The following is a 63,321-nucleotide window of genomic DNA, read 5'->3' as shown; positions in this document are numbered from 1 at the left end:
ATTGTTATAATAATAATGGTGCAATCTATTTTAGCTTACATCCCTTTTTTTAGTCTATTATTTTTATTATTATTATTATTATTATTATTATTATTAATTGTTATAATAATAATTATAGTGCAATCTATTTTAGCTTACAGCCCTTTTTTTGTCAGTTATTATTATTATTATTATTATTATTTATTGTTATACTAATTATTATTATTATTATAGTGCAAATCTATATTAGTTTACAGCCCTTTTTAGTAAATTATTATTATTAATTGTTATAATAATTATTATTATTATTATTATAGTGCAATCTACTTTAGCTTACAACCTTTTTTTAGTCAATTGTTATTATTATTACTGTATTATTATTATTATTATTATTAATTGTTATAATAATAGTAATAATAACAACAACAACAACAACACAGTCTGTTTTAGCTTACAGCCCTTTTTAGTCCATTATTATTAATAATAATTGTTTTAATAATATTTATTATTATTATAGTGCAATATATTTTAGCTTACAGACATTTTTAGTCAATTATTATTATTATTATTAATTATTATAATAATAATTATTATTATAGTGCGATCTATTTCAGCTTACAGTCTTTTTTAGTCAATTATTATTAGGTGTTATAATATTATAGTGCAATCTATTTGAGCGTACAACCGTTTTTTAGTAACTTATTATTATTATTGTTATTATTATTAATTCATAATAATAATATTTATTATTATTATTATTATTATAGTGCAATATATTTTAGCTTACAGATATTTTTAGTCATTTATTATTATTGTTATTGTTATTAATTTATAATAATAATAATAATAATAATTATTATTATTATTATTATAGTGCAATATATTTTAGCTTACAGAATTATTTTTAGTCAATTATTATTATTAATTGTAATATAATGAATATAATTAATAATAATTTAAACTTACAGCCCTTTTTAGTCAATTATAATTATTATTAATTGTTATAATATTTATTATTATAGTGCAATATATTTAAGCTTACAGACAATTATTTTTAGTCAATTATTATAATTAATTGTAATATAATTAATATAATTAATAATAATTTAAACTTACAGCCCTTTTTAGTCAGTTATTATAATTATTATTAATTGTTATAATATTTATTATTATTATAGTGCAATATATTTAAGTTTACAGACCTATTTAGTCAATTATTAGTATTAGTATTATTGTTATAATAATAATAATTATTAATATTATTATAGTGCAATCTATTTAAACCTACAGCCCTTTTTAGTCAGTTATTATAATTATTATTAATTGTTATAATTTTCATTATTATTATTATAGTGCAATATATTTAAGCTTACAGAACTTTTTAGTCAATTATTATTATTATTGTTAAAGTAACAATAACGGTTATTATTATAGTGCAATATATTTTAGCTATTTGTAATGCTTTCAGATAGCTGGAGGTTCACATAAAGACTTCCGTCATCATGCATTAGCGTTGAATAAGAATGTAGGCATTTATTCTGAATTATTATATAAGAACAAAGACATTTACACTGAATTATTATATAATAATGAATGTCACATTCTCACAGCAGAACATTTATAATGTAGTGTGCTTGCAGTCAGAATCAGCCATGGCGTTATTAACCGTTTCTCACGTAACTCTCATGTTTATTTTTACTGAACGTCTAAACAGTTCTCATCAAGCTGCAGACGCTGCCAGCGCTCGTCAAATCAGGCTCATGCTTGCTTTATTATTACATCACCGCACTGCACCTCTTCTTATTCACTCAATCAAGAGTGCAGGGACGAGCTGTTGCCCTGCCAACCAAGACAACACAAAGGAATCAAAACGTTACGTCGATACAGCCAGACTCAACACACATCTCAACTGCTTACTTCACAGACTCAGTTCATCCTAAACAGGATAGTGAGGTGACACATATACAGTGCCCTCCACTAATATTGGCACCCTTGGTAAATATGAGCAAAAGTGGATGTGAAAATAAATCTGCATAATTTATCCTTTTGATCTTTTATTCAAAAATTTCACAAAATTCTAACCTGTCATTGAAGTAAATCAATAGAACCTAGGGGTGAAATCTCATTATGAAATAAATGTTTTTCTGTAGTTCACGTTGGCCACTATTATTGGCACCCAATTATTGCAACATCCTTTTCCCAAGATAACAGTTCTGAGTTTTCTCCAACGATGTCTAATGAGTTTGGAAAACACCTGACAAGAGACCAGAGGCCATTCCTTTAAACAGAATCTCTTTATGTTGGTGGTGCTTCTCTTCAGTTTCTATACAGGGTTCAGGTCAGGGAACTGGGACGGCCATGGTAGAAGCTTCATTCTGTGCTCAGTGACACAATTTTTGTGTTGATTTTGATGTTTGTTTTGAATCATCGTTCTGCTAGAAGATGCAACCATGGCCCATTGTAAGATTTCCAACAGAGGCAGTCATGTTCTGATTTTTTTATCTGCTGGTATTTGATAGAATCCATGAAGCCATGTATCTAAACAAGATGTCCAGGACCTCCGGAAGAAAAATAGGTCCACAACATTAAAGACCCAGCAGTATTTTTAACCGTGGGCATGGGGTACTTTTTTATCTGGAGGGTTAGCTGCCAAAAAGCTCATTTTTAGTTTCATCTGATCATAGAAGCCATTCCTGTTTGAAGTTCCAATCATGTCTGACAAGTGAATATGCTGGATTTTGTTTTTTGATGAGCCAGGAGGATTTTTTCTTGAAACCCTCTGGAACAACATGTGGTGATTTAGGGGCTGTTTGATCAACAATTCTCTGCAGTTCTTCAACTGTGATCCTTAGAGAGTCTTTGGCCACTCAACCTCTCCTCCGTATCGTGCATTAGGATGATATAGACACTCATCCTTTTCTAAGCAGATTTGTAACATCTTTAGTTGATTGGAACTTCTTAATTATTGCCCTGATGGTGGGAATGGGGATTTTCAATGCTTTAGCTCTTTTCTTACAGCCACTTTCTATTTTGTGAAGCTCAACAAACTTGTTCTGCACATCAGAACTACATTCTTTGGTTTTACTCCTTGTGATGGATGATTAAGGGAATTTGACTTTTGTGTTCCTCATATGTGACCCTGGACCACAAAACCAGTCTTAAGTCGCTGGGGTATATTTGTAGCAATAGCCAAAAATACATTGTATGGGTCAAAATTATTGATTTTCCTTTTATGCCAAAAATCATTAGGAAATTCAGTAAAGATCATGTTCCATGAAGATTTTTTGTAAAATTCATACTATAAATATATCAAAATGTAATTTTTGATTAGTAATATGCATTGTTAAGAACTTAATTTGGACAACTTTAAAGGTGATTTTCTCAGTATTTTGATATTTTTGCACCCTCAGATTTCTGATTTTCAAATAGATGTATCTCGGCCAAATATTGTCCTATCCTAACAAACCATACATCAATAGAAAGCTTATTTATTGAGTATACATCTCAGTTTTGTAAAATTTGACCTTATGACTGGTTTTGTGGTCCAGGGTCACATATTTATAATCATGTGGAACAGAAAGTCATGGCTGGACAATTTTATACTCCTAGCCACCCTGGTGTGCTAAAAAATTGTAATATTAATGGAAATATACTTTTACTTAGACACACTTTTAGGGGTGCCAATAATTGTGGCCAACGTGAACTAGAGAAAAACATTTATTTCATAATGAGATATATAGATTTACTTCAATGACAGGTTAGAATTTTGTGAATTTATCAAATGAAAGATCTAAAGAATAAACAACGCAGATTTATTTTCACAGTCACCTTTGCTCAGATTTACTAAGGGTGCCAATATTATTGGAGGGCACTGTATAATACTAACACTATTATCAATGAGGAGACAGAAGATGAAGCAGAAAATATAATACAATTGGTTTTATTCTGCAGTTTCTAGGTTACATGACTTGGCAGATGCAGAGATCAATATCGGCAATGAACATTGGCCGCGTTTTGAGCAGTAAAAACAAGCCTTTGAGACATAATGCCACTTTTCAATAGATTTGAATAGAATTTCTAATCACAAGTTTCCCCAGAAAGGCCAAAACCTGGGGGTTTCGAAGCTTGTAAGTGAAAATCACAACAAAATGTTCGCTAACAAAAAGGAGATTAATACACAGAGACGTTTTTGTACAAGATTAATAATAATAATAATAATAAATCACTAAAAGGCATGTTTATTTTTCTTCCTCGAACAAATCACAAAAATCACAAAAGCTGACAAATAGGACTTAAAATTATTTTTTTGTTTGGTTTTCAGTTTTTTTAAATATATATATAAATTTATATATATATAGAATTTCAAGAATATACCGCAAAAAAGTCACAAATGATCCCCAACAAAACAAAGCTGCACGATAAATGTTATTCGTGACGCATAAAGGCACACAGAAACAGACAGGCTGCACACTGATTCGGCAGAAGCTATCTTACAGAGTTTCACAAGAATTTTTTTTGTCTATTTTTATTTATTTACTTTCTCTCCTTGATCAACCAACATCTGATGCCACCACTAGGTGGCGTCTTGCCAGATACATAACGGCAAAAGTAATGCAGGGTTAGTAAACCAAAGAGGAAGCCAGTGTGGGGGAAAAAAACACACGCACGCTTGCTGAAGCCATGCACATATGCGCATATCAGTATCAATAACTTAATGTCTTAGACGTCCATTTTCACAAATGTTCAAGTGCTATAATGTTATAGCGCGCAGTTCCAGGTAGACTTTCATTTCGCCTGGGTTTCGACGCACCACGACAGATTCATTCACCAGCAGACAGTATCGTATGATTGAAATGGATTAATAAAAGGTGCATTTCCATGGCTAGAGGCTCCTAATTTCCCCGTGGATTTAAACCTGACGTTCTGGTCGAACTAGTTCGTCTAAAAAGCTAATCTCGCTTATTAATATTTTGTTTTCAAACACTGAAAAGAAGTGCAACCGAAATGAACAAGCAAAATAAAGATTTTTTTTTTTCCTTTTTGAACTGATAATACTCTATATAGGAAATGTGAGACCACAAAAGGTAGGATATAACAAAAACCTGAGAGTCCAATAGCGGAATCCCCAGCAAATGTGGCACTTCCATTTTCTTTGTATAGAAAGCTTTTTAACAGTCATGCAAGGGCACAGTCTTATTGATACAAGGCGGCTGGGGGTGCAGGGAAAGCAAAAAGACAAAGAAATATACAGGAAAGAATGAATACAGATGAGCAGGCACTGTACGTTTATAATAGACACCCATTATGACTGAAAAACTCAGGATTGTTCTTCGTCCCGTGACAGAAGTTCCTCTACACCTAAGTGATAAAGTCTACTTTCTAAAATGGACTTATGTGCATCTTTTATCTTAAAAAAAACACCTGGATTTTAAGATATAGGTAAACCTGCATGGCACTTGCCTTGTTTGGCAGGTAATATGAGGGCTTGGGTCAAATTTTGGACAGAAATACACATTTTCCAAGGTGGCATAACATCTTCAAAGTGGTCTTTTCTTTGGCGTTTAAGCAATTTAAGAGATTTGTCTTTTTTTCTAAGTTTTCTAGAAGTGATTAGGTTTGTGATTGAAAATCAATATATATTAAAACTGATTTAAAAACTAGGTTTTTAAATCAAACACACAATGTACACAACCAGTCAAAAGTTTTTGAACAGTAAGATTTTTAATGTTTTTAAAAGAAGTCTCTTCTGCTCACAAAACCTGTATTTACTTGATCCAAAGTATGGCAAAAACAGTAAAATTGTGAAATATTTTTACTGTTTAAAATAACTGTTTTCTATTGAAATATATTTTAAAATGTAATTTATTCATGTGATTTCAAAGCTGAATTTTTAGCATCATTAATCCAGTATTTATTATCACACAATCCTTCCAGAATCATTGCAGTAAGCCGTTTTATTATCATTATCAATATTTAAAATAGTTGAGGATTCTTTTTTAGGATTCTTTGATGAATAGAATGATCCCAAGATCAGCATTTATCAGCTTTTATTTATCAAGGATGCTTTAAATTGATCAAAAGTGATGATAAAGACATTTATAATGTTACAAAACAGACAAATGCAAATTCTGAACTCTCTATTCATTAAAGAAACCTAAAAAAAAAAAATTCTACTCAGCTTTTTTCAACATAATGATAATAATGTTTTTTGAGCAGCAAATCAGAATATTAGAATGATTTCTGAAGGATCATGTGACTGGAGTAATGCTAAAAAATTCAGCTTTGAAAACACAGGAATAAATAGTGGTTTAAAATATATTTAAATAGAAAACAGTTGTTTTAAATAGTAAAAATATTTCAAAATTTTGCTGTATTTTGGATCAAATAAATTCAGGTTTGGTGAGCAGAGGACACTTCTTTAAAAAACATTACAAATCTTACTGTTCAAAAACTTTTGACTGGTAGTGTACATATATGCATATGAATCAAGTCACTTATATGAGGGTTATAAAATTATTTGATAAATCAAGTTAAGTTTAAGGGGTCATTACAATAGTAAATACATATTTGCATTTATGAAAATACATTAAAGCCTTAAAATGGCACCGTGGCAAATTTCGAGCTTTGTGCGCTTTGAGGAAATTGGCGATGCACAATGTGGATAAATGCGAGTCCGCTGCATATATATATTTAAGAATAGAGGAGATCTGAGCCCTCGTTCTCTCCCTGTTTGACTTCAAAATGGCTTACAGACACTTTAGAAAAGCAGCTCATTGAAAATATTAACAGGAGGCTAGAAAGAAGCACAACAATACCACAATCATAGACGTTTTTTTTTTACTGAAATGTATCAGAGGACTAAGAGAAAAAGGGTTAGTCAGAATCAAAAACCTTGACGAGGTGTTGTCCACAAACACAAACTTTCACACAGATGGGCAGGAAGAGAGAGTGTAAGAGTGAGAAGCTCCGCACTTCCATTGTAATGAGACTGAAGAGAGAAGGAGGAGGCCGCAGGAGTCCATGTTTTCAGCTGGGGTCGGATGAACTTTCAGGGCTGCCTGTAGTTTTGGAGTTTAGAAAGAGGAGGAGATAGCGATGGCAATGATGGTGATGAAGACCAAAAGAGGACCACAGCGCACAGTGGAGTGGAGACAGAAGCATCAGCATGACCGAATCCAGACCAACACCTACAGTCAGAAAAGGAAACATTATAAGTTACAGTTAAAATGTGACGTATAATGCAAAAACAACTATATTCCAACCACGGTGTGAATTTGAGGTTTGCAAAGTGACAAATTTCAGTAAAAACAGGCTGTGGTGAGTAACACATTAACACATTTGCAAGTGCACTACCATTCAAAAGTCTAGGGTTAGTAATAAAAAAAATTAAAAAAATGAACACTTGTTCAGCAAAGACTAAGGATGTAATGATATTATCAATATCGTGATATCACAATAACAAAAGTGTTTTAATTGGGGTGCACCGAAATGAAAAGACGAACAAAATTACACACTGGGCTGAAGGTCGATTATCGAATATGGCTCTCCATTTTAAACTCTGAAAATGCATTAGATAGAGTAATTTAACTTTAAATTGTATAAAATGTAATTTTTTTTTTACAATTCTTCATTGTCCTTTATTTTTTAAATATCACAATAAATATATTTTATATATTTACTTCATATCGCAATATTATCGAATTATGAGATTTTGATATCGTTACATCCCTAGCAAGGACACATTAAATTAATCAGCAAAGATTTTTATTTCAAATGAATACTGTTCTTTTGAACTTTATCTATCGATCAAAAAACACTAAATAAAATTGCATCAAGGTTTCCACAAAAATATTAAGCAGTACAACTTAAAAAACATTTCCTGAGCATATTTAAATGCTTTTTGAAGGATCATGTGACACTTAAGACTGGAGTAATGATGCTGAAAATTAGGGCTGCACGATAAAGCACATACGATATCCAATGCACATTTAGTCGGTAAAGTCGGTTCTGTAATCAGTAGTAAATCTCCATCACCTGAGTGCTTTCAGATAGAGCAGCGTTTACTACACAGAGCCATTGTTAACTGACAAGCTGGGCAAGTTTGAATAATATCGTCTGCATGGTTTTGCGCAACTTGTCAATGAACTGCCGCTCTGTGTAGTAAATGCTGCTGAAAGCACACACGTGATGGAGATTTACTACTGATTACAGAACCAGCTTTACTGACAAAATGCGCAATTGATATCGCATGCGATTTATCATGCAGCCCTACAGAAAATATTGCAATAGAACAGTTATTTTAAAATGTAATAATATTTCACAATATTACTGTTTTTATTGTATGTTTGATCAAATGAATGCAGCCTTTGTGAACAATAGACTTCTTTCAAAAACATAATCTTATGGACAGTAGGTTGGATAAGATGCTGCATGTGCTGTCAGTCATTAATAAAGTTTACATTTAGCATCATGACCCAGTGTCTACAGACATTTATGGAACAATATTGTTAACAATGCGCCACACCAGGAGGCTTTGAGCCCATGGTTGTTGCAGACTCCATTTTTATCTAGAATTCACTCACTGTGCGAGTAGAAAATAGCTAATAAAATAGTGTAAATAACACTATTTCAAGACTCCAGTAGTTTCAGCTTTTTAATAATATTCATGTTCTTGGCACTGTTTTGTAATCCAGGAAGTGTAAAAGGAACAACCACGGAACAGCTGCTCCTTCCAGAGAATCATCCGGATTACACACAGGAAACACTGCATGTCTTTACACTATTGACAAACCCATTCATTTCTTTATTTTAATAACCATTGCAAAAGTTTGGGCTTTTTCAAATTAAATTAATACTTTTATTCGGTAAGGATGCATTAAATTGATCCAAAGTGACAGTAAAGACATTTATAATGTTAAAAAAAACGTCAAAAAATCCTAAAACAGTGCATTCTGGTTTTCACAAAAATGTTAAACTGCACAACTGCTTTCAACATTAATGATAATAAGAAGAAATATTCAAATCAGCATATTAGAATGATTTCTGAACAATCTTGTGATACTGAAGAGCTGTGAAACTATGAATCATTTTAAGAAATTAACAAAACGGAAATTTCTCTTTAAGAGCTCAAAATGACTGGATTCTTTGAACTTGTTTGTGGTTACCTGGAAAATAGACTGCCATCTGTGTTTCTTTTTTCTTTGACCTATGTGATTGATTTTGTTGTCTATTTGATGCATGCATTTGGCTTCAGTCTGCAGTTTACCTGTGCGACAGGCTATGGTCTGTAGCCTGGTTGGAAGCGTGCAGTTTCTTCAAAGATCAGCTCTTTCAAAGTCTCTTTGGGCAAGTCATCCAGCTCCATATCAAACTTAAACGGAGCCTCAGCAACAGGCTATGAAGAATAAAAAAAGCATAGTTATAGTGGGATAAAATACCAGTGCTGGTAAATGAAGTCCTATATTTATAAGTGCTAGGCATTGATTCATTGCGATTAACTGCATCCAAAATAACAGTTTTTGTGTACATGTGTGTGTACTGTGTATATTGATATACATTGTAGCATTAGAAATCTTACATTCACATGCTAAAACAATCAAGTGCATTTTACCAGACACACTATAGACGGTCAAAGGTTGTTGTGACCATATGGCTATTAAAGTGCACTTCACAGGGCTCATGTTTGAAATGCTCTCAACCTTTGATCACCATAAACAACCATTAAACACCAAAAGACATGCAAGAGCAGTATATGATAAAGCTAGTGTTGTTGAAACAACAAGCAACATTATCTAAGTGGAATATTTTCCCTTGATACTTTTTAGCAACATAAATAATGGTATTATCAGAGCTAAAAAAAGAAAACTAGTAGTAAACCGACCTCATCTGTGGGGTCATAGTACTGTTCCAGGTACGGGTGAGCCAGCGCCTCCTCCACCTCAATCCTCTTATGAGGGTTAAAGGTCAACATCTTATCCAACAGGTCCAATGCTACAAGAAAACAGAGATGAATATATACAGTACTCAAACAAATATCACACCAGTTCATTAAAAACAAACCTGGAAAAAACACTAGGATGCTACTCTTTTTAAATTGACTTAAATTGATTAAAAGTACAGTTCTGCTAAAGTTGCCAAATAAAGTTCTTAGCAATGCATATTACTAATCAAAAATTACATTTTGATATATTTATGGTAGGAAATTTACAAAATATCTTCATGGAACATGATCTTAATAGCCTAATGATTTGTGGCATACTAAAATCTATCATTTTGACCCATACAAAGTATTGTTGGTTACAGCTACAAATATACCTGTGCTACCTAAGACTGGTTTTGTGCTCCAGGGTCACATATATGTTGAAACATTAGTTAGAATGTGAGTGTGAATGGTGTTTTTTAAGATGGATTCGTCTCCAGATACAAGGACTAGTTTCTTTGTTTGTGGAGTGGGTGTGTGGAGTTGAACTCTGACCTTTAGGGTCTGCGTTAGGAAACAGGCGGTTCCAGGGCACTTTACAGCGGAGAGGAAGTGACAGCAGGTAATTTCTTGCCTTAATGTTGATAATGCAGTTGAGATCCTCCTGAGAAGGGGAGCCCAAAATACCTACAGGACAGAGAAGAAACAAAGAAAAAGGATTAGAGATTAAATGTTGAAAATATAGACAAGGGGAACAAAACACTAAGAAAAAAAGCAAATGTGCTTGCTTTAGTTGCACCATTATTACCTTGTTCTTTTAAAATAGTTTTTAAATGTGTATTAAATGTGTATTTAAATATATAAAGTAGTTTGATATGTAAAGCCACATATGCTCATATATTTAATCAAAATACAGTTTATTAAAATATATTAATGCAAACACAGTTGAAGTCAAAAGTTTACATATACCTTGCATAATCTGCAAAATTGTAATTATTTTACCAAAATAAGAGGGATCATACTAAATGTTGTTTTTTTAATTTAGTACTGACCTGAATAAGATAAGTTCACAACATGTTTACATATAGTCCACATGAGAAAATAATAGTAAAATTACCCTATTCAAAAGTTTACAGTACTAAGTAATAAGCATTAAGTTGATTCATAATACTGCATTATTACCTGAATGATCCTGAATGATTTTTTTCTGTTTCGTGATAGTTGTTAATGAGTCCCTTGTTTGTCCTGAACAGTTAAACTGCCCACTGTTCTTCCGAAAAATCCTTCAGGTCCCACAAAGTCTTTGGCTTTCCAGCATCTTTGTGTATTTGAACCCTTTCCAATAATGATTGTATAATTTTGAGATCCATCTTTTCACACTGAGGACAACTGAGGGACTCATATGCAACAATTACAGAAGATTCAAACACTCACTGATGCTTCAGAAGGAAACATTAAGGATACATTTGTGAAAACGTTTTGAATTTGAAGATCAGGCTAAATTTAAAACTTATTTTGTCTTCTAGGAAACGTGCAAGTATCTTCTGTAGCTTCTAAAGGGCAGTACTAAATGAAAAAAAAAGATATTTAGGCACAATAAGAAAAATGGACAGATCATCTTTCTGTTCAAAAGTTTCCACCCCCAGCTCTTAATGCATCGTGTTTCCTTCTGGAGCATCCGTGAGCATTTGAACGTTATGTATAAGTTTTGTCCTCAGTGTGAAAAGATGGATCTCAAAATCATAGAATCATTGCTGGAAAAGGTTCAAAAAAACAAAAATGCTGAAAAACCAAAGAATTTGTGGGACCTGAAGGACTTTTCTGAAGTACAGCGGGCAGTTTAACTGTTCAAAACAAACAAGGGAGTCATGAACAACTCTCACTAAACAAAAAAACACAGCTGTGGATCATTCAGATAAGAACATAGTATTAAGAATCAAGTGTATGCAAACTTTTGAACAGGGTCATTTTTATAAATGCAACTATTATTTTCTCTTGTGGACTATATGTAAACATCTTTTATGTGAAAAATATTATAAAGGTCAGTAATAAAAATAACATGATCCCTCTTATTTTGGTCAAATAATTAACATTTTGCAGATTCTGCAAGGTGTATGTAAACTTTTGACTTCAACTGTATTATTACAATTGAAACAACTTTTTACCATACTATTCTATGGCCTGCCATAGGACACAGAATTAAAATCCAATGACCGCTCATGTTTAAATAATTATTCAGCAGCTGTGATTAACGCCAGTGTGAAGTACAGCCTGTTTAATTGAAAAAAAAAAATTTGTAAGAATATGGCACATTTAATAACTTAATAGAAACGCCACTTTTTTTTGTTTGTTTCTGTGGACACGGAACTGAATAAATGCTTGTTCAGAATATGAGAGACACTGTACAACAATAACCCAGTGCACCAGGCTAATGATGTGCACATGCAATCTAAATGAGGAAATAAGTTGAGTTATCAACAGGGAAACATCTGCTCGCACAGGCCAGATGGGTTCAAAGACACACATGTTAATGGAAGAAAGTGTTACTACAGAGATTGTCTCTTTCGAAGCCATCACTATGGGTTTGGTGGGAAAACACACACCCTCAAACACACGCAGCAGCTTGGACAACGTTATCAGCCTGTTGCAGGGTCAAAATCAACAGCATCTCTGACAGGAAACACTGAGTTTTTAACTGATGCAACAGACGGAGAAAGGAAAAATAAAGAGAAGGGAAGCGACGACATCTGAAGCGCTTCGGCTTGCAAGGGAAATGATGATTAAGCCTTTTTGGCGATAAGCATCAAAAGCTTATCTCAGTCTTACGATGCAAAACTGACCGCAATGTATCATGTTTCAGTCCAGAGATGGATGGCCTATGCGGAGCTTTTGAAGAGCGTTCAATGTACATCAATTATTCAGCTGACTGCATAAGCATGTTTTCCATTAAAGATGGACAGCTTTATGAAAACTGCACAAGAAAAATGCTGCTTTAGAAAAAGATTTTGATGTCAGTGTTTAGTCTTTTAGATGTCCCATGCGATTTGAGTATTCACCTCAACATCAACAAACAAAAAAAAAAAACAGTTAAAATCTTTTAGAATTAGCGGTGTATGGTTTGGGGAAATTTCTGTGATTTAAAATGCATTTATTTTTATTTAAAAAGCAATTTTATTTTAAATAGCTAAAAGTTTACTCTAATAAATATAAGTATATACACAGTTATTACACGGCTCTTTGGAATGCTTGATTCTGATTGGTCAGTTGAAACATTTGCAGGTTCGTTCTTTTCAAATAATCACCGCTCCAAAGTAATAACGCATAGCCGGTACTACTTGTATGTTTAAAATCCCTCCGTGCCAACAAAGATTACCGTTTGGCGCCATCTTGTGACAAACACTGGACAACCACAATTAACAATGGAAAATTTCGACATTAATCTATTTAAATTGTCTTATTAACGTACATTAATTGTCTTATTAACGTACATACCTCCGCTTCGCGTCGGGTCCTGATCACACTGTCGGGGCTTATTTCTGCGATAACTACCGGCTGCCTGTACATTATCCCTTACTTAAACCAAAAATGATTCAGACACCATAAATAACTTTTGTCTTTTTTGACTAATGGGTGCAGGACACTAAAGTTTATTATGCCAGTGAGGATAGCAAAATAAAGTAAACACTTTGATCTGACCATGTTTTGTTACATACAGTACAGACCAAAAGTTTGGACACACCTTCTCATTCAAAGAGTTTTCTTTATTTTCATGACTATGAAAATTGTAGATTCACACTGAAGGCATCAAAACTATGAATTAACACATGTGGAATTATATTTAATTCTATAAAATATTTAATTCTATATATACTATATGTATATACTTCTGCACAACACAACTGATGGTCCCAGCCCCATTTATAAGGCAAGAAATCCCACTTTTTAAACCTGACAGGGCACACCATTTCAGGTGACTACCTCTTGAAGCTCATCAAGAGAATGCCAAGAGTGTGCAAAGCAGTAATCAAAGCAAAAGGTGGCTACTTTGAAGAACCTAGAATATGACACATTTTCAGTTGTTTCACACTTTTTTGTTATGTATATAATCCCACATTGTGTTAATTCATTGTGTTTTGATGCCTTCAGTGTGAATCTACAATTTTCATAGTCATGAAAATAAAGAAAACTTTGGTTCAAAGGTTTGTCCAAGTTGTGTCCAAACTTTTGGTCTGTACTGTACCTTTCTATTAAAGTTATCTGACATTCTTATCATATTTTATTACCATTTTCTAAACTATAATGAATAAACTGTGATAATGTGAGAAATTTTGAAGGTGTCTGAATAAATTTTGGTTTGACTGTATAAATATAAAAAAAAATCTCAAATCTAAAAGCGATTTTTCTAATAAAAACTGCTATTTAAAATGCAATAAATAAAATAGCTCAAGGTTTGCTGTGCTTGTTTGTAGGGCTGCAAATTGTATTATTTATCAATTTGACTATCAAATACTTCATATTACGAAGATGGTGAAATGTAGAGATGCATTAAGTTTGTATAGAGCAGATTTACTTGAAACAAGCCGCTTTGTGGCCCTGAAAACAGTTCTCACAAACTGAATAAAAGGATATTGTTGCCTGTGCTCAACCTCTGTTGTTATTTTTGGGCTTAAAGGTACATTTCTTTTGCAAGTAGTGCAACATTCCTATTCATCTCAGTGCAGCTCTAGAAGTGTGTGTCTTGAAATCTAGAAAAAATATCTTTAGAAGAACCTCAGAGGTTTTTTACCTGAGCTGTAAATGTCATATGACTAATCACACAGTAATTACAGGAAAATTACATCATGACAACGATGACTGGCTGTTGGCACCACAAGAACAAACCCAAACCCTTTACTAGCGGCTATAAGCTATGACGTCAAAGGCTGCAGGCAGAGAAATATATAAAGTCCACAGGGTTGTTTACCTAAGATGTGGTTAAGCTGGTCCAGATAGTGTTTGCCAGGAAAGATGGGTCTATTCGAAAGCATCTCAGCCAGAATACAACCAACCGACCATATATCAATGGACTTAGTGTAACCCTGAGAGAGAAAGACACAGACATAAAGACACTGTTAACTGAGATAGCTATCAACATTCAACCAAACAAATGTTTCATCATGCATTTTTATTGGATTTGGTATTGGATTTTTCTAGGTGGTATGTTTTATACAGTATCTTGGAAGTACCAAGGCAAATGATGACAATTTGCATTTTAATGTGAACTATTTCTGTAAGGAAAAAAAATATTTTTATTATCTATCTATGACGGTTTTATTGCCACATACATAAAGCAATAAAGTCTAAATGTTTTGAGAATAAAGTTGAAATGACAAGAATAAAGTCAAAATGTTTCGAGAATTAAATCGTAGCAATTGAAGTTATAATATTTTGAGAGTATAGCCTACGCATGCAAATGACCCAGATTGGGAGCACCAGCAGAAGTTGCCAGGCCACCAGAATTTATTTGAATATATGTGTGATGATTAGCAGAAATCATACCATGTGTTATACTCACAGGGGCAGTATGCTAGGAAATAATATTTAATGTCTTCATTGCATTTATTAGGCCTATTTGTAGTGTGCCAGCCACCTAGTAATAGCAATAAGCTTTGTGCTTTCGGGACTTTTAATATCAAAAGCTGTCAGTTTAATAGCAAAATACAAAAGTGTGTCTTGCAATAATGTGTTTTTCATATTCTTTAATATGGCAGGACAGATCGCTGCATTCATGTGAATTAATCGTCTTTTCAATTACAATGAGACATTAGTTTTATTAAATTATACTGGTTTCTTTGTGAAAATGTCTGTGGCGTTCACTCTTTCTTTAATTAAAAGAAAAAGTATTTAATTAAAAACAACAATAAAACTAAAGGTTGAAGTGGACTCCAAGTTGTTAACATAAGTTGTATTGTTGTCATTTCTGAGGTATATAATTGACTATTTGTAAGCCGTTTTATTAACGGTATAATACAGTAAATGATTGGAAATAATATTTAACTTCTTCCATTCATTATTTGTAGCGTGCCAGCCACCCAGTGATCACAATAATTTTGTGCTTTGTTGCTTTTAATATAACAGCTCAGCTTTCAAATTCTGTCAGTTTTATCACGAAATACAAATTACATAAATGTGTTCTTCCTCTTTATTTGAAGTTTACAGCATTATATAAACGTAAAGGAACATGAAAACGAATGAAAAAAAAAAAACAGTCTAGCCTAATTTAATGAAGTGAATGTCTCATTGTAATCAGAAAGATGACCAATTCACATGCCTTGCTTAAACTGAGGCGGATACAGTGATCTGTCACACCACAATTAAAGAGCATGAAAAACACATTATTGTAATAGACATATTGTTTGTATTTCACTATAAAACTGACAGATTTTAAAAACTGAGACTTTGGGATATCTCCTGATGCATGCGCAACAGGCTAGAATATACTCTCAAAATATTATAACTTTAATCGTGTAATAGTTAAGAATTAATTCTCGTAATTCTGACTTTATTCCCATAATATCTAGACTTTATTCTCATAATATTTCCACTTTATTCTCGTAATATCTAGACTTTATTCTCGTAATATCTAGACTTTATTCTCGCAATATCTAGACTTTATTCTCGTAATTTTGACTTTATTCTCAAAATATTTTGATTTTATTCTCAAAACCCTTCAACTTCTCATAATTTTGACTATTGACAAACTGTTCCGACTTTACTGACATAATATTTCAACTTTTTCTCGTAAAATTTCGACTTTATTCTCGTAATTTTGACTTTTTTTCTCGTAATCTTAGATTTTTTTTTTGCTACTGTAATTATCAACTAAAGCTAAAAATAAATCCATTAAAAACATTTTTATTAATTAAAATAAAATACATTATAAATATTAGATGAAAAACTTGAACTGAAATGAAAATTAGAATTGCTGCCTTGGAAAATAAGTCAAATAAGTGTAATTTAAAAATAAATGTAAAAATAATAATAATAATAATAATAATAATAAAGATGACAACAACATAAAAAAGAAAATGAAATAGCCAATACCAAACTGCTGACTCAAGGTCAAGGCTGACCAACCACATACTTGAGACAGTAATGAAATAGCTCAACTTCAGGATTAGACTTAATCTTTGTTTGAATGATCAGTTCAACAAACTCTGAAAGATCAAGGCTGATTCCTCACCTTAGAATTGAGCATAATCTCTGGTGCGCGGTACCAACGTGTGGCTACGTACTCCGTCAGGAAGCCAGTGTGGTCATGGTCTGGATCGGCCACCCGGGCGAGCCCAAAATCACAGATCTGCGGGGGGAAAAAAAAAAAAAAAAAAAAAACGAAGTTACAAAGATTTGTGAGTCCAGCGATGTTGAAAATGTGCCTGCTATTATGGTGTGGTGGCAAAAAGTTAAAAGGAGATAGTTGTAAAAATACAAGGACTATGTCTGCAACAGCAGAACAGCTTAGATACAATTAAAAATTATTTAAAGAAAAAAATATATACATTTATTATTATCTGCTATAGGGAAGTAATGAGAAGAATAACAATGTGCAGTAAACAATTAAACTGTTTGCACTACAAACCAGTGTTCATAATTAAGATAATACATAAAAATAATAGGGCAAGACACAACAATTTGTAATATCAAGCAGCAAAACGAGCGGTTTTGTACAGCTAAAAATAGCCGGATGCCGGACCCATAAAATTTACAAATGGCTGCGCCCACTCTTACGGCAACAAAAAGGTGGATATAGACATGAAAGCGTATAAAAATGGCAAATACACATGAACGTGAAAGCAGAACATTTAAAAGGTTAGCTGGCCAAGATGTAAAATGGAAAAGGTCTAGATTTATAACACTTACAGAAAATGATACATTAGTAAAATGGAAGTTATGTGCTTTTTTGCAGCATTCTAAAAACATCATTATTCAATTCCATTTGGTGACGCAGAAATGACACACTTCACCTTTAAATGTGTTTAAAATGGCACGACAGCCAAGAACTGCAGAGTACTTCACCTTGAGGTCGCAAGTAGTGTTGAGCAACAGGTTAGAAGGCTTCAGGTCTCTGTGGAGAACGTTTGCCGAGTGGATGTACTTCAGGCCACGTAAGATCTGGTACAGGAAGTAACAGATGTGGTCATTGCTCAAGTGCTGCGTCTTCAACAGCTTGTACAAGTCTGTCTCCATTAGATCCTGCACAATGTAGCTAGAGTTTGTCAACGTCAAGGTCAAACACAAAGCTTGGGGATCAGAAAAGAGAAAAGGGTGCATGTAAGAAATGACAAAACATGCAGCCATACTTTGATTCAACAAGGGTATTTACGAGAATTATTTCAAATTATTTCAGATTATTTCAAATAAATGCTGTTTTTTGAACTTCCTATTCATCAAATAATAATAGATAAATTAATAACAAAAGCTAGATTTTCACTGTCTTCAATATTGATAACAGTAGACATTTTTCTTGAGCCCCAAATCAGCATATTATAATGATTTCTGAACGATCATGTGACACTGAAGACTGGAATAAGGGCTAGGCAAGGCAAGGTTATTTATATAGCACATTTCATACACAATGGCAATTCAAAGAGCTGTACATAAAAGGAAATAAAATCATAATAGCATAAAAATCATAAAAATTTAAAATAATAATCACAACAATGAAAACAGAGAATTTAAGAAGATTTAAAAAATTGATTTAAAGTTAATTAGCACAGTAAAATGATTATACATAAAATAATGCAATCTGTTCAGACGTAGCACAGTGCTCATTCAATAAATGCACAACTGAACAGATGAGTTGAGTCTGCATTTAAATGTGGCTAATGTATTAGCACATCTGATCTCTTCTGGAAGCGGCATAATGCTAAAAGCGGATTCCCCTTGTTTTGTGTGAACCCTTGATATTACTAACTGACTCGATCCTAGTGATCTGAGTTGTCGTGAGCATATCTGCATTGTATGTAGGTCCTAGGCCATTGAGTGCTTTATAAACAAGTAAAAGTACTTTAAAATCTATCCTAAACATAACTGGAAGCCAGTGTAAGGACCTGAGGACTGGTGTGATATGCTCTGATTTTCTGGTTCTAGTCAGAATCCTGGCAGCAGCATTCTGTATGAGCTGCAACTGTCTAATGGTTCTTCTTGGGAAGGCCAGTGAGGAGACCATTGCAATAGTCTACCCTGCTGCTGATAAAGGCATGAACAAGTTTCTCCAAGTCTTGACGGGAAACAAAACATCTAATTCTTGCAATGTTTTGGAGATGATAGTATGCTGATTTAGTTACTGCTTTGACATGACTACTGAAACTGAGGTCTGACTCCAGAATCACACCAAGATTCTTGACTTGACTTCTTGTTTTTTGACCCCTAGCATCAAGGTACGCATTTACCTTATGAACTTCATCTTTATTTCCAAATGCAATGACTTCTGTTTTCTCCTTGTTTAACTGAAGAAAGTTTTGGCACATCCAACTGTTAAGTTCATCAATGCATTGGCAGAGGGAGTCAATGGGGCTGTAGTCATTTGGCGATAAGGCGATAAGGTAAATCTGGGTATCATCTACTGAAAATACTGAAAATTCAGCTGTTAACACAGTGTTTAATTGACTGTATTTTTGAAAAATAAATGCAGCCTCGATGAGCATGAGACTTTAAAAGAGCATAAAAAAATTGACCCCCTCTACCAATGCTCACCCTGTGGTCTATGTGGGTCCTAATGCCCCAGTATAGTGATGGGGACACTATACTGTAAAAAGCACCGTCCTTCGGATGAGACGTTAAACCGAGGTCCTGACTCTCTGTGGTCACAAAAAATCCCATGGCACTTCTCGTAAAAGAGTAGGGGTGTAACCCCGGTGTCCTGGCCAAATTCCCTCCACTGGCCCTAGTCAATCATGGCCTCCCAATAATCCCCTTCCATTAAATTGGCTATATCACTCTCTCCTCTCCACCTGTAGCTGGTGTGTGGTGAGCGCTTATGATTGTAAAATATGATTGTAAAGCGCTTTGGGTGTATGGAAATACACAATGAAAGTGCTATACAAATGCATCATTCATTCATTCATATTGACCCCAAACTTTTGGACTCTTCTACTCACCAAACCTGCATTTATTTGATCTAAAGTACAGCAAAAACAGTACAATTTTGAAATAACTGTTTGCTATTCGAATACATTTTAAAATGTAATTTTTTCCTGTGATTTCTTCAGTGTCACATGATCCCTTATAAATTATTCTAATATCCTTATTATGATCAATATTTAAAACAGTAAAAGTGAGTGCATTTTTTCCGGATTTTAAGATGGATAGAAAGATCAAAAGATCAGTACTTATCTAAAATAAATAGCTTTTGTAACATTTTACACTATACCATTCAAAAGTCAGTATTTTTACATAAATTAATCATTTTATTTAGCAAAGATGCTTTACATTTATCAAAAGTGATAAAAAAGACATTTATAATGCAACAAAAGATTTCTATTTCATATAAATGCTGTTCTTATGAACTTTCTATTCATCAAAGAAACCCGAAAAAATTCTTCTTAGCTGTTTTAATAATGATAATAATAATAATAATAATAATAATAATAATAATAATAAAATGTTTTTGAGCAGCAAATCAGAATATTAGAATAATTTCTAAAGGATCACATGACTGGAGTAATGATGCTAAAAAAATTTAAATCACAGGAATAAATTACATTTTAAAATATATTCAAATAGAAAACAGTTACTTAAAATAGTACAAATATTTCACATTTAACTGTTTTTGCTGTACTTTGGATCAAATAAATGCAGGCTTGGAGAGCAGAAGAGACTTAAAAAAAACATTAAAAATCATACTGTTCAAAAACGTATGACTGGTAGTGTATGGAACAAGAATACTTTTGTGGGATCAGAATTAATAGTCAAATAGTTCACAACTGCCATCCTACAAGCAATTGTAGTAGTAAATATTTTTTTTAAGGTTGTGAAAAAAAAAAAAAAAAAACAGCAACGAAAAGCACAAACCCTTTGCTTCGTTCTATATTAACGTCAATAGGAATAAAACTGTGGCCTTTAAGATCTTTTTTTACTCCCTTTAACCGCAGCTCTGGCATGACGCTAAACACATTACAGCAACACAGCGATTAGATCATACAAAACTACTCTCACTATCCACACGCCTACTGACTATTGATTTCGGTCCTAAAATTAACTCTTTACTAGAGATTTTTGCATTGTCTCAGCCTACACGGTTGGAAGAACACCGTTTATGCCAGAGGCTGCATTTTCAGCCTGAACATGAATATTTAGAAAGCTGAACTGGAAAAATTGAATGAATTCGAATTTAAATACATCTTAATATTTGGTTCGTCTCTGATCATGTACTCCAGCATGAAAAAAAAAGAGAGCATTTTTAGTTTTTAGACTGTTTATACAACTTCCTTACCTAAAAATTAGTACATAATTATAAATACAGCTTAAAATTACTTTTCTTTGTTTCAAATGTTTCAAAACCCTGCATATATTTTAAGGTTAAAACAGAAATACAAAGGATACACGTCTTTCATCTGGTCGATGGAGGGGGCGCGGATGATGTCGTTGATGCCGATGATGTTCTCGTGCTTGAAGCGGAGCAGGATTTTAATCTCACGGAGTGTGCGCTGACAGTACGTCTGGTGCTCAAACGGACTGATTTTCTTTATCGCCACACGCACTTTATTATCACGATCATACGCCGAGCTGAAACAAAGAGACAGCAGAAAACATCAGATCAAACATCTTTTTTTCTTGGTTACAAAACACTGACGTGTAGTCATTATTATTCATTATTCAAAATACAAAAGTAAACCACACAAATAACATCAAGTATACAAAAAAAGAAATGTAATACAATGGAAAAGATGGTGTGAATGTAGATGGGCCTTACAATTATGGGCAGTTTTCTGTGGACCCTTAGAAAAGCTGCTTTAAAACGTACTCATATAGACGTATATAATATGGAAAGACAGATACTGAAGAGACTTAAAAGACACTTGCGAAAACAAACTGTAGAAATCAAAACAGATTGAAGAGCAAGATATATGCCTTTTAATGCCTTCTGTTAAACTGTTTTACATGCCTTTTTTCTCCACATTAATCCATGCACCATAATGCCAAAACAAAAACAGAATTGTCAGAACTTCATAAATGTGTAAAAAAAATAAACTGAAATAAGTACATTGCATAAGTATTCATACCCTTAACTCAGTACTTAGCTGACATAATTTTACATAATTAAGTCTTTTTGGGTATGATGCAACAAGATTTGCACATCAGCATTTGGCAATTATCTGCCATTCTTCGTGTCACCTCTTCACCTCTCAAGCTGTCAGCTTGGATGCGGTCTGACAGACATTTTCAGATTTCTCCAGAAATGTTTGACTGGGTTCAAGCACAGGCTATGGCTGGGCCACTCAAGGACATTCACAGAGTTGTCTATAAGCCACTCTTGCTGTGTGCTTAGGGTCACTGCCCTGTTGGAAGGTGAACCTTCTGCTCAGTCTGAGGTTCTAAATGCTCTGGACTGGGTTTTCAATATCGCAATATTTTGGTGCAATGAGCTTTTCTTCTACTCTGACGAGTCCCTCAGTCCCTGCCACTGAAAAACAGCCCCACAGCATAAGTACTAATATATAGAAGGTGCACAGTGTGACTCACACAAACACTAAACACCATCAGGGTAACACACAGCACTAAAATAATGCAACAAATATTATTTTAACAACATCAGATATAAGACAAAACCCTAATGTACACAACTGATAAGAAAAAAACAAAAACAAAGACGACATTTCATGTTAATGAAAAAACATATGATGAAAGTGTCATGCAGGGAATTTTTCACCACAAATTATAGAATGACTTCCCTTACAAAAATGTCAATCAAAAAGTTATTTACTGTATATAGTATGGAAATGTACTTTTAACCAATAAGTTACAATAATTTTGTACAGTGCATAGTGCATACTGTAACCTGTTTGACTTAAGTTTTTCATTCCCGAAAATTTAGAAAGAACTGTTTGTTTATGTTTGTTTATGTTTATATATGTTGTTATATATGTATAAATATATATAATTAAAAATGTAAACATGTGGACACAGGGGTGTGGTGGAAATTAAGCTTGAAAGACTGATAATGATTAAAGGATTAGTTCACTTCCAGAACAAAAATACAGTTCTGTACAATACAGTTTCAATACGCATTTTCTCCTTCAATTTCAAAATCATCCTACATCACTGCAGAAGTACCGACCTAGTGTTTACAAAGTGAACGTATCAAGATCAAACGCCCTTTACAAAAAAGGTAAAACAGCGATATAGGGCAATTTTGAAGTTGGAGGAGAAAAATGAAATTGGACTTTTTTGACATACTCTAACTGTCTTGAACCAGAGCATACAGAGTACGCATGCGCATTGCAGAGCTAGACGAGATGAGTTTACTAGAAAGTGTATAAATATTCATTTATTTAAGAAAATGACAGATCGTTTTGCTAAATAAGACCCTTATTCCTCGGCTGGGATCGTTTAGAGCCCTTTGAAGCAGCATTGAAACTGCATTTTGAAAGTTCAAACTCACGAACAACATAGAAGTCCACTATATGGAGAAAATTCCTGAAATGTTTTCAATCAAAAAACATAATTTCTTTATGACTGAAGAAAGAAAGACATGAACATCTTGGATGACAAGGGAGTGAGTACATTATCTGTAAATTTTTGTTCTGGAAGTGAACTATTCCTTTAACCATTTTAAGCAAAAAAAATATAAAAATAAACTAAGAATTATTTCACTTTGGTTTTATTATAAATAAAATAAAGTACAAATATATTAATCAGGATTCATATTTTAAACATGAGAAATAGCCTAAAAAAAAGCTGCTAGGTCACAATGCGTCATCAATCGGCCATATTGGCGGCACGGAAAGTAAAAAAAAAAATGCCACTAAACTGAACGAAACTAGCATATTTGTTGAATATTGCTGTTGAAAATGATCATTTATTGCCATGTTTAGGGCTTTACTAATCCTGTACAAACCAGGAAAAACATTTGGAGTACTATAGACTGCCAAAAGTAACAACAAATCAAGAAGAAGCGTGCAAAAAACTGTCTGAGGAACAAAAAGCATTTGTGGTTGGCACTGACCCAGGATTTCCAGAGCAAGAATCTTGACAACATTCATATTTGTTCTTATCATTCCCAGTCCGGTTGGTGAAATATTAGGCTAATATCTTAATTAATACTGCTTGTACGTATCTTTACCACCTATTAAATTAGTCTGTCAAAATTTTGCGCCCTTTCCTGCTCACTAAGTCCTTCTCTATGGCCCGGTTTCACAGACAGAGCTTAGACTAAGCCAGGATTAGGCCATAGTTCAATTAGGACAATTTAAGTAATTTTTATAAACATGCTTAGAAAAAAACACTACTGGTGTGCATCTTGAGACAAAACAAAGGCACTGATATATTTTAAGATCAATCAGTGCAATTTTGTTTCAGTTGAAACAGCTCAGACTTACATTTTAGTCTAGGACTAGGCTTAAGCCTTGTCTGTGAAACCGGGGGTATAAGATTTAGCAGCTTCCACATGTTTTTTAATGGTTTAGACAGCATAAATTAGCAGAACAACTATTCAGTAGTACATTATTCATGCAATCCATGCTGTTGTTTACAGAAGAGTATCGCCAATATATATATATACACGTGCGCACGCACGTGAAAAATCTTTAGTTTTTTTATTTCCACCAATAAGCGTCCACTCAGAAGTTTCTAAAGCTTGCCTGTGCTGCTTATCTTCACACACAAGGTTCATGAATGCAAAGAACTTGACAGATACAATCTCATCTCAGCGTAACCATGAGCTGAACTCTCTGCACAGCTGACACACAGTTAATGCTAAATCTGTGTCAGGTGCACCAATAATGCATCATCTGCACCACTTTGTCTTGCGCAGCAGAAACATGTTCATCATTTATGACTAGTCTTTTTGTTGACGCCGTTTTCGATTTGCGTAACTTGATAAGTGTAAAGCTCACAGATCAAGCATCTGGCTGGTACTGTGCACAAAACACTCTAAAGGGCAGAAAGTGGAGAAATTACGCAGAGGTGAAGAAAGACCATGAAAGAGAGAGAGAGAGAGAAGCAGAGATGGAGGGACATAGCAAAACAGCAGGGAAAAGAGAAAAGAAGAGCGAGGCACGGTTTCCACGGTGACGGACAGGCGAGACTTTGCGGTTAGGAGTTATGCAACAGGCTGTTGCCATGGTAATGTGAAGGAGGGGGGCGGAGACAGGCTGAACGTTGGTAGTGAATTTACACAATGCTCTGACAATGCCAGATACCCTTGGTGCGAAAGAGGAGGGAGGAAAAAAACAAGACGCTCCAATGGCGTATACCGTCATGTCACCAAATAATAAAGATGTCTATAAATAAAGCTAGGGCTGCAGGGAAACTGAAAGGAATGACTGCTGTGTGTGAACATCCTGACGACTGAAAATCAGCACAGCAACATGCACAGATGCAAAACACAGAAAAACTCCCTGGTTTAGTGTTACTTGTGTGTAAACCCTCAGTGTGGCATCAGCAAAATGTAGCTGAAGGTCTGTGAAACACAATCGGACAAGAGGGCAAAGCAAAACCACTCAAACAAGACATTATTAAAGACATTATTAAAATAATGTCAAATTAAATTAAATTTAAAAAATGTAAATTAAAAAAAAATGTATATGAAATAAAATAAAAAAAATTCACGTTAGAGTATGAGATTATCTGCATTACGGTAATGAGAACTGGGTCAGAATGTGATTAATTTCAGTTTAAAATAAGTGAAAAGAAAAGAAAATTATACATAAAATAAAATAAAAATAAAATACACTTATAGGCCAATAAAATGATCATTGTGACTTTCATGATGACTTTCAAGGCTGTCCAACAAATACTCCAATGTATAAATACTTCATAATTTAATTTACATAATTTTCGAGTATGACATTATTTGCATTACGTTAATGAGAACTGGGTCAAAATGTACTTAATTTCACTTCAAAATAAATAAATTTAACAAAATATGCAAACATTAAAGGCAGTCCAACAAATATTACAAATGTATAAAATAAATACTTCATAATTTAATGTTTTTTAGTTTTTTCTTTTTACCACGTTCTAGTATGAGGTTATTGGCATTATGGTAATAAGAACTTGGTCAAAATGTGCTCAGTTTCACTTTAAAATAAATAAATTTAATAAAATAATAAACATTTTATTAAAACAAAAACAAAAAAAACATTAAAGGCTGTCCAACAAATATTACAATGTATGAATGTCACATATATTTATATATTAATGTATGAATACTTCATAATTTAATGTTTTTTTTTTTCATGTTAGAGTATGAGATTATCTGCATTATGGTAATAGGAACAGGGTCAGAATGTGCTTAATTTCACTTTAAAATAAAATAAAATAAAATAAAAGGCCATTAAAATGATCAATATTTAGATTTTTTGCACCCTCAGATTCCACATTTTCAAATAGTTGTATCTCAGCCAAATATTGTCCTATCCTAACAAATCCATACATCAATAGAAAGCTCATTTTATTCAGCTTTCAGATGATGTATAAATCTCAATTTAAAAAAAAACCCTGACCCTTATGACTGGTTTTGTGGTCCAGGGTCACATATTGCAATGCAAAAATAATATTTTTTTCATGGTAACGTAATGAAAATGAAACAATTTGCATTACGTTATTGAGAATTAGAAGAGTCACAAAAAATCATTACATTGACTTTGGGGTAAATGTTCAGATTTTCATGTCTTACGTCTATTTGTGCATTCCCGAGATCCCTTTTAGCAGGCATCTCATGCTTAAAGAAAATAGAGATGCTTCCATTTTAATACAGTTTCATACAGGGTGAAGGCTAGTCGAAATGGGGCCGGGACGCCACAAGATTGGATAATCCTTTCCTTTCTGTTCCCAACCCAGAACGCCCGCACATTTACAGCTGTGCCAGTAAGAAGCTTTTCACATTTTATAAAGCAGGAAATCTTAAGAACATTAACTAGGTTGAACGGTTCCACCATTCAGAACAAGGGGATCACACAGGCCTTATTTAAAAAAAAAAACTAGTGTTTACATTTGCCTCACCAATTTAGCAAAGGCCACTAACAATAAATGAACCATCTTGAACTGCAATGACTGTAAAACATTGATTTCCTACCATCATAAGGACATGTTCTAAATGTGTGTTGCAAAAACTACCAACCATGCAAATAAAAACAATCAAGCACTCTGGCTTTCCTCTGCTTTCTTTCTTTCCTTCTGCTGCCTGCTCCTTCTGACACTCCTCCCAGTCAGGCTGGTTCGTGTGACGGCGGATTGACGTCCTTGGCAGAAGGGTTGCTATGGAGACTGGCACCGTGGCAGAGTTTGGCATGGAGGCACGGCCCAGGCAGTACAGCCACAGCATGTGTGTGTGTGTGTGTGTGTGTGTGTGTGTGTGTGTGTGTGTGTGTGTGTGTGTGTGTGTATAAGTGCAGGCATGTGTGAGCGTGTACATGCATTGACTAATATATCTGTCTGTGCATTTGCGTGCACACACGATCTTGAGCGTGCATAAAAGAAAGTAATTATCTGACTAGGTCCCTCACGGCAGGTACAATATGAGTATCATAACCTGGTGCAAATCAGGTTAGGCTTCAAGACTTCCCACAATGCATTAAAAATGCCTTGCATTGACATTCATTTTTACTTGATTGGTGACATTATCATTTCTGTGGTAAACACAGACTATAATATAAGACACTGGAGATATTAGGACATATTTTGTACATCTGAATGGGGGAACATGGCTTTTACAAATTGTATGGATTTCAAGATTATCTAGATGATCTAAATGCAATAAAGTGACGCCATATTTACAAGCAGAATCGAGTGGATTAATAGCAAGTTTTTGCTAAAATGAATGAGGCTGTATGTAGCTAAAATGTAGCTGAAGTATGTACACGGCAGGGTTTTTATAGTTAACTAAAACAACAATAACAACAACAAAAACTATGTATAAATAATAATATAATATACTTTATACCAGTCAAAAGTTTTTGAACAGTAAGATTTAATGATTTTTTTAAGAAGTCTCTTTTATTCACCAAGCTTGCATTTATTGGATCCAAAATGCAGCAAAAACTGTAAAATTTTGAAATATTTTTTACCATTCAAAATAAAAGCTTTCTATTTTAATACGTTTTCAAATGTAATTTATTGCTGTGATCAAATTTACATTTTCAGCATCATTACTCCAATGTCACACTCCTTTAGAAGTTATTCTAATATTTTCAGGATTCTTTGATGAATAAAAAGGGCCAAAGAGCAGCATTTATCTGAAATAAAAAGCTTTTGTAAAATTATACACTAATACCATTCAAAACCTTGGAGTCAGTATAATTTTTGGGGGGGCAAATGAAATGCTTGATCAAAAGCGATGATAAATACATTTATAATGACACAAAAGATTTCTATTTCAGATAAATGCTGTTTTTATGAACTTTCTATTCAAAGAAACCTGAAAAAACATATACTAAGCTGTTTTCAACATAATAAAAAATAAAAAATAATAATAAATGCGTTTTTTTAACAGCAAATCAGAATATTAGAATGATTTTTGAAGGATCATGTGACTGGAGTAATGATGCTAAAAATTCAGCTTTGAAATCACGCAATTAAAATACATTTTAAAATATGTTTCAATAGAAAACATTTATTTTAAATAGCAAAAATATTTCCAAAATTGTACATTTTCTGCTGAGTTTTAAGCAGAAGAGACTTCTCTTTAAAAAAAATAAAAATAACTAAAATCTTACTTACAGCATGTATTTTATTATTTAGCTAGAAGCCAAGGCAACATTTCTCATTTTCAATTAGTTTAAAGTTTAGTTAAAAAAATCTAATAATAACTATATAGAATTTTTTTTTGCACAAGAAAAATGAGTAAAACTTTAAAATTAAAATAAAAACAGAAAAAAAAAAAAACAATTTCAAGATAATACAAATTAAAAACTATAATAGTATATCAATACTTAAATATCACTGCCGCATACTATCAGTGGGTAAAACTGATTAATATTATAAACGGGTAACAACAACAAAGAAAGTACTGCAAAATACAGTAAAATTAATATAATATAATATAACATAATATAATATAATATAACATAACAATTATAATGATGGCAGACCAAATCAAGTGCTCCAGAAATTTGATATTTTTTGATTTTCATAAAAAAAAATAATAATAATAATAATAATAATAATAATAATAATAATAAATAAAATTCTTAGCTATACATCAAGACAACCAGAAACATACAATCCTCACAGATAACTCGAGCTGCACAAACAGACTCCATTTACTGAACTCAAGCTCAAGTGGACAAACAGTCATTATTAATATAATTTGAACAATAATGAAGAGGTGCTATTTGCAACGAGGGCACACAAGATCTCAATTTACTCTAGCTATAGATACATGCCTCTGAATGAGTGAGTCAACCTGCTAAAGCAAACAGCCATAGAGAGATAAGCCTTTAAACCAGACCCGCGTGACGCATTTAATGGTCGCAGCGACAGGAAACTCGTACCCTCAAACAATGTAGGAAAATTAGTATAATTACCTAATAAGCAGAAGAACTGGGGTTATATTACTAAAAGCATAATATGACTATTAGTAACGTTTTGGAAGAGCATAAAAGTTCAATTACACGTTCAACATTTATGGTTTTAAAATTGTGGAATTAGTATTTCTCTGGTTCTTCACAGACAATAACATTAAACATTAGATACATATTAGTGAATAATCTATACATCTGAATGGGGCACTACTTGCTTTTACAAACTGTATGGGGTTTATGTTTAACGTCTAATTTTTTTTTATTCAATGTTAATATCAGAATGTTATCTTTTATAGACATTCATCTTTGAAGGTATCTTGAGTAAAACAGTTCCATATTTACAGAAGCAAAGACAAAAGACCTGAACTAGAAGCGACGCAAACCGTTTTACAAAATATGGAAATTTGTTGAACATAACCCCCATTGATTTCAAGATTATCTAGATGAATATAAATGCAAATATATTTTTGAAAACTGACATTTAATAAATTATAAATGTGAACCAAAGGCAAAAACAAACTGCAATACCTTCAAAATCAAACAAGAAAACTTGTGTAAAAATGTGTAAGAGATAATTCGTAACACATTAAGTCACAAAATGGTTTCATTTGTTAACATTGGTAACTACAATAGTTAAACTGAACTAGATAAGCTTGTTTCTTCATTACAACAGATTTGGCATTACATCTCTTGCTCACCAACGGATCCCTCTGGAGTGAATGGGTGCCGTCAGAACGAGAGTCCAAACAGCTGATAAAAACTTCACAATAATCCACAAGTAATCCACACCACTCCAGGCCAACAGTTAAAGTCTTGTGAAGTGAAAAGCTGAGTGTTTGTAAGATACAAATCCACCATTAAGATGTTTTCACTCCAGCTAGAATACTAATCCTCTATCAATAATATTGCTTTCTCATGTGGAAAAGTAATCTCTTCTAAATCAGGAGAGAAATATGCAGAGATCAAGCAGTGTTTACAAGTGAAAACAGTCCAAAATGGTTCCAAACGAACATGTGGGTGGATTTTGATGTGAGAGAAAAACAGACTTCCCATCTCAATGATGGATTTGTTTCTTATAAACATGCAGCTTTTCACTTTACAAGTCATTCAATGATAGACTGAAGTGTGGATTGCTTGTGGATTATTGTGATGTTTTGCATCAGCTGTTTGGAATCTCATTAAAGGAGTAGTTCACTTTCAGAACAAAAATGTACAAATGATGTACTCACCCCCTTGTCATCCAAAGATGTTCATGTCTTTATTTCTTCAGTTGTAAGGAAATTATGTTTTTTGAGGAAAACATTTCAGGATTTCTCTCCATATAACGGACTTCTATGGTGCCCCTGAGTTTAAACTTCCAAAATGCAGCTTCAAATAGCTCTAAATGATCTAGTGAAAAGATCGGTTATTTTCAAAAAAAAAAAAATACAATTTACATACTTTTTAACCTCAAATGCTTGTCTTGTCTAGCTCTGTGTGTAGAGATTTAAAAATATATCAAATTCACTACAGAGTCAAATCTGTTCAAATGAAGAAACTCATCTACATCCCGGATACCCCAAGGGTAAGTCCATTTTTTGGGTGAACTATAATGCACTGTGAATAAACAAATAATCAGTAATTCTATTTTTATTATCTTATATTAACAAAGACAACTAAATGCTAGGGATGTAACGGTATTAGCAATATTGTGGTATCGTGATAGCAAAATCGATATCATCTTTGTCAAATGACGATATGAATTAAAATATATAAAAACTTCTTATTGTAACATAAAGGTCTTTAAAGTTGTATTATGGGTCATTATGCTATCACAGTATCTGTCAAACAAACTAAAATGGAAAGCACAATATGTCTTAATCTCTTCATCAAATCTGTTTTCGCGGCGTGTTTCAAAGTGAAGCTATGCTAAAAGTGATATCGCCAGAACAGGAGAACAGCTGAATGGATTTCAAAAAGGTAAAACTCAACTTATTAACTCAGGGGGGAGTTGGAGAATGAGCCTATTTCCAAAAAAAGTGGAGTGTTCCTTTAATGAAGATGTGCATTTCAGTAATAAACTTAAGTAGGGGAGTTTCAGTTACCAGCATTTATATCAAAATATGGATCCCATGTCTGCAAAACTAACATTTTAAATGAAATATTGATAGCTAATCAAATCGAAATCGAAATCGAATCGAAACCATAAAAATAAGAATCGAATCGCCGAATTGGTCACAATACCCAGCCCTAGAAAGTAGTATTGTAATTTCCCTACTGTAGTGTAAAGCAAAAATGAAATACCTATGAAACATTCATTTTGATTTATTTTACACTGCAATTGTTACAATACATGACTATTATTGCCATAGGAAAAATAATAATAATATAAAATTGTTGTAATATTCCAATTTGTTTGGCTTCCCAAAACACCAGTGTTAATGTAATTTAGACTGAGACAGTATACCACAAATAAAAAGTGGGTTGAGTCCCCTTTAAAGTTCAGTTACAAGTCAATTTACAGACTTAAGTTTTATTAGTTAAGAACACAGGTTGGAGCTCTTAATTTTGAACTCTCAAAGTGCATTAGATATAAGAATTTAACTTAATTTTCTTTTTTTCCCAAATATTCAGTGGTCATATATATATATATATATATATATATATATATATATATATATATTGTTACATCCCTACTAAATGCTGTACAATAGTATATTGCTCATTGTTAGTTCAAGTTAACTAATGCATGAACTTATGTTAACAAATTTGTAAAGTGAAAAGGAACGAACAGCAATTTTGTCTAAAAGTTTTAACTTAAATTTTAAGTCTTAAAATAGAAGATTTCCAAAGAAAGTATTCAAAGCATTTATTCTGGCAGTGCTGCCACAAAACTCTGAATCAAGCAGTTGTACAAATTCAATTAAAGCAGAATTTAATTAGTGGAAAGATGCTTTTATGACATTAGTTAAATCAGCTTGCAGAAAATTATGAAATAAAAAAAGTGTGCAGACTGAATCTAAAGATAGACAATCATGTTCTGTACTTTACAGGAGATACATTTGGAAAAATGTTTTATAACCCAAAGTAGCTAAATCCAAATAAAAAGCTGATATAATTAGCAATAGCTTAGCTACGAGCTCTGGTTTTTCCCAAAGATATCTGCACGCTAAGTGAAACAATTAAGAGATAGTCACATTTACTTAAAGACAGCAGCTCTGAAACAAATTTTACAAAGTACAAAGGCAAGGTCATGCCCTCAGTGTGAACACTAAGAGGAACTGTAACTGGTAGTCAGTCCTGCAGCATTCCTCCTCATGGTTTAGAGAGACGCTGCCCACAGAGCCACTTCTGCAACATCACACCACATCAGTGTTGCAACACTTTTGCGAATTAAACCGGCAAGTAATAACACATTGTACTCGAAGTCAAGGGATTGTAACACACAGGATCTCTAGTTTTCAGAGAGTACGGTAGTTATCAGAGCCAATGATGCATGAATCAAGTCCAAAACAAATTTGGAAAGCCCAACTGCTAACAAATGTTATGCATCAACTGAACACACACTAATAAATGCATCTGATCAGGGTCAGCTGAGCTGAAAAGCACTTAGAAAACACATTTTACATCAGTTTGTAAAATTACAGTGTCATTATAATTACTCTGGTAAACAGAGAAAACAGCATAAAACATAAGAGCTATCAGTAAATAATTTTTTATATCTGAATGAGGCACTACTTGCTTTTACAATTTATATGAATTTCATAGTCATCTAGGTGATGACTGCAATTTTTGTCCAAAACAAACATTCAGCAAATACTAAACTTCAGTAACTGCAGTAAATGTGTCAGAAATATGTTTTTTTTCTCAATATCCAACCAGAGAACTTTTAAAAACACATGTTTAAGAGATTATTGGTAGCATGTAAGTTCACAAAAAGGTTTAATTTGTTATTATTATTTATATTAGTTAACAAACTAACAATGAACAATACTTTTAAATGAATCTTAATGTTAACAATAGTGTTAATTAAAAAAAAAAAAACTATGCAGGAAAATATTTGTTGACGTGCTTTTTTCCAATAACTAAAATGAGACAATGACAATAAGGTCAATAAATGATCCTGTGACTATATCAAAATGAAATATCACTGACGATAAAAGACAAAACTAAAATGTATTTTAAAAAATTAACTATACAACTACACAAAATGTGTATATGTGCCTTTACTATGCAAGCTTTCATGTGTGGGGTTGCCAGATATCAAGCGTTTAAATCCCCAAATCAGAGCTTCTCTATTAAAACCAAGGGTCACCAAACTTGATCCTGGAGGGCCGGTGTCCTGCAGAGTTTAGCTCCAACTTGCCTCAACACAGCTGCCTGGAAGTTTCAAGTATACCTATTAAGACCTTGATTAGCTGGTTCAGGTGTGTTTGATTAGGGTTGGAGCTAAACTCTGTAGGGACACCGGCCCTCCAGGACCGAGTGTGGTGACCCCTGATTAAAACAATACATTTTCAGATTGTGCATGTTCTTTTTGCAATCTGGCAACCACATGCATACTTTATTACAGCACACAGATGACAATCTGAAAACACAAGTTCATTTATGCAAGTGAGGATAGCAAAATTAAGTCAGCTGTGACATATAACACCCAAAAATTCATCATAGAGTGGACTACCAGTAAAATGTATACAAATTTGGGACCAAAAATTAGATTTAACACTTTGACCTGACCATGTTTACTTCCATACCTTTCTATCAAAGTTATCTGACATCATCAAGATGAATTTATTCTGACACAGTTTATCTCTTCAGGTTCATCATATTTTTATAACCATTTTCTAAACTACAGCAAATAAACTGTGATAATGTGAGAAATGGTGTCTGAATAAATTATGGTTTAACTGTATATCTGTAAAACGAACAAGAAAAAAACAAAATGTAGGGCAGGACTTGATTTTGCCCATCAAGAATTGATTGGAACGGATCACCAAAAAAAAAAAAAAAAAAGCTGCCAAAAATATATTGCTCATTGTCAGTACATGTTTGCTAAAGCATAAATTTATTTTTACCAAACAAGACATTATTGTAAAGTGTGGTCTAGCACAAGCAGGTGATGCTTTGAGATGTGTAATATGCGTCTACAGGCTCTTTCATGAACACTATTTTAGCACGCAAACATTATGCCAGTCTAATTCTGTAAGTGGAAGCGATATCCTCAATCTGCAAGTGTGACAACATGTGTTTAATATCCAGAATATATTTAACATCCTGCTCATTTATACCTAAAACACTAAAAGCTGTATTTAAGCCTCTATAATACAGCTTAATTACACTTGCCATGTGAATCTACAGAGGACGTCACCTCCAGTAATTAGACACTGTTATACAATGAGAACGAGCGCTTGTAGACACACACACACACACACACACTTGCGGTTACGGGAATCGCCGCTTCAATGCTGCAGAACAACAAAATGGACTGCAGCCTTTCGCCTCACTTTCTCCGTTCCTAAATCCACTTACCCGCCCCTTCCCTTCCATTTCCTGCCCTCGCTTCGTTCATTCACTCTCTCTGTTTTAGAACTGAAACCCTGCCTGTTCCCATCCTCCCTTAGTAACACAGCTAAACTCCACATTCTCCAGCTATTACATCACAGGAGGCCTCTCGGCGAACGCCAGGCCGGTGGATGCTATTGGAAGAAACTGACCCGCAGTTGCAGTTACTGGAACGCTTTTGTGTTTACAAATAGAGAAAACAGATCCTACGGACGTCATCGGTGTGAATGCTCTCCCAACGGTGAACGTTGAAGTATTCTAGGATTCAAGGAAATCGGCATCTGATTGTGATCAAACGGCCCATTGTTTGTGACTTGCATTACTGGTTTCCGAAAACCACTGCCAACGGTAACAGCATGCCTTTCTTTTGCATAATATGGGACAGGATGACGGCCACCCGAAACGCTTCCTCATGGAGAGAGGGGTGTAATGCAGGATGCAAAATGCATTAGAACATTCAGAACTCCCAATCAGCTGTGCAGCCGGGAACAGAAGCACCTCTAGGATCTTTCCAAGCTATAATATGCCAGTCTTGACAAACTGAATTAAAGGAACTATTAGGTACAATTCACTCTCAGTGGGATTCAAAGCATATTAGAGGATACCTGAGTAGCCGACGACATCAGCAGCTCTTCCTAAGGATGCTTCAAAACAGATGTCAGCAAAGCTAGTTTGTGCAGATTAAAGACCTCAAATGACAGATAGTGTGATTTAATGTTGCACCGCAGGATGAAAACTATGAACAAAATTAATTTGATGCCAAAAACTTCCAAATGTAACTTCTGTCTAAATCTAATGACTTGCAGCTATATTTTGTATGCACTAGGCCGATTGCCATTGCCGATGGCCAACAGACATCACGATGCTGAGACGGCATCGCGATCCTCCGCCTCGCCCCCGCCGCAGCAGCAGCAACCCGCTCACGAAAAACACACAATATAGCCAAATGAAATGCATGCTTTCAATTTCCGCATGTTTTCTTGTTTTATTATTATAATTGAGGAAATAATAACAAGGAAGTTGTTAGCGATCACAGTACAAATTACAGTGAACTCCAAATGAATTACACAAACTAGTTTGTTTACACTAGTGAGGCATACAAAACAGCAGAAAAAAAAAATCTAAATAATTTTAATTAAATTAGATTAAATAAACTACACCAAATATGCCTTTTTCATGGTTTTACCATAAAGAAGAGAGCTTGGAACGAAAAACAAGAGAATATATTTTTTTCCATCGAAATACGAATGTACAATACAAAGCCTAGTATACATTATAAATAACAATTTATAATTCAAATACATTGGGAATATGGAAAAACTTTGATTTGTGCCAAATTACAGAGGTGCGTGAGCCCAACGCCTGCTATTTTTAGTTTCGCTTTGTTTTGGTTTCTTAACTTTATATATTTTGTTTCATTCCTGTTCTGTTCTGAATACCGTTAAATGATTTGTTTTGGACTCAGGGTAACTAACTTATAGCTATGTTTATAGTGTTTATAATGTTAATACATAATAATATTTCGCTTGATTTGGTATTATTTCTGATATTACACTTTCTCTCTAAACATTCCGCTGCTCATTAAATGCGTTTGGAGAGTGTGCGTTAAGCAGTAAGCAATCAATGAGAGCGGTTTTGAACTTAAAAAAGCTGACTGGTCGAAAATATGTTAAGGACCAACACACATCCTCCAAATACATAAACCCGTGTTTGCTCTGTCTCGTATGCAAGCACGCACTGTCACGATCTAATGCACTTGTTAATGCTGGATCTTTAAAAATCCGGCTCAAATTAAGCACTGGTGGAATAGGCTACAATTAATTAATTCGTTATGAATTAATTATTTAACAACAACCATCCCTCATCCCGCCGACGATGCCATCGCCCATCGTGATGTTTCACATTAAACGTACGAGAGTTGGAGAATGAGCCTATTTCCAAAAAAAGTGGAGTGCTCCTTTAAGAGAGATATACACATTAAATATATCATATGAATAATAGTCATTCTTTTTTTGTTTCCATAACTTTGCTTCAAAATGATTTCAAACAATCATAAAAATGTAGAAATTAATTTTAGAGATTAATACTTTTATTTAGCAAGAATGCATTGCATTTGTTCTTTTAAAGGTTCTATTCATCAAAGAATCCTCAAAGAATCCACAAAAATAAGAAGCAACACAACTGATTTTAACATTGATGATAATGTTTCTTCAACAGCAAATCAGCATATTAGGATGATTTCTGAAGGATCATGTGACACTGAAGACTGGAGTAATGATGCCAAATTGATGCAAACTGCTGTCCCACAACCAAAAAACATTTAAAAAGCATAAGTGTTCAAATTAGATGTTTACTAAGATCTTTTTATTATCTAGAAACCCACAATAACAAAAAATATCCGCTTTTTTTGTCACTACCGAAACAGTATGTTTTAGTCTGTTGACAGACTAATTTTAACTACAGTACACCCCTACATTTATGATCAAGAAATATTTGTGTCACTCTCTCTCATAGCTACATGGTGAGTAGATAGGCCCTTTTCATTTTGAGGTAAATGTGTTCAAAAGTATGAAATATCTGTATGTAACTTTTTAGAACGTCAGTACCGAATACTATTTTCTAGGGCTGGGTATTGTGACCAATTTGGCAATTTGATTCGATTCTTATTTTTATGGTTTCGATTCGATTCGATATCGATTAGCTATCAATATTTCATTTAAAATGTTAGTTTTGCAGACATGGGATCCATATTTTGATATAAATGCTGGTAACTGAAACTCTCCTATTAAGTTTATTACTGAAATTTTAAACGAACACTGTAACAAGAAGTAATAAATATGTGCATCCATTGTACACCATGTAAACAAACGGCAAAATGCAAATTACTGTAAAAAAAAAATTTAAAGACAGTAAAAGTTCTTAACTACAGCCTAATCATTTTTGATCACCAGATTTTTCTGCAAAAAAAGCAGCTGATGGTGACACCTTCAGGACGAGAGGTGAATATTCATATCCTCTTACGTTAAACACGCGCATTAAATATCGTTGCGTTAAACTGAAGATCGATTAAAATCGGAGAATCGATATTTTTTACCCAGCCCTACTATTTTCTTTTAGAATTAAGCACAATTTTTTGGGAGTTATTCAACAACATTTAGCTTTTATATGTGTACAACTGTTCAGAACTGTACTAGCTAACATTGGGCTCATTATCATCTTTGAGCCAGGTTCAAAAGTATCTAAAATTGTCACTACCTAGTTTTTTTTCCCAAAATAGACACGATCAAAACATGTCATTATTGTTTTTTTAGTGACAAAAGGGAACACACAATCCTCATATTTAGGGAAAATAAACTAAATTTTAGCACATTTTTTGCATTTTAGTATGTTTTAGCATGCAAGTTAAAATTTTGTAATGTGATGTGGTCGCTACCAAAGCATTACTGTCACTACTGAAAATGTGCCGTCAAGACCGAAGCATGTGATGTTTTGTCAAAAATAAAGTATACTGAATTATCAGCCAAGACACAAGAACAAATATTCCAAAACTTTCTAAAAACACAATATTAACTGCACAATTACTAGAAATGTGTACCTTTTTTGTTATACAATTTGCATGCATACAACTTCTTTGGAAAAAGACCCATACAGCGCAAGTATAATTATTAAGCAATATAGCAAGGGTACAACATTTAAGCACCTACGGTCAAGCTTGTCTCCAGTATTAGAGTGTATTGGTATTCTACTCTGTTGATTATTAAGTTATTAACTAACACTCTTCTATACTCAAACTTTTCACAAAGACCGTTGTCAGTCAAAAGCAAGGCCACACAAAGGCTTCAGTACTGTTGCAGCCTGTTCAGCACAACATGTTACAGGCCTACACGTCCATATGACAGTCAACCCAGGGTGGCTTGTTCTACTCTGTAGCTGTTGGAGTGGGTGTGAACCATTCATTCATCCGTGCGAGAAGAGCAAAACTAGGCCTGCCAGCGATGAGCTCATTCGTTTAGCCAACGGACTCCTCTCACCAGAACAGATGGGCGATCAGACTGCAAATTTGAGCCAGCAGTCTCTCAATTGTAACAAAGCTAGCTTCAAACTCAACCACAACAATTCTCCTTTGTTATACAATCGCAAAACCAGCGTAGACGTTTCTGTGTATGTATTTGATTTGGGAACGTAGTGAAACATTTATAGCCTATTTGTGACCCTGAACCACAAAACCAGTCTTAAGTAGCATGGGTATGTTTGTAGCAATAGCCATAAATACACCGTATGGGTTAAAATTTGAAATTTGTTTTTTTATGCCAAAAATGTTTAGAATATTAAGCAAGCATTATGTTGCATGAAATTTTTTTTTGTTAATTTTCTACCGTAAATACATCATAAATTGTTGATTAGTAATATTGCATTGCATTGCTAAAAACCTCATTTGGACAATGATTTTTTTCAATATTTAGCACCCTTTTTTTTGCACCCTCAGATTTCATATTTTCAAACAGTTGTATCTCAGCCAAATATTTTCATATCCTAACAAACTATACATCCATAGAAAGCCTATTTATTTTAAAACATTGACTCTTATGACTAGTTTTGTGGTCCAGGGACACACTTTAGTATTTCTAACCAATGTTTAAAGTTAGGGCTATAGGTCCAACTCGAGCACTATCAATTTCAACAGTTTTTCGTGGGCAGATCCAATAGCGAAGCGCATCTAAGTGCCTCTCGTTCCTACCAGTTTTGCACAACCTTGGGGAGCCTGCGCCCACGCCGCCCTGGAGAGCCCTGACACCTTGACATTCCTGGAAAAGCACTGCGCAAATTTCACATCTACACCTCCAATAAGTTTTGATCAACGCCTGATGTCTGGTCTTAGCTAAAACTGTCTGATATCTTTGCATTTACAGACTGGAACTTCCCCCACAAAAAAACATAACAAAACAAATCTGTGCAATGCAGTCATGATATATTAAATCAATTTAATATCACCTAAAAATCATTAAAGTAAAAAGTAGTAGCATCTATTTATATAAACTGAATACTAGTTAATAACCTAATGCAATTCTTGAGAAAAAGAAAAACACATACACAATATAAAATGATTAAGTAATGAATCACCAGCTCATGATTAGAAGTGTTCTGACAGATGTCAGACTCTGTGTGAACTTGTCTCTATCTGTTAACGCACATCTAAAACTAAGCTTAAAAGTCCAACATAAAAAAAAGAAAAGTGCATGCAACTGGTTTCAAGCAGAAGCAGTGGGGCTGGTGCACTGCGCTGTGATTGAATGAACAAATCCAAGCAAGCGACAAAAGGAAACATAATTACAATTCTCGGAAAAACAGCGGCAACAAAGCGTAACATGTTTAGAAGTACAAGAAGCATCTTACCAAACCATTCCGTAAGCGCCTTCTCCGATGTACGAGAGGTTGCTATAGCGCGGCCCGACGTCGAAAGCCTGACCGCGGACCAGCTCGGCACCGGATCCGGGGTTCGGGCCGCCACCAGCAGGGGCAGATACCGCAGCTGTCGCCATTGCTGAGAAACTGAGCTGCCTTTACACGCACAACAAACGCGCTTTTCTTACCCAACGCAGCTTATGAGGCTTGGCCAAAGCTCTTAGGTTGAATAAAACACGGCGGGAGGCTGGATAAGCGACGTGGTTAAACTAAACCGAAGTCTTCGCGTCGGAGTAAAAGGAAAGGGGCGGCTGAAGTGTTGTTGACTGGCATATATATAGTGATAGTAATCTGCGCGGCGTGTTCTATGGTGGGACTGACTGACTGCAGGCAGCAGCGGTAGCGAGCGAGAGTGTAGCCGCAGGAAGTAACGGAGCGGATCACGTGGGCAAGGAGCGGAGAGTGGTTACCATAGAGATAGAAGTTACACTTCATTTCTCTGGAGATGCTTTCATTTGCAAAGTCACACGAGGAGGACCTGTTGATAAACCTAAAATTGATAGGTAGGTCCTCTTGGTTTTTACAGATAATATTGTGAATGTACTTGCTAGGAAATTTTGTTTGACAGACTATTTGTAACCGTTTAAACTCTGGTTTATTTATTATTTATTATTTATGATTTGAATGTTTTAGTTCACGTTTAGTTGAAGCATTAGTTGAAGAGATGATGCCAACCCCTAAGAGGACCACCGATGATGCCAGCCTTGAATTGCAACACATAATCATTACTATTAGTGTTCATCATCTGTTTTTGATTACACCATTTTTAATATTTATACCATATGTACATCGACTTAACATACAGTAGTCACCACTAATAAGCTACTAAATATATTGTAGTAGCCTACATTTTTTGTACAGCTGCTTTGCAACGATTTGTATTGTGAAAAGCGCTATACAAATAAACTTGAATTGAATTGAATAGTTCACTTCCTGGTTATTTAACGTTACTCACCCCATGTCATCTAAGATGTTCATATCTTTCGTTCTTCATGAAGAAATGAGGTTTTTGAGGAAAATATTACAGGATTTTTTTTCCATACTGTGGATCCCAATGTGAGTGAACAGGTCCAAATTGGAGTTTTAATGCAGCTTCAAATGCTTCAAACCTTAATTTCTTTTCGACTGAGGAAAGAAAGACATGAACATCTTGGACGACATGGGGATGAGTGAAGTATCTGGAAATGTTTATTCTGGAAGTGAACTAATCCTTGAAATTTGAGTGAAAAAGTATTATTTACTTTGAAACATTTTAAACTCAGAAAGTGCTAGTAAATTTGATAAATAAGTACAATAACTGCAAGAAACTTTGAAGTAAATGTGAAATTTTGAAGTAGAAAGACTAAAAAATACTTTCTCCACAAAATGTCAATATTAACTTTAAAAAAAGCTAGAAATATTATGTTTTATTGGTCTTTTATAATAGTTTCCCAGGCTGCATTTGAAGGGTAGTTTGGTTATTGACACGGATGAAAAAGCTATTGTGTACATTTACTTAAAAGATTCATATATGGTTACACTTATAAAAAGACACAGAAGTGTCACTGAATCTATGCCTGAATATTTCATACAGGCAAACTAGATGTATTCAGACACCTTCAACATTTCTCACATTATCAGTTTATTCACTATAGTTTAGAAAATTGTAATGAAATATGATAAGAACTCAGAGGTAAACTGTGTCAGAAAAAATCCAGCTTGATAATGTCAATTAACTTTGATAGAGAGGTATGTAATGGATTACAATCAACCAATAATTCAGACAACTGTTAGTATGACAATATTTACACAACCAATTACCAAGCAATGCTTAAATTTGTTCAGTCTGTGATGTAAAAAGTTCACATTAGAAATGAAAGAAAAAACACTTAAGCAAAACATGGTCAGGTCAAAGTGTCTGAATAATTTTTGGTCCCAAATTTTTGTCAGTTTTACTGGTAGTCCACTGTATGAAGAAGTTTCGGCTATAATATGTCACAGTTTACTTTATTTTCCTATCCTCACTTAAATAAATGAACTATAGCATCCTGCACCCACCCCAAAAATATCAAAAATGGTATCTGTTGTCTAAATAATTTTTGGTTTGACTGTAGGTCTTGTGTTCACAATCTATAGAAACTGGTCATTATAAGCAAATATATTTGGATATTATTTGCATGTGTTAGTTCAGTTTTGATCTGCAGCCACTTTGTTGTATACAGTACAATCATACGTGTACAAATTTTTACTTTTTTCAGCATATGTGGTTCACACGACAGGAGGATAGTGTATATGCTTGTGAAATATGACTATAGTAAACTAAAGTGCACACAGTTGTGTGGTTCACCACACTAGAGACAGCTAAACTAACACTATGAGCTGTGCTGTAACTAGTGCAGTAACAAATCCAGACACTAAACTGATGTGAAAAGTACTTTATTCACATTATATCAGATTAAAGCCCAATGCTTGTGTCCAATGTGTCACTGGTTTTAAATCCACAAGAAGTTGCATAAAAAATGCTTTACAAAATACCACAGGACAGCACTCACATTTAACATTTATGTTTATCAGATGCTGACATAAACAACATGCGAGAACATTTAGGTACAATTTTCACTGTAGTACTGTACACTCAGTGTGGAATTTGTATTTGATCCAGTATAAAACATTAGTTGCACACAACATCAGCAGTAGAGGTAAATGATATGCAAAATTAGGTCTGAAAAGAGTCAGCTCAGGTTTATCAGTTAAGTTGCCTGTACAAAGATGATTCTGAAAAGTACATAAAGATAAGGCACTTTATCTTTTACTGGTGAGAGCTGTTACACCCATGCGTTCCCATGATTTATGTTCACTTTTTTAGTACAAACAGGAACAATTACAAAACGTCCTGTGAAAAACGGCAGACGAGAAGTGTATACAAATGCACACCAGTATAAAATCTACTGATGCGTATGTTCATGATCTCTCCTTTCTATTGGACAAGTTGAGGTCAAAAGTTTACATAAACCTTGCAGAATCTGCAAAATGTTAATAAGTTTGCAAAAATAAGAGGGATTATAGAAAATGCATGTTATTTTTTATTTAGTACTGACCTGAGTAAGATATTTTACATAAAAGATGTTTACATATAGTCCACAAAAGAAAATAATAGTTTATTCATTTGTAAAAATGACCCCGTTTAAACATTTTTTTTTTTAAGTTTAGATATAGTTCATGAATTCCTTGTTTGTCCCGAACAGTTCAACTGCCTGCTGTTCTTCAGAAAAATCTTTCTGGTCCCGTAAATTCTTTGTTTTTTCAGCATTTTTGTGTATTTGAACTCTTTTTGACAATGACTGTATAATTTTAAGATACGTCTTTTCACACTGAGGACAACTGAGGGACTCATATGCAACTATTACAGAAAGTTCAAACGCTCACTGATGCTTCAGAAGGAAACACAATGCATTAAGAGCCGAGGGGTGAAAACTTTTTGAATTTGAAGATCAGGGTAAATTTCATTTATTTTGTCTTTTGGGAAACATGTATCTTCTGTAGCTTCTGAAGGGAAGTACTAAATGAAAAAAAAAAAAAGATATTTAGGCAAAATAAGAAAAATGTACAAATCTACAGTCTGTTCAAAAGTTTTTACCCCCGGCTCTTAATGCATTGTTATCTTCTGGAGCATCAGTGAGTGTTTGAACCTTCTGTAATAGTTGCATACGAGTCCCTCAGTTGTCCTCAGTGTGAAAAGATGGATCTCAAAATCATACAGTCATTCTTGGAAAGGGTTTAAATACATAAAAATACTAAAAAAAAAAATCAAAGAATTTGTGGGACCTGAATGATTTTTCTGAAAAACAGCAGGCAGTTTAACTGTTCAGGACAAACAAGGGACTCATGAACAACTATCACTAAACAAAAAAATAAATAAAACAGCTGTGGATCATTCAGGTAACAACACTTTTGAATTATTTTCTCTTGTGGACTATATGTAAATGTTTTTATGTGAAATATCTTATTCAGGTCAGTATAAATTAAGAAAATAACAAGCATTTTGTATGATCCCTCTTATTTTGGTAAAATAATTAACATTTTGCAGATTCTGCATGGTGTATGTAAACTTTTCACCTCAACTCTAGTTCAGTGTCTGAACCCTTTAAAAATCCAACGTTTAATACTTAGTAATAATTAGTACAATAAATGCATTAGAAGACACAATCAAGAGCAAAACACGTTTAACATTAACAATGTCATTTGGCACTAGTGTGAACGTAAAGGAATAGTTCAATATTTCTGTTTTTCTGAAAAACTGTTTTTGTCCATAAAAAAGTCAAAGTCAGTGGGGTCCAAAAAACACTTATATGAGGATGAGGGTGAGTAAATGACAACAGCATTTGCATTATGAGCAAAAATAAGGCATTGCGCATTTTAAATGGAGAAAAACTATAATTGTCACAAAATTCCCATCATTGGCACATTCCATTTCCTAATGAATTATATGAGATCATCGCCGATGATGTGCATAGATTTTTGGCTTTTACAGTCACTGGTAATTACTAAACAGATGGAAAGATGGAAAGCAAAACAATTACGTAATGCAGAATTACCATCCTATATCTAAAATGGATGAGCAATCCCTATGTTTGTTTATCTAGAGGAAATAACGTCATATTTACAATATACAGTGGGATCCAAAAGTCTGAGACCAATAGTTTTATATTGTTTTACATGCATAAATAAAATATTATTTGTATTCAGCAATGATGGATTAGATCAAAAGTAGCATTTCTTTACAAGACTTTTACCAAAATTCTAACAAATGCTGTTCATTAGAAAATCACGGTTTTCACAAAAACATTAAGCAGCACATGTGTTTCAATGTCTTTCTTAAGCAACAAATCAGAATATTAGAATGATTTCTGAAGGATCATGTGACACTGTAGACTGGAGTAATGATGCTAAAAAATAATTTGCATCACAGGGATAAATTACATTTTAAAATACATTAAAATTGAAGACAATTATATAAATTATTTAAAATTTTCCTACCCCAAATAATAATACTGTATATATTTTGAATCCCAGATGTTCAAATGTGACCTCAGACTTTAAAATTCCACTGTATATTGCGTTAAACAATAAATAATACTTATAATAATATTACATACATTATAAGACTCTTTTATTCGAATACAGAATGCATTGGACTAAACCAAACAAGACGTTTTCCCCACACAAACACCAAATCAACATCTCATCGCTCTGTCTTCACCTTCCTCATTCGGTATCCATTAGGTTAGCGATATTCTTGGCCTTATCACATTATAGTGACTGTGCTACTATATCAGCTACCCGTCACGAGGCTTTCAAAATACTGAGCGGCCGTAACACGAGACGACTTGTAGCATGCAAGACGTGCGGTTTGCAAAGTCTGGCTATGATAATATAAAACCAACACGTCGCACACGCCAGTATTAACACTGATATCTGGAGGGGAAGGCACTGTAACAAAACGACTAAGAAAGGTTATGCATAAATAAAGGTCTACTGTACATTTTCAAAAAACTGCTTTGTGAGAAGCTGCAGCAACAGAGAAACGATCTTGGCAAAGTCAGACTCGTAAATACAGTTTTGGCACATGAAAGAGTGTGTTTACAAAGTACAGTACAGCCATAAATACTTTTTTTTGTCAAATAAATAACAGTCGTAAAAATACTAACCACCTACAACACTGGATTAGTACATCTGCTGACAGAGCTGAAGGCCTTACGGTCAGTTTTTTCATTATTGAAGCCGGCGTGGTCCGAAATGCAATGCAATACTGTATTTGTTAAGACTATTCACGTCGGTTTTCTCTCCCTTGTAACAGTAACCAACAAAGTACGGTCAGAAAAATCATTGCATTTTGTTTTAAGCATGTCTCTAAGATATTACATGTTTTATGAGATATTAAAGAGATAGTCCATGCAAAAAGTAAAACTCTGTCATGAATTACTGACCCTCATGTCATTCCAAATCTGTATGACTTTCTTTCTGTAGTACCAGTAGACCAGTTTTGTTTCCTATTGACTTCCATTGTATTATTGGACGTCAATGGGAAACCACAACTGTTTAGTTACCAACATTCTTCTACCAACAAAAAATCTTATTTTAAGTTCCACAGAAGGAAAAAAAGTAATACTGGTTTGGAATGACATAATGGTGAGTAATTCTATAATTTTATTTTTAGGTGAACTATCCCTTTAAGCACCAGTAAATGTTAATATAAGCTGGTAAAAACAAGGCAAATAGTTAAAAGATGGAAAAATGTTGTTTAAAAACAAAGGCAAGTTCAAACGTAGCAACAAAGAGAGTTAATAAATGACCCGGGATCAGACATTCTTGGAAAAAAAAAAAAACAAGGAAACGCCTTTCACTGGCGTTCAATGCTTTCTTCAGAATGCATGACTGGACTAGTTTGGGATGACCTCAACAATCACGTATTTTTCTCAAATTTAACAACTTTTTAAAAAGCATTCCTAGATGGTGAAAAGACATTCTTTTCTGATTCTTCAGATCAGATACTTTTGGTCCTCTGACGTGGACAATTTCCTTCTATTAACCTTTTTTCAGATCCCTGTAGCTGCAGCTGTAGCTCCTTCTGGCTCTGGTCTGGAACTCATCTCGCAGGACAAAAGTCGCTGTGGATCCTTGAGGAACACCAGAAGAACTGTGATGTTATCACTGGATCCGGCAGCTTTAGCATGGGCCACCAGAGACTGGGCCACTTCGTCCCCCGAGCCTCCGGTCTCCCTAAGGGCCTCCAGGACCAGCCCCGGGACGTCCCCAGGCCGAACCACGTCAAAGAAGCCATCGCAAGCAAGCAGAACGTAATCTTCATGTCCATCCAGCTGGATTGAGGAGCAGTCAGCTTTGTTAGAGACGTACGGCTTCTGGTCAAAATCACCTATTGAGGGTTAGAGAAAAAAAAAAAGATGTAAAACTTATTTGACTAACTTGCACTTCAAAACAAAAAAATACAAATTTAGCTGGGTAGAGCTGGGTATATGCGACCCTTGACTAGTCTTGAATAGCACAGGTATATTTGTAGCAATAGCTACATTGTATTGGTCAAAATTTTGATTAGTACTATGCATTGCTAATAACTTCATTTGGACAACTTTAAAGGCGATTTTTTGAATATTTAGTTTTTTTTGCACCCTTAGATTCCAGGTTTTCAAATAGTTGTATCTCAGCAAAATATTAGCATATCCTAACAAACCATACATCAATGGAAAGCTTATTTATAAATCCCGTGACATACGTCCATAAGAGTTTTTTCTTTTAACTTAGCATTTTTATCAGAGTCCTATGAATGTAACATTGGTCATTTTTGAATTTTTGAAAATAAGGCATTCAATAAGTGAAATTACTAAACATACACATTCCAAACCTTTAAGACCTTCGTTCCTCTTCACAACACAAATTACGATATTTTTGATGAAATCCGAGAGCTTTCTGACTCTGCATAGACAGCAATGCAACTGACATGTTCAAGGCCTAGAAAGCTAATAAAGACATTTATAAAATAGTCCATGTGACATAATTAGTTCAACCATAATAATACGAAGCTACGAGAATTCGTTTTGTGCGCAAAGAAAAGAAAAGAAAAAAAAAACTTTATTCAATGATTACTACCTTTCTGGGCCTTGAACATGTCAGTTGCATTGCTGTCTATGCAGAATCAGAAAGCTCTCGGATTTCATCAAAAATATCTTAACTTGTGTTCTAAAGATGAACGAAGGTCTTACAGTTTTGGAACGACATGAGAGTGAGTAATTAATGACAGAATTTATTTTTTGGGTGAACTATCCCTTTAAGATTGCAAGACATTCTCACCTATTGCTCTGGAAACGGCGTAGGTACCATTTACCCGCCAGCAACCCATGAAAGCGATGCATCCTCCCAGATCCTCAATTCTTTTCTTTTCATCCTGCATATAAACACAAGCACAAACACTCGAGATACAGTCTGGAGCTTTCACAACAGCAAATCCCTATACTGAGCTACATTCAGAGAATAATACATTTGTTTAGCCTCTCCAGACGTTCAGACTGTTTGCATGCATTGCATCATTATTACTCTATGACTTAAGTATTTATTTTGCAAATGATGAGCAGAAATGCTGGTCTTAAATGAGTCAGCACCTCTCTAAGGACCGTTCTGATGCTTTTGGCATTCGGTGGCTGTAGTAAGTATGCAGCATACACTGCTAATATTGATTCAGCTTGTGGTCAGCAGTCGGTTCCTCTGTCTCACATTTCAGCTGCTCACAGAGAACAGACGAGCATCTGATACGCTCTTGTGGTTCTGTCTCTATTGGTCAGCAGTGTCTTGTAGTGTGTCATACCTCTCTCTCAGGTTTGTGTGGGTCCATTAGGGTCACTGGTTCTCCTTGTCGAACCAGCATAGCTTGAGAGTCGCCCAGCCAGGAGACGGTCAGGCGATCAGAGGTCAGTAAGACCGCCACACCAGTGCTGCCGCTGCGCAGACGCTAAAGAAGACGAAGACAAAAGGAGAATGTTTAGTTTGCCATCCTGTGGTCACTATGAGTGTGCCACTTCATTTTTTAAAAATAATTATGATTCTCATTTCTGCAATACAGTAATTGTTATATTATTTTACATGAAAATAGTACTATGATAAAGTTTAAATCAGCATAAATCTTTTAGCATAAGCTAAAGTCAGTGGAAGCAAATACTACCACCATTTACATTTACAATCTGTCAAATAATTCAGCAAATAAATCACAAATATTTATTGTGCTATTATGTTCAAAACTAACTACACTGAATTAAATGAACTTTTTTATATTTTATAAAATATTAATTTTCAAAATAATATAAAAACAATAAATTCACATTCTAATAATATAAATCTTATTGGTTCAAAAAAATGTTTTACCCATTTATATATTGTTTTAACAGCTTTTCGTTGTTCAAAATGAATTGTACTAAATAAATCAAATATCTAATTTCCATTAAAAATTAAAAACTAAAACTAATTTTCATCAAATATTACTGTCAAATAATTTACTACATAAGTCACTTTTTTAAATGGTGCTAAGTAAAATGATACATGTAATTAGATGTAACAGAATTTAATAAAATAATTTTCACATAATCTTATTTTTTATATTACAAAATAGCATAATAAAATAAATTAAAGCTGCGAGCAGCGATGAACGGGCCCTCGCACCCGGGCTCACCGCATATCGGTGGCTTCAGGAAATCAGCAAACGGTGGGCAGTATGCATTTAATACAGTAAATATAGAAAAAATCTGTCATAAGTCATTTAAATGTGCCAAACTTGCCGCTGAAAGATGGTGGCGCTATGCCTGTAACTAATTATTGGCATGTAGATGTGTTCAGGCCATCACTATTATCAAACATATGAAGTTTGGTGCAGATTGACCTTGGTATGTTTGAGTTAGTGAAAGATATGATATATCCTGCTGCCAACAAGTGGCGCTATGATAATATCTGAATATTGGTCTTTAGGTGTCTTCAGGCCAGGACTCTTACCAAACCTGTGAATTTTGTGGCAGATCAGACATTTTATGGCTGAGTTATTACACCTATGTCCATGGCAAAACATCAAACTTTGTCAGGCCGCCACGGACACGCCCTTTACTGAAACTCAAGATCTTCACAATTTAACATCTCTAAGGCCTCTAGATCAGACTGACCAAATATAATGTTGATTTCATTAAATGTCTAGGAGGAGTTTGCTATAAACCTAATCCCCTGCAAGGACTTCAGATAATGCCAACTGTGAACCAAATGTGAACATTTTCCCTATATTCTGATGATGATGGTAAGAACATGATTCATGATGATAACAAAATGTTATTATTGCTTGCATTACATTCACCACTTCTGCTTAAATCGTTACCTATCTGTACAATTTGTATGTGGATATTGCTTTGCTGGTGACTCCTGTTATAAGACATCACTCTTAAGCGCTACATAACTAAGAATCAATAAGGAAAACGGTGCACAGTTGGCAAATGCATTCACAGTAACCCTCTGCTAGTTTGGATTTTAAGTTTACTGAATTGAAAGGGTTACACTTTAAAATCAACACAGAGACACATACACACAATATATAAAATGTTGCCATCCAGTTTCATTTGTTAACATTAACTATATTAGTTAACATGAACAATAATTAAATAGCATTTATTAATGTTAATTAATATTAAGCTAAAAAAAGTATTCATATATTGTTTAAAGGTAAATTAGTTTATGTACTGTGAATTAACATGAACATGAACACAGTTCATGTGGGTGTACAGCAATACACAAAGTGCTCTATAAACGCTTAATTCTTTCAAAATATCTTTAAAAATCAAGTTGAGTGTTTTAATGGGGCGATATATATATAACTGATCTTAAAATGATGGTTTTCAGATGTTTTGAACAGATAACAGCAAAGTTTGTTTTGTTGTCAAAGTTTGTCTTGAAATTTTTAATTATTATAATTTTATATTCAATAAATAACACTATGAAAATATTGTCTACAATGAAGATTATTCACTCATGCTTAAAAGTTGTATTTTTCTTAATCTTTTGCTATGTGACTGAATAGGACAAGTTCATGGTACAGTTCAGTAAAAATAAATAAAAAACAACAACTGCAAAATACAAACAATGAAAGATTCAATGACCCTTTATATTTTCTCAAAATATCAGACATATTTATGTCGATTACGCTACAGCAATGTGCATCTTCCTCAAAGATGGTCTTAAGCAAAACAGCATGTTCCACTGGTCTCTCTCCCTTACACCCCTCCCCCCTTCAGTCACTCTTCAGTGACTCAATGGTGACTGAACACAGACAGGCACAGGCAGAGTGACAGCAGGTTTCTAATTTCTTTTTTTAATTTTCTTTAATTCATAGAAGCTTGTATAAAATTGATATTTACACCACTTGCTCAGAATGATAAGATCTCTGTGTGAAAAAAGTTGTAAAGAGTTTGGATGCTGCACTTTAAAGATATAAAAAAATTACGGTTATGTTTTTTACTACATCTTTAAAAAATCACCACGTCAACACCGTTCAAGATATCCCAAATTAGCTCGCAATTTAACATCTTCAGAATCTTCTCTTCATGTTAAAAAAGTTTGGTGTGAATACCTTATTTTTCTTAGAAGGAGTGTGAATTTGTTTACAGCCTGATTTTTCCAAAAATCCACATTCAAATCAAAATAGCCGGCTTCCTGTTGGTCTTAGCTAATGAGTTTGATTTAGAAAGTTGTCCAGATTGATGAGAACAATATATGTACAGAGTTTGGTGACTGTAGGAAAAACTAACCCCCCAACTTTTGTCAAAAGATGGCGCTATAGAGTGCCTGCTCCACGCCCATTTATGACCTTTTGCCAGTGTCTAACTATCATTAATATTGACGTGTGTGTTGAGTTTCATGAAATTCTAAGCATGTTATCTGCCTCGAAAAGACAGGAATCAAATTTTAAAGTTTGACACGTTGCCATGGCAACAGCATTTGATTTATCATCGACCCCTTTACATATTCTCATCGGCCGTGTTTTGACATTATTTTGATGAAGTTTGAAGAAAATCAAGTAAAATTAAGAGGCTGATTTCAAAGGATTTTGAAAATGACACGCTTCCTGCTGCCAGTTGGTGGCGCTATAACTTTGACTCATAATAGTCACATTTATGGAATCGGCATCATACAACGAACAAACTGGTGAAGTTTCATAAGAATCAAGCAATGTGTGCAACAGTAATTAGACACTTCCTGTTTCTCATTTCTCGCCATAACTTTGTCGCCTTGCCACGGCCAAACCGTTCGAGATATCAAAAATCCCCTCGCAATTTAGCGTCCCCAATGTCTTGAGATCATGCTGACCGAGTTTGGTGACAATCCTATGGAAACCCTGGGAGGAGTACGTTAAATTCCAGAGCATGCGCTTTTTAAACAGCCCTAAATATCTCACTTCCTGTTGCGTTCAGCCCATGACATAGAGTACAAAAGTTGTTTGGCTCAGTGAGATCTATATGTGTACCGAGTTTCATATCAATACGTGCAAGTATGTGTGCGCAGTACATCAAGTTTTCAAACTGTGTTCCAGGGGGCGCTGTAGAGGCCCTGAACCACGCCCGGGTCCCAGCCTCTGTGGCGTCCTGATGGCCGCAGATTCCGACGTGTGTGCAAATTTTCAAGAGTTTTTGAGTATGTTAAGGCCCCCAAAAGTGCCCGGAAGGTTGAAAAAAATAAAAAAAAAAAAAAAAATAAGAACCCTTAGAAGAACAATAGGGCCTTCGCCCTTTTGGGCTCGGGCCCTAATAATTTACATTTTAACAAATAAATAATTAATAACTTTAACAAAATGACAAGGAGGTTTTTTTTTCTATTCTCAAAGTTGGATTGGGAGCTGGGTCTATTCTACGCAAACTATGATGTCTTTTACGGTGACGCATTGCTGCCACACACTTATTTTTTTTCCCACTCAGCTATGTCGTTATAACGAGATCTTTTCTCGTAAAAACGACATCTTTTCTCGTTAAAACGACATCTTTTCTCGTAAAAACGACATAATTTTCTCGTTAAAACGACATCTTTTCTCGTAATAACGAGATCTTTTCTCGTTAAAACGACATAATTTTCTCGTTAAAACGACATCTTTTCTCGTAATAACGAGATCTTTTCTCGTTAAAACGACATAATTTTCTCGTTAAAACGACATCTTTTTCTCGTAATAACGACATAATATGTCATACGATCTGACGTTCCTGTTATAGATGATATGATTATGTTATTGTGTATTATGCAAAGCTTTGTCCACGCTGCCTTTTCCACAGTCCTGACATAAAGGAGGATGCACGCTGCTGGAGTTAGAATACACTAGCTATATATAGAAATAAACTGTTTTAATAATTTTAATGTATTGGTTTCAATTGTAGCTGCATGTTTATTAGGATTAATCTCCAATCTGCCCTCAGACCCAGAGGATTTAAGATGATCAGATCAAAACTGTTATTTCTGAATAATCGACTCTGAGCTTGGAATATTATTTGGATGAAAGTTTGATTTTACAGAAAATTGAAATACGATCATAAAGAAATAAAATAGAAATGACAAACGGTTTGGCTGCATTATGATAATAATAATTTCGTTCCTTTTCAAAAATGGACAAAATCAATGAAAAAAAAAATCAGTTTAGTATTTTTGTCTGTGGGTAAAAAGAGAGCTTATGCTTTAATAATTATATGTGGGCGGCAATGAAAAGTCACTTTTTTAACTCAACCTGTCTTCATGTCTATCGCATCATGCAGAATAAATACAAATACAAAAATACAAACAAATCTAGCTTAATTTCGTTTTTCTGTTTCTCAAACAAAACGAAATAATAATAATAATAATAATAATAATAAGTTATTATTATTATTATTATTATTATTATTATTATTATTATTAGGCCTATTATTATATTTTCCTTATTATGAATTCTATTTATTTATTTCTGCTCATATTTCGATTTGCTGTTAAATCAATCAAAAAGATTTTTATAATAAAAATAATAATACGCCTAATAATAATAATAATCATAATAATAATAATGATATAATAATAATAATAATAATAATAATAATAATAATAATAATAGGCATAATAACAATTTGAGTAGCCTATTATTATTATTATTTCATTTTGTTTGAGAAACGGAAAAACGAAAAGCTTAATTCTTCATATTTTTGTTCGTGGGTAAAACACATGAGCTTATTGCTTGAATATTAATTTAACATGCCTGGGCGGCCTTGATACTTATGATTATATACAAATTATACATTATTTATTATATATTATTAAATTTTATTTTTAGCTGAATCAAGCCACGAATCCGGTTTTTCATCTGGATTATAGCCTACTAATATGCTGCGCTGTCTCTGTGTGTAAGCACAATGGTAGGTTACAGATAATTAACTCACACGGGAAAGACTGTACACTACCTCTTGTTGGATTTATACGAATTAAGTAAACACAATTTTGTTTTCGATTCTTTTATTGAAGTAGACCTTTCAAGCTGCATAGAGAGACATAAATTGCGAGAGCGCACCCTGTATTTTTACAAAGGCAATTTGTAACGTTTTGTTGTTATTGTGGAAGTACATAAAATAAAGCAGACATTTATATTTCATTTCCTGTAATCACAAAGTAAGGGATCGCGCTGGTACCGCCGACCCGAAAAGTGCAGTGAGCAGGCCCGGTTCCAGAACTTAATCACTGAGGGTGCTTCCTAAATTAATGAGGGTGCTCTAAACTTATACCCACAGGCGACATTAGGGGGTAGGAGGGGGGATGGCGCGATAAATACAAGACTCATTGTGTAGTTTAGAAAGCTTTATTGATTATTATAACGGAATTTTGTGAGATCTCTATAAATTCAATGCTTTTAGTGATGATGATAATAAAGGGACCGCGTATTGTAGCCTACACTTTCCAGACTACAGTCCATTCAGAATTTGTATGAAACTGTCTTTTTTCGGACACATACACGCTGCCATGTTTAGGGAATTACATCTGAATATTTATGCTGGATTCATTCTCGAAATAGCAGTGACTAACACAGTGATATCAAAGTAATGTACGGGGCAAAAATATAAATGTGAAAGCAGCCTCAGGGATTTAATTCTGGAGCCGGTCTACCACTGATGTCGCGCGTCCTGAGCCAGATTTTAAAATCAAAATACTTAAGTTTGGTATGTAATGGCAAATTGATTATAATTAGTTTCGTTTTATTTTTAATTAGGTTAATATAGAAAAAACATTGAGCATATTTGTTCGTAAATATAAGTTGTTTTTATTGTATTTTTATTATTTTTAACGAACAGCGCCCAGCGGTAGACTGTCTGTTTGATCAGTTTGCCTACTCAAATCATCATGATTTGCCTAAAATCTATAGATATAAAATAGTTTATAGTTTTATGGTTATAAAAGTATAAAACAATGTTAGTTTAAACGTTAAACCTATAAATGTGCGGTATTAGGCGCATATCCAATAGTTTATGCAGAGAGTGGAAGCTAAAGACGCAGGACATGGGCGCCAGTGCATTTTTTTCAGTGGAAGCAATTTAAAGTGATCTGTCATTTTTGTTCACAAAGGTAAGAGTAATACATCATTCGGTACTGTAAAGGGTGTAGCGTACTTTTATTTGTGTGCACTTAACAAAACGTATAAAATAGTTTTACATTATTACTTAACGAAATAAAACAAATAGAAAACAAAAACTCTCTCATTATGTAATCTGTAAAGATAAATTTCTCTCTAAAGGCGCATCCAAAAAGGATTTGTTACGCTGACTCAGAATACACTAGTTTATTAGGCTAATATATAATTTAAATAAGCTTTACTCTTTCCGGCCCGACACATTCAGTGTTATTTATTTATCTTTGTGGCAATTTTCAGCATATTGTGTGCTTGAGCGCGGATCTGTTCCAGCTGCGCTGCCATCCATAACGGTCTCCAAAGTGAAAGCAAAAGTGAAGTCTCCTGTTGTTTCCACCAGCGCGGCATTTTTTTCTTCGCCATAATTTATGGATGTCTAAAATATTAAAATAAGGAGAAACCAAAAACAGATAAACCGGTGCCCGCCCGCCTTTGAACTTTGACGTGAAAATTGGCCTTGAAGCCCAGCAACTAGAGGTGTAAAAAAGTCGGCCAGTCGGCCGGGGCTGAAATGCAACGCTCTAATTGACTGCTTTGATGCGTTACAATATGGTAGGGCATTGTTAATGCTTACAGCCGAAAAATAAATCGTTTTTTTTTAACGATTGTGCACTGGATTGTTATCTAAATCTGCAATAAAATAACATTATCACAGCTTTAAGCTATTGATTTCGTTTGAGGGTGCTTAGCACCCTCAAGCACCTCCGTAGAACCGGGCCTGGCAGTGAGCTTTATATGAGACTTGCAAAGAAACGTTATTGTGACTAATTTGCAGAGCGGTACATCAGACGAACATTTATTCTGCATGATGGGACAGACCGTAAAGACAAGCTGAGTCGAAAAGTGGCTTTTCCGGGCCGCTCACGCACAAATATTAAAGCATAAGCTCTCTTTTCATGAAAAAAAATCTGGCTTTATTTATTTTCATTTTTTAAACAGAACGAAATCATAATCATAACACGATCAAACCGTGTGTCATTTTTCTTTTATTTATTTCTGATACTATTTACATTTTCTGTAAAATCAAACTTTCATCCAAATAATATTCCAAGCTCAGAGTCAGAAATAACAGTTTTGATCTGATCATCTTAAATCCTCTGGGTCTGAGGGCAGATTAGTATGGAGATTAATCCTAATAAACATGCTGCTACAATTGAAACAATTACATTAAAATTATTAAAACAGTGTATTTCTATAGGCTATATAGCTAGTGTATTCTAACTCCAGCAGCGTGCATCCTCCTTTAGGTCAGGACTGTGGCGAAGGCAGCGCGGACAAACGTTTAGCTCCCTCACATAATGTCTATAACAGGAACATCAGATGACATGATATGTCGTTATAACGAGAAAAAGATGTCGTTTTAACGAGAAAATTATGTCGTTTTTACGAGAAAAGATCTCGTTATTACGAGAAAATATGTCGTTTTAACGAGATAATTATGTCGTTTTTACGAGAAAAGATGTCGTTTTAACGAGAAAAGATGTCGTTTTTACGAGAAAAGATGTCGTTTTAACGAGAAAAGATGTCGTTTTTACGAGAAAAGATGTCGTTTTTACGAGAAAAGATTTCGTTATAACGACATAGCTGAGTGGGAAAAAAATTAAATGTGCGGCAGCAATGCGTCACCGTAGTCTTTCACCTTGATATTTTAGCGCGGATGTACTGTATACCTAGCCGAATTGCACTGTAGGGGGCGAGAACGAGTCTTCAACCTGTGTGTATGCCTACTGTGAAATTACCACATCAAACGAGACGTGCTAACATGGATGCAGCTATGAAGCCGCCGGGTTTGCTTCAGGGCAGGGGCGTTGCTAGACCCTTTTAACTGGGGCACGTGCGTGAGTTATAATTTACTTTGATAATCCCGAAATAAAGACATTAAACTATATGCAACAACTGAATTGACGCTTCTAAAAGCAACGCAGTTTAACCGAAGACTATGCACGCAGATATCCATGCCCGTGCGCGTCTGTGTATTTAACTGCAACACTCACGTCGCGCAGCCTTTTACGCAGAAGTACATGCAGTGTAGGAATAGTTGGTTACACAAGTTTGTATAGTTAATTGTGTTGTAAATGCAATTGTCAAGCAGTTTGTGATGCATTTTGGAAACAGGAGATGAGCCCCTGGTCTAATGCGCCACCTGGCTTGAGAAACCCGTTCTCAAAGACTTACTTTTAACACATATTCTGAATGCCTTCGGCAGAATTCAAATTAGCCATTTTAATTAACTAGATTAATTCCAAGATTAGTGAGATTAATCTAGATTAAAAAAAATTATCTATGCCCACCACTAACATATACACACACACACACACACACACACACACACACACACACACACACACACACATATATACTTTTAATTTATTAATTAAGTAAAACTAATTTAATCAAATAATGCTGTCAAATACATCATGTCAAATAAATTAGTACATTTAATCAAAATTAAATAATTAAGCAGGATTTTATATTTTTAAATTACAAAATAGTAAAATAATAAATAATTTACATACATTAAATTTTGACAAGGAGGCTTTATTACCCATTAAATTAATACTTACAATTTATTAATTTAAGTAACAAATAATTAATAATAAACTTTTTAATAGTTTTATCCAACAACGAATTAAAATGATCAAAAGTGAGAATAAAGGTGTTTTAAAATGTCTTTAAAATACTGTTAAAAATTTTCTATTTCATATAAATATTTTATGGTTTGCACAAAAAAATAAGCAGCAGCAATGTTTTCAAGATTGATTATATATCAATGTTTTTCACTATATATCCTGATTTTTATGAATTTGCCCTGAATGACTTCAAACTTGTAAGAAATAGGTTCAAAATGTTACATATATATATGAAATTAAATAACTTAAATATCTCATTTACATATTAAATATCAATTTTAATCAAACAAATTTTATTAAATACTGTCAAATACATAATCTCAAATAATTTAGTACATAAATCACATTTTTTTTATTGTGCTTTTATGCTCAAAATTAATGGCACTAAGTAAAATGATTCATTTAATTACATATAATAGAATTTAATAAATTAATTTAGCAGAAATTTATACAAGAAGGCTTAACTGTTATGTCAATAATTTTGACAATGCAAAAAAAAAAAAACTAATTTACCCATCTATATTTAAAACTAAAATATTTTTTACCATTTAACACTACATTTGACTTATTTAATTCTGTATACTTTAAACATTTCCAAAAAGTTTATTTCTTTTAAGTCATTATTTGTTGTATTGAGTGGTATTAACTGCTCAGGTGCATGTCAATTATTGTCAGTAAAATGAATTCTTGTTTACGTGCACTGACCGTGCCAGTGAAACAGAAAGTGCTTACTCATATCCGTACCTGTGGAGGCAGACAGAGACGTGCAGCAAGCCTGCACCATTTCTTACCATGTATTAAACCACAGGGGGAACATTGACTATATTTATCTGTATTTATTACAGTGTAGGAACATTCAATACACATAACGGTTGCATCTCAAGAAGTGGGAGAGGTGTGAAAAGATTTCTTTCCATCGTGAATTTCCACAAAATGCACCGGCTTGACAAATAAGGGGAAAGATAACAGAACTGCTGAAAATGATTGTGCACGGGGTTTCAGAAGCAGATGCACTGATAAAAAAAAACCTGTTTAAAGGAAAACAAGTGTACACTTTGAAGAAAACCATCATAAACGTCCTCTTGCTGTATTTGATGTTTTTTTGATAGTGCATGTTTAAAGTGGTTTTGTTTGTGCTGCACTTAGAAGTCTGAGATCACACTGAAAATTTCTTTTACAAAAAATTAACAGGAGATATAGGATTAAAAAAAACAAATATTAAACATATGAAATATTATGATGTAAAATGAGAGGAAATATCTCAAATATTTTTAAGATATTTAAACTCAGGAGGCAAATCTGTGCTATTGAGCATTTTTAATTAATAATGTGCTCACCCCATTGTCATCCAAGATGTTCCTGTCTTTCTTTCTTTAGTCGTAAAGAAATTGTTTTTTGAGGAAAACATTTCAGGAATTTTCTCCATATAGTGGACTTCTATGGTGCCCCTGAGTTTGAACGTCCAAAATGGATGCAGCTATGAAGCCGCCGGGTTTGCTTCAGGGCAGGGGCTTTGCTAGACCATTTTTACTGGGGCACGTAGCCCAGTGAAAATCTCAAATTTGACTTATAATTTACTTTGAAGATCCCGAAATAAAGACATTAAACTAATATGCAACAGCTGAATTGACGCTTCTAAAAGCAACGCAGTTTAACCGAAGACTATGCATGCACGCAGTTATCCATGCCCGTGCGCGTCTGTGTATTTAACTGCAACGCGCACGTCGCGCAACCTTTTAGTTTATAGTTAATTGTGTTGTAAATGCAATTATCAAGCAGTTTGTGATGCATTTTGGAAACAGGAGATGAGCCCCTGGTCTAATGCGCCACCTGGCTTGAGAAACCCGTTCTCAAAGACTTACTTTTAGTCATTATTTGGGTAGCACACATATTCTGTATGCCTTCGGCACAATTCAAATTAGCCATTTTAATCTAGATTAATTCCAAGATTACAGTGAGATTTAATCTAGATTAAAAAAATTAATCTATGCCCACCACTAATATATATACTTTTTAACCTCAAACGCTCATCTCATCTATCTCTCCATCTCGTTTTCTCCTCGAACTTCAAAATCGTCCTACATCACTGTTTTACCTTTTTTTTTGTAAAGGGTGTTTGATCTTTTTTGCATGTTCACTTTGTAAACCTTGGTTTGGTACTTCTGCAGTGATGTAGGATGATTTTAATGTTGAATGTTGACATACCCAAACTGTATTGACCCGGATTACACAGAGTACACATGCACATTGCAAAGCTAGACAAGGCGAGCATTTGAGGTTAAAAAGTATGACTGATCGTTTGGCTAGATAAGACCCTTCTTCCTTAGCTGGGATTGTTTAGAGCTATACTACATTTTGGAGGGGGCACCATAGAAGTTCACTATTACTAAAATTCCTAAAATATTTTCCTAAATATATGTCTTGTATCTACCTCGAAAAGATTAGGTATTCATTAAGAGGATCGGAAAAACAGTTCTTTAAGGTGTGCGCCCTTTCTTTGATTATGTTGACACCTTTAAATAATGCCCTATCATTGATTTGAATGCATTTTCCTTTCTCTTTTCTGAATGTATGTATATTTGTTTTTTGTACCTGATTTTTGGCTGTTGTAAATGTGTATGTATGTGTCCTCTGTATTTTTTTTTCATTATTTTATTTTATTCATTTTTCAAAATAATTACTTTCTGAATTAATGGACAGTATGAACGCTATCCTAGGGATTTGTTGGTAAGGGTTGGGGGATTGTTAAATGTGATATACTTTGAAAAATCAATAAAAATATTAAAACCAAAAAACAGAACTTCTTTACGACTGAAGAAAGAGACATGAACCTCTTGGATGACAACGGGGTACATTATGTAATTTTTTGTTCTGAAAGTGAACTAATCCTTTAACCTCTTCTAAAAACTACATTCATTTTTAATAATAAAAAAGGTAGAAAAAAAATGCAAGCCTTTTTACAAGTGGTCTCAGACGACTGGTGGTTGTTCTTACCTCTCTCTTGGCTTTGATCTTGAACATGTCATCTGTTTGCAAAAAGGTGCTTTTGAAAGCTGTGGCAGGATCGCTTTTTAGCGCCTCCTGCTGGCTCAGAAAGATGTGCAGGTGAGAGGCAGCGTATGTGGCAGCGTCCACCCCTCCATGTCCATCAAACACAGCGTAATACTCTCGATCTACACCATCCTGTACAAAACAAACACAAATCAGATTTATTCCTCAGAGCCTATTATACTAAAAAGTCCATTGAATTCAACAAACAACATTTTGCATACTATATAATAGGGACATATGCATATTCATGAATGGGGTTGGTTAAATATCTATCCATGCATCTCTACAACAATGCAAGGCTTGAGGTCTCAAGGCTTGAGCCTCACCTGCAGTCCCAGTAGCTGGTTAAACTCTTTCAGGATTATGTGACGATCCTCCATCTTCCTGCGAGTGTTTCGAATGGCGTGAACGGAGCAGCTGTGTGTCCGTGATGAGGACGACCCGGGACTGGGCAGCTGTTTCTGCCAGGCCAAACACACCTCTCTCAATTTATTAATAAAGAGGCGCTGCAATGGCTCAGACTGCAACACTGCAGAGTCACACAGACACATACATTCATCTTAATGCTATATGTTTGAATAGAGGTTCACCAAATCCATACATTTAGACTGAAATAATGTTAAAGAAAATCAATAAAACAAGCATGAACTGCTACTTTTTTCCAGGAGAGATAAGTTGTCAAACATCATGTAAAATCTAAAGTACTACTTTTGTTTGAACACTAGAGGGCAGAAAAGCTGCTCAGAGCACTAAAGGATTAGTTCACTCCAGAATTAAAATTTCCTGATAATTTACTCACCCCTATGTCATCCAAGATGTCCATGTCTTTCTTTTTTCACTCGCAAAGAAATTAAGGTTTCTGAGGTAAACATTCCAGGATGGACTTCAATCGGAATCAGCGAGTTGAAAGTCCAAATTGCAGTTTAAATGCAGCTTCAAAGGGCTCTACACGATCCCAGCTGAGGAATAAGGATCTCATCTAGTGAAACTATATTTAAAATCAAGATGCTTTTTAACCACAAATGCTCATCTTGCACTAGCTTGACTTCACACATTACATATTCACGTTGGAAAGATCATGTGATGTAGTTGAAAGTACTGACCCAGTGTTTACAAAGTGAACGTGCAAACAAAGGCAAATGCCATTTACAAAAAAAAAAAAGTAAAATGACCATTTCAGATGATTGGAGGAGGAAATTAGATGGTGTTTTTGAACCAAAGTACACAGACGAAGAACTAACCACGCATGACCTTTCCAATGTGATTATGTAATGCGTGAAGTCGAGCTAGTGCAAGACGAGCATTTGTGGTTAAAAAGCATATACATTTGAATTTTTTTTTTAGAAAATGGCCAATCTTTCGCTAAAAAAGACCTGTATTACTTGGCTGGGGTCGTGTCGTTTGAAGCTCCACTGAAACTGCAATTTGGAACTTCAACTCATTGACTCCCACTGAAGTACACTACATAGAGAAAAATCCTGGAATGTTTTTGTCAAAAACCTTAATTTCTTTTCGACTGAAGAAAGAAAGGCATGCACATCTTGGATGACATAGGGGTGATACCTATTGTCAGCCTATAAGTCACATATTTAGATGTAGTAAAGCAAATTGGGGGGGATTACAAAAAATAATCAAGACAGAAAAATAATGCAAGGCCTCAGAATTTGCAGTTTAGTTTGGGGCCACCAGCATTATGGAAATTTTATGAGATGTGTGACCCTGGGGCACAAAGTAGCACGGTATATTTGTAGCAATAGCCAAAATTGCATTGTAAAATTATCCATTATTCTTTTATGCCTACCTAAAATTATA

General features: G+C 34.1%; 2 protein-coding genes across 2 annotated transcripts; both read right to left on the bottom strand.

Annotated features, from left to right (window-relative positions):
• Nucleotides 1–3,903: 3,903 nt before the first annotated feature.
• On the bottom strand, nt 3,904–40,947 carry mapk1 (mitogen-activated protein kinase 1). Its single transcript, XM_073840666.1, has 10 exons — nt 40,558–40,947; nt 21,482–21,664; nt 17,954–18,143; nt 17,121–17,237; nt 14,862–14,976; nt 10,454–10,585; nt 9,860–9,969; nt 9,351–9,373; nt 9,245–9,270; nt 3,904–7,166 (listed from the first exon to the last, which is right to left on the bottom strand). The coding sequence occupies exons 1-10, from the start codon at nt 40,701–40,703 to the stop codon at nt 7,006–7,008; spliced, it is 1,203 nt and encodes a 400-aa protein (XP_073696767.1). The 5' UTR covers nt 40,704–40,947; the 3' UTR covers nt 3,904–7,005.
• A 2,078-nt stretch (nt 40,948–43,025) lies between these two features.
• On the bottom strand, nt 43,026–62,033 carry ppm1f (protein phosphatase, Mg2+/Mn2+ dependent, 1F). Its single transcript, XM_073840665.1, has 5 exons — nt 61,836–62,033; nt 61,453–61,641; nt 48,983–49,126; nt 48,472–48,565; nt 43,026–47,539 (listed from the first exon to the last, which is right to left on the bottom strand). The coding sequence occupies exons 1-5, from the start codon at nt 61,887–61,889 to the stop codon at nt 47,202–47,204; spliced, it is 819 nt and encodes a 272-aa protein (XP_073696766.1). The 5' UTR covers nt 61,890–62,033; the 3' UTR covers nt 43,026–47,201.
• Nucleotides 62,034–63,321: the final 1,288 nt, after the last annotated feature.

The sequence above is a fragment of the Garra rufa genome, chromosome 5 (assembly GCF_049309525.1).
Source record: "Garra rufa chromosome 5, GarRuf1.0, whole genome shotgun sequence".
NCBI classification, from domain to species: Eukaryota; Metazoa; Chordata; class Actinopteri; order Cypriniformes; family Cyprinidae; genus Garra; species Garra rufa.
Note: the sequence above shows the minus strand (reverse complement) of the source record. Positions and strands in the feature narration are given on the sequence as shown.

Bases quoted from the DNA above. Each gene is read 5' to 3' on its own strand.
- ppm1f (XM_073840665.1), bottom strand. From the start codon at position 61,889: ATGGAGGATCGTCACATAATCCTGAAAGAGTTTAACCAGCTACTGGGA. The intron at 49,127-61,452 runs GTAAGAACAACC...CGTCTTCTTTAG, and splicing joins AGATCAAAGCCAAGAGAGAG to CGTCTGCGCAGCGGCAGCAC. The intron at 47,540-48,471 runs GTGAGAATGTCT...AACCCTCAATAG, and splicing joins CGCCGTTTCCAGAGCAATAG to GTGATTTTGACCAGAAGCCG.
- mapk1 (XM_073840666.1), bottom strand. From the start codon at position 40,703: ATGGCGACAGCTGCGGTATCTGCCCCTGCTGGTGGCGGCCCGAACCCC. The intron at 17,238-17,953 runs GTGAAGTACTCT...TTCCCCCCGCAG, and splicing joins ACACTACTTGCGACCTCAAG to ATCTGTGATTTTGGGCTCGC. The intron at 7,167-9,244 runs GTAAACTGCAGA...TTCTGACTGTAG, and splicing joins GACCATAGCCTGTCGCACAG to GTGTTGGTCTGGATTCGGTC.